Below are 72,089 nucleotides of genomic sequence, written 5' to 3'. Positions count from 1 at the left end.
AAAGATTTTGGAATCCATTTCTATCTCATATATTTTTTGATTTTATTAGCCTTATATTTATTTTCATCTTCAATTATTCCAGTGTTCATATAGTTCTTGGCAAGTTGTCCAAGTTTTGTACAAATAGAACACCTTCTAGTGGTGTCTCTTGTCCTCATGTGATGTTTTACACAATTCATTCCAGTGTGTCCAAATTCTTCACAGTAGTGACATATGCACCAAGTATTGTATTCCCAACCAAATATATCTTTTACAAGCTATTCTATTGGATTCAGTATCTTAGTTTTGTATTCAAAAGATTTGTGCCCATGCTTCTTGCATTTGTGACATTTACCCTCAAATTTAGGTTTCTCTTTGCATTCATTAGCTCTATGACCATGCTGATTACAATTGTAGAATTTTCCATTGAATTTAGCTTTGCCACTACTCCAACATTTGTTTGATGTATGACCTATCTTACCATAGTGATTACAAGTAGGTCTCTGATTCTTTTGAGCTCATTGCTTGGACGATTCACCTTCTTCTGCATATCCAATTCCTACTTTTTCTTTGTGTCTGTATTAGATTTTCTCATTTAATTGATCCATGTTTTCTTGAGATTTCATCATCCTCTCATTGATTTTCCTTTTAGTGTTTAGATCATTCTATAATCTTTCATTCTCTAATCTTAAATTCATGGTTTCTTCATTTGCATTAGTAAGCTGATCAATGAAGTCTGCCTATTGAAGGGACAGATGCTGAATTTAATTATTCTTTCCTTCTAACTCTTCTTTTAACTTGTTTTTCTCTTCCATGTCTTCACACAATCTTACTAACTAAATTTTTTATTCTCTTTTTAGTTTTCTAACTTCTTCTTGAAGTGTACCGTTCTTTTCTAATAGTTCTTTGATTGCCTCATTAGCTTCATTTGAATTCCTTTCTGAATCGATGTCTTCAATTCTTTCTTCAATGTAGAGTTTGTCATTCATTTGTACTGCAAAATCTTTTCTTCTTTTCAAGGATTGAAAGAGTTGCTCCTTTTCTTTCTTCAGTTGCCCAATAGCTAATTCCAAATCTAGATTTTTTTTGTCAATAGCCTTATCAAGTCTAAATACCTCCATAGCTTTTGATCTTTGCTCAAGCTATTAAACTATTCTTTGAGAACCACAAAGCTTTGATACCAATTGTTGGAAATATATGATACGCTAAGTTACTAAGAGGGGAGAGGTGAATTAGTAACCAATAAAACTTAATATTTATATACCAATTAATCCTTCATGTGTATTTTGATCTAATTACATACATAACAAATTAAAAGCATTAAAACATTCATAAAACTTTGACACATAATATGGTGACTAGAAACCTTCCAAATAGAAAGTAAAATTGGGGTGGAGATAATACCCACAAGCTTTAGTACTACAGTATAAAGTTGGCCTGTTAAGGCTTACAATGATCACTTCTGATGATCTTTCCTATTAGGAGAAATAAGGACTACTAGGTCCACCTTGCAAAAGGATTTACAAACATACAATGAAGTATGCACTTAGTAAAGAGATTTACAAAAGATTAAGTCTACCTTATGAAAGGATTTAACTGTTCCACCTATTAGGATGAACTAGTCATTGATCTCTAATCTAAAACTTGATTTTTTGAATTAGATTCCTTTGAATGTAATAATCACCTTGGTGTGATAGATAAATCTTTTCTGCTCCTTATACTATTGTAGCCTTTTTACTTCACACTTTTGCACTTTTATACTTTGATAATACCTCTCTTGGATGTGATTCAATACATTACATATATACCAATTCTATTTACAAATTAGAAAAGTTAGATACAATACAAGTTTCACCAAAATACATAAAGTTGGCCCAATTACAAGTACTTGGGTTTTGAAGACTAACTTGGTGAGGTTCTAACACTTGGCATCCATTGGCAATGCTTGACATCATCATGCACTTGATAGATGTAGAAGCCTGGTTCATATTGATCACTTCCAAGTAGTTTGAACTCAGTTTGTACTAGTGACTCAGTGAATACTGTGGAGCTTGACATATAAACTAAATCACTTGATTCACACTGCATAGCTTAGTCAACACTATCACTATGAGCTTGGTATAAACTAAATCACTTGGTTGACACTATGTGGCTCGGTCAACACTAGATTCACATCATTGAAACTGTGAACTCGGTAACCACTGTAGAACTTGATTTGCACTAAGAAACTTAGTAAACACTAAGAAGTTTACATTGATAATCACCAACTTGATAGAAAATTCTTGACACTAAATGAATGATGTTCCTGGTATTCAGTAGCAAGTGTAGAACTTGGTAGAGCCTGAATTACTTGGTTAACACTGTTAACTATACAATAAGCCTAGTAGCTACTTACTATCTGAATAAGTGTGTGTGTCACTAATAAACAAACTTGACTATAATGTCAACATATATGTCCTATATATTTATAAATTTGGTTTACATATATACACATATACATGTATGTACATGTGTAGATATTTAGGTATCATGTTGTCCAATATGATAAGACATGCTTATGTATCAGGAGGCTCCAACTATATAATTACAAAGGTACAAGTTTTCTCAAATATCAGTTCATGCTTAGTGATCTCTTTACTATTAAATGATATGTAATTTAATAGGGTAGCTCATGGTCATCCAACATACACTCTTTCTTGCCTAGTCATTTACCTTTAGTCATGGTGGTTTAGGGCTTGCACTTATTTTCTCAGTGATGGTGGTGCCCCCTCATGCCCAATTTCTTTCTGGAAATGCTTCCCCCCTTTGACATGCTCTTGCAAGGGAATTCTCCACAATTACATTATATTCCTCATAATAACAATTTACCATAAGTCACTAGGGCTAGATAGTTTTCCTATGTTGTTTTTTCAGAAGAAGTGGAATCTGGTTGGGAAAGATGTGTGTGATGCTGTTACAAAATTTTTTGGGGCTAAAAGTATGCTGAAGAAAATTAATTCTACTTTCCTATGCCTTATTCCAAAAGAGGTTGGAGCAGATTCTCTAGATCAATTTAGGCCTATTAGTCTTTGAAATTCTTTTTATAAAATTATTTCTAAAGTCCCAACTTTGAGGTTGTTGCTTCTAGTACCTTCTCTTATTTTTTGAGCAATAAAATGGTTTTGTTCTTGGTAGGAAAATCCTTAATTCTATTATATATGTGCATGAGAACATGCATTCTTTATCTCTTTCTAATAATTAGGGCTTTATTATGAAAGTTGATATTGCTAAAGCCTATGATAGAGTTGAATGGTCCTTTCTTCATAAGATCTTATTATCTTTTGGTTTTAGTGTCAATGTAGTGAAGCTAATTTTGCAGATGATCTCTACTAATACAGTTGTTGTTCTAGTTAATGGATGTTCTTTAGAGTTCTTTAAACCTACTAGGGGGTTGAGATAGGGAGATCCTTTATCTCCTATCATCTTCACTATTATGGCTAATTGCTTGGGCAGATATATTTGGAAGTTGGTTTCTTTAGGGGAAATCAAAGGTTTGCAGCCCTCTACTCATCCTCTTATTTGTCCCCATCAAAAATTTGTGGATGATACAATTTTTCTGGGAAAAGTTGAGGTTAGGGAAGCAAGGAATCTCAAAAAGGCCCTTAACCTCTATTCTTCTGCATCAGGTCAAATGATCAATTGGAATAAGAGCTCTTTGTATTTTATCAATACCACTATTTCTAGACAGATTAAGATTGCTAACATTCTTGGCTGCTCCATAGGGTCTTTTCCTTGTATTTATCTAGGTCTTGTTCTGGTGTCTAACCCCTCAAACTTATTTTGGGAAGATCTTATTAAAAATTTCAATAAGAAATTAGTAAGTTGGAAAGGTAATTTATTGAGTCAAGCTGGTAAAATAACTCTTCTTAAGGCTTGTCTCCAAAGTATTCCTACATATGCTTTGAGTCTCTTTAGGATTCTAGCTAAATATACTGATTCTATTGAAAAAATCCAAAGGAACTTCCTCTGGTTTGGTTTTAAGGATAAGAAGAGGATGGCTTTAATTGCCCGGGATCAAATTTTTAAGACTAAAATGGATGGTGGTCTGTGGATCAGGTTTGTCAGGAGTATGAATAAACCTCTTCTTGCTAAGCAGGGTTGGAGAGTTTATCATGACAATAAGGAGTGGCGTACTATTTATAAACATAAATACCTCTTTGATGTTCCTTCTTTATCTAATTTTCTTTTCTATCCTGATGTCTTATCTCCTTCTACTATTTCGAGAGCTGTGTTGGGAGCTAAAAATATTTTAATCAAAGGTTGTATTTGAAAAGTGGGTAATGGGAAAAAAATTAGGTTTTGGGATGATGTTTGGATTTTGGATCATTCTTTGATTGAGGATTATGAGGATAGAATTCTTGTTGACAGATGTAAATAGACTTTTGGTATTCTTATGGAGGATTACTAGATTAATAATGAATGGGTTAACCTTGTTGAATGTAATATGGTTTTTTATAGTATTTAATTAATCTTGAATGGCTTTAGCCTTTATCCTTGTATTGAAGATAAAATGGTTTGGGGTTTTGAATTAAGAGTTTGTTTTAAAGTCTCCTATGTTTTTAGGATTGAGGAGACGAGATTTAGACCTTTATGGACTAAATCTTGGATTAAAGGTCTTATTCCTAAAATAAACATTTTTTTTTTCTGGATCTTGTTCCAAAATAAATTTTTAACTTTGGACAATTTGCAAAAAAGAGGGGTTTATGTGGTGAACATATGTAGACTATGTAAAAAAGACTCTGAAGACATAAATCGTCTTTTCTTAAATTGCAATTATAGTCAAAAAGTGTGGAATTACATCCTTAACTAATGGAATTTATATTGTGTTCAACAAAATAATATTGATCAATGCTTCCAGAGTTGGACATGTCCTTCTAAGGAGGTTAATATAAGTTTTCTATGGAAAATAACTCTACCCCATCTCTGGTGGGGAATATGGAAAGAAAGAAATAATATGATTTTTAGAGACAAAGAAATTTTTGAGTGGGTTCTTGGCCATAATATAATTAGAGATATCAAGGAAAACTTCAATTCCCATAGAAAACTGAGTAATGATATCCAGATCAACAATCCTATGCAGACTAAAGGCTATAAAATCAAAATTGATGATCAAAGGCAAAATGTTAAATGGGAAGCTCCTCTTATGGGTTGGATTAAAGGTAACTTTGATGAGGCTACTAAAGTCAATCCTGGTAAAGCTGGTTGTAGAGGGGTTTTGAGGGACCATACTAGCAGAATTGTTGATGCTATTGCCAATCCCCATTTCAACTAGTCATAAAGTTGAAGCTATGATAATGTTGTATACTATGAGGTTGGCTATGGAAACTAGTTATTAGAATCTCTAGATGGAAAGAGATTCTCTTAACATTATTAATATGCTCAATAACAAGAATCTAGTTAATTGGAAAATTGAAGGAAGTATTATAGAAATCAAAAACCTTATTAATAAATTTGATAATGTTATATTCTCTCATATTTTTTGAGAAGGTAATTCAATTGCTGATTGGATTGCCAACCAAGCTATCTATAGGGAAAGCAAGTTGAGGTGGCATGATGACCTATGAAAGGATGTAAAGCTGATGAGGATTGTTAATTATGACAAGACATATGCTAGAGAAGGAAAGATTTCCTAAGATTGGAAATTTATGAAGAAGAGTGGTGGGGTTACAGAGGACAGTTTGAGATTCCCTAAGAAGTACCTTTGCACTATAATGACTTGCATTAGACATGTAAGTAAAGTTATTAGACCCTCGATAATCTTCAATAGTTTATTACCTTTTCTGGTTTTTGCTACTCTAATGTTTTGTAGAGAAAATCAGGTTTTCGAGATGGGTGGGGAACCAAGAAAGAAAGAGCCGAGAAATTGTAGAGTTTGGAAGGCTAAGGCTTTTATGTGGGAGATTTTGTAGAAAGGTAAAGTAACGACCTATACTGAGAGACTCCATAGGTATAAACCTCACATTAAAGAAGCCTTCTTCAAAAAATGGTTTGAAGATAGGGTCACTTTGCATGGGGTCATGATGAAATTGACTGAAGAATTTATTGCTGAAGTTATGGGGCTTCCTATGGAAGGGATTAAATTTAGAAAGGAGATTAGTATCTCCAATGCGGCATTCAAGAAATTTCTAATGATGGAATCTAAAGAGAAGAATTTGGAGAAAAATGGGGACTTCTATGAATTGAATCAAATAAAAATCATTTGGAGGGATGTGCTATCTTGTATTCATGAGTATTTCATTCTTGATAGTAGGGCTAAAAGAGTCCACAAATTTCACTTTGTTTTCCTAAATCATTTTAGGCACAAAGATAGGATTTCCATCCCATTTTTTTCTGAAATACTCTATGCTTTTAAGCCTTTATTCACATAGGAAGAAAGAGTCCTGTCCTATGCTTCATGAAGGTTTAATTTTACTCATTGAAAACTATTGTAAAAGTGAGGCTATTAAGCCCTCACCGGTTCTTGAGAAAAGGAAAGGGTTTGGTAATGTTCCCCACTCTAAGAGAATTAAGGTGGCAGAAGGGGCTAGTGATAGCAAGAAGGTTCTCAAATAGAAAAGGACTAAAAAACATGTTGATGAAATAACTGAATTTGAGAATTTGTATAATGATGAGAAAACATAAATGGGGGATCTTAGTTCTAACATGGAAGGTTACTCTAGGAGTAAAGGGATGTCAATTGGTAAAGATAATGTGGAGGGAAGTAAGGATAGACATATAGACTCAAATTTTGGGTTGGAAGCCCTCGAGGAGGATGATGAAAAATAGAGTGATCACCCTTCTCATAATGCCAATGAGGAGAAAATTGGAGGAGGATAATGGTAAGGAGATTGAAGAAAAATACCTTGTGGGTAAGGACAATAGCCAGAGTAAAGAAGATAATGAGGAAAGGACAAAGACTGATACCCAGATCAATACTATTACCACTGTGGTTGGTTATGATCTGAGGGATGTGGTTGACATGAGGGATGACTCTCAAGATGCTAAACTTTCCTTTCTTCACACTGCTAAACTTAAAGAAAACACTTCTCTTTAGGGTGATTCTTGGTTGTATAAAGAAATAATAGTTTTCAAGAAGAAAATGCGGGTTATGTAGAAATAATTGGATGTTGAACGCACTAGGAGAAATCAGAAGAAAGTGCAAATTGGTAACATCCATGATAAGCTTAAAGAATATGAGTAGGAGATTTGTTACCTTATAAAGGAAAGTGGTCAAATAATGGAGCAGGTCAATTCTAGTCTGTGTGTTGCGGTGACTAGTTTGGGTAAGAAGAGTAATGAGGAGATAATGTTTCCTGGCAATGCTGGGTTGGGGAGTCCAAGTGGTCCTAGTAAGAGAACTAGGTAGAGCACAAGGAAAAAGGTTGCTGAGGCTCTTGAGGCTCCCATTCTTTCTTTGGCTGACATTATCTAGAGTACTGTAGAAGTAGGTAAAGAGGTGGTGAACATTATCAAAGAGATGTTGTAGGTGCTAGCTATGGAATGGGTGTGCTGGTTGCTAGTCTAGGCGGTTTTTTTGGTTTTTTCTTTTTTGCTTTCCAACATGTTTAAACATTAGGTTCTAGGTCCTTGTAAAACTTGGTCATTTTTTATGGTTTAAACTTTTGGTTTCAGGTCCTTGTAAAACCTGGCTTTGTTGTTTTGAGCTTTAGGTTTTAGGTCCTTGTAAAACCCGGTGTTGCTTTATTGCTTATCTTTAGATTTTTTTAAAGGGTTTTGAGTCCCTTCAAAACTTTCTTTTATTGTAATCTAAAACAATTTACCATAACAAATTATTATTCATAACCCATCATAATGGAAAACTACCATCCCACTTCCCATGATGAATAACCAATTTTCTAGGATTTCAAGATAACAATATAATAGCATCATAACAATTAACTAGCATGTCATCTTCATAATAAATTAAAATGATTTAACCATATTACCATTTCACATGATTATAACTAATTTTAATTATCAACTGACTTCAGGTGAAACCTCAACGACTATATGAACATTTTAAGTTGGGTAAAAAATTGGGATGTAATATACCATTCTCCTTGTGTTTCATCATCCTAGATGAACTTAAAATTTTAAAAAACATTATAAAGGAGCATTTAAAATTAGACCAAAAATTGGGATGTAACACTTGGAGGCTTGGTACTATTTCTAGGTTATCCTCAAATCTATGCATTGTTGCTTCACTGTTAGTTACACACACATGTTGTGAATCTCTTTATGGATTATGCACAATCCTAAATAAAGAATTATCTATACACAACTTCAACTTAGGAAGTGAGTATCCTCAAGATTGGGCTTCTCTCTCCCTAGCACACATGTATGCTAAATCTCATATATGGATAATGGATACAAGCTTGCTAAATATCATACATGGGTAACACATCCAAATGCATAAAATTTTCCAAATCTAATATATAGGTAACAGAATCAAGCACATGCTAAATCCCATACATGGGAAATACATTTTTTTATTTTTCCTTTTTCAATGATTCATATTAATCATCTTCGAACTGAAAATTACAAAAGGATTTTGAGTACCCATTCTTGAAAATTTTGCAAGGTTCTCTTTAGACTCTTGCTGCATCCAAAGCCAAGGAGTATGAACATAATGTGAATGGTATTAAAAAATAAGAGGAGATCAGGTTTTCTTTTAATTTCAAGCATAAGGATAGCTTCTTAGATGTAAAGGCCCAATCTAGGCCAAACATCTTTATATAGTTATGACTATCACCAATGGATGAGCCTCTATTATAGAATACCTCTTAGTTTGCTGACAAAAAATGCAAGGAGTGACAAAGTAAATTGTTTCAAATTTCCTTCATTATATTTGAAAAGATTAGCATAGATTACAGAGGAGTTTCATTTGAGATTGCAGACATGTGGAGAGGAACAAATTCAAAATGAACACTGAATATAAGTAAGATAGGTAAAGAATGTTGAAGGATTTTATCCCACAATGATTATGTGGAGGTTCATTTTAAGTTTTTTAATATCCGAGCATAAAATATATGGATGTCTCAAAGGCAAGGGCCTTTTGAGACACAAGTTTGCATGCATATGAGACCTGCCAAGATACATAAAGGAGATTGATCTGCCAATGAAGGATAATTTTGACAATTGAATATGACAACTCATAGATGACATAAATTTGGAAAGAGAATGCGCATCTTTAAAGTGTCTTTCAAACTAAGGAGGTGAGGTGGACAAGGCATGCACATGACAAGATATACCATTCTCGCAAAGAGGTGGTGGGTCTGCAAAAATTCATTAGGACAATGTAACAGAATTCCATGTGGCATGTGGGTTCCAATTGATGACATGGAAGAGAGATGTGGTGCTGAGTTGGAAACAAGATGGATTCTAGAGGTAGAGATGATGACATCATCACATGGCATGTGTCACAATATTGGGATTTCATCTTATATTTTTGGGTGACTGACCCCAAATCATCCGAAAAGCACAAGATTGCTACACGTGTGTGTGGGCCCCATGCAACTGAGGTGATGATGAAAAGATATGGTAGTCAATGGTGCTATTATACATGGCAATGACATGGCAGATCACTTAGGTAGAGCAGTGACATGGTAGATGATAGGACATAGAGGCCCAATTAGAAAGTGACATGTGTCACTAGGAGATTGACCAAATTTGACTGAGTGTAGAGAATGGATGGAAAAGACCCACATACAAGACAATATTAAAGTTTGATGTTCTCCAAGGTGAGAACCCATTTATAAAGGATTAAAATAGTCTTTGATGAAGTACCAAATATTAGGTGCATCCTATATAAAATAGAAGAAACATAAAAAAGTAAGTGATCCATCATTGAAAGTTTGAGCCAATTAAATAGGCCTACATATTCAAGTAAAAGATTTTTTGTTATATAGCTCAAAATTTATCCTAAAATGAAAATGTTTATGAAGAAGGGTCTACATTCTTTTTATCTGACTGCATGTATTTCTCAAAGGGGTTTGGCCTCAAATCTTCATCAAACCTATAAGTGTTATATATCAATAGAAAGGGGACAAGATGAATTTTTCATTTTTCTAGTTCAAACAAGTGCATGTCTCCATGGTAGGTAGTTGTTCCAAAAATTTTCATAGCAGGTTATTTTCTCAATTAAGTTTTCTTGGATGTTGTTTGTGGCTCAATCATGGCAGTTAGAGGCATCATTTGGAAAAGTTGTCATCTGAGTAGAGGCTAAATTTGGAGGTCATCCCAACACTTCTATTTTGCTGATAAAGTCTTTTAGTGGGATTTTTAGTAGTGGTTTTGATAGAAGATTCAATATCTCTTCAAGTAAGGGATTTCATCATTCTAAAGACATTTTCTCAACTGTTTGCAACCAAATGATGAGATCTTATTCTTAGTTGAGGAGGAGAGAGGATTTTATTCAACAAATAGAGAACATTCAAGTGGACAAATGGAATCACCAGATCAGATCCAAGATTTCTTCCTCTTCTATATCTTCTTCTTATCATTGTTTAGTAGTTGGTTCTAGCCTATTGAGCAAGTTCTCAAGATGTGTTTCCTCTATTCTTCAACATTTTTGGTTTTTAATATTAGATGTATTTCCTTGAGAAAATAATGAAGCAATAGTTTCAAACCTATTTATTGTGTGTTATTTTGAGTTTTTAGATGCATCTTGATGTATTTGGTTTCAAAGAAATGAATACAAAGTAGTAAATACAATATTTTCATTTTGAATCTTGTCTCTTGCCTTTGAGTTTTGCAATTTTATGTATCTTGTGGGGAAAGAAAATAGATCTTAGTTACACTCTTCTATATCTTCTTCTTTCTTCTCATTGTTTAGTGGTTGTTTCTAGCCTATTGAGCAAGTTTCTCAAGCTGTGATTACACTATTCTTCAACATTTTTGGTTTTGAATGTTAGATGTATTTCCTTGAGAAAATAATGAAGCAATAGTTTCAAAACTATTTATTGTGTGTTATTTTGATTTTTTAGATGCATCTTGATGTATTTGGTTTCAAAGAAATGAATACACAACAACAATTACAATATTTTCATTTTGAATCTTGTCTCCTATATTTGAGTTTTGCAATTTTATGTATCTTGTGGGAAAAGGAAATAGATCTTAGTTACAACTTGTTTTTGAAATAATAAGTAGCCAAAATAAGGGGCTGGTCCTTACAAAAATTCAAGCTAGCCAACTACCAATAGAATGCCAATCCAACAGAAACACCCCCTACCTAGCTTAGTACATAAAAAACATAGCACAAAAAAAAAAAAAAAAAAACTATGCATCTTACTAAGATAATCATTACTAGCATTGTTTAAATATAAAGAGTTTTCAGACAAACGCAACATTGCCTTAAAACTAAGTCAGAGATCCACCAAAAAAACCAAAACCACATAAAACTAAAAGAGGTCCAAGGCACTATTTAGCCTTTTAATCTCCTTTTCCATTGAGGAGGACATTCACTTAGTCTTTTGCTAGCAACTCGAATAATAATTTGGAGTCCTCCTAGTTCAAATCTTCATCTTGGTTATCTTTTAGCAAATACAGGGTCGTAGCCACTGCATGGGTCACTTTGATGGTGAATTTGGACAAAAGGGAAAACCTTTCCTCTAGGACCATCATTTTCTCTGTAATCTCCTTGACCTCCATTTTTAGAGCTGCCACCATTTCTTCTAGATAGCCACACGACTTGCCCTTATCCATCTCCAAGATGTTAATGAATCATCCTCCTCCTATGAGGTAGTGGTTTTCAATCTCCTCTTGGCATTAGTTTTTGTGAGTCTCTTAGAGCTTCTTCTACCCCCTTTAAGCTCCTCCTTTGAATCCACCAGTTCCTTCTCCTGTCCTTTCTCCATTTTCACCCTCTTCCTAGTGGTCATTGGTGGGGTCTTCTCAATCTCTATAGGGGACTTACTAGAAGAGGGTTGGGGGTGGGTGCCCTAGGGCCAGTAATTCTCAAAGGGACATGGGGAGGAAAAGGGTCATGATAAGCATGGATATCAACTTCTATTATTCTAGGTGGCAATAGAGCCATATAAAAATGGACATCAAACCTTGCTAAAGGATAGCGTAATTAGCACCCTTTTTCATTTCTCACTTCACATCCATAACATTGTCCACTAACTCATGCAACATAAAGAAAGGAATGGAAAGAATATGATCATGTCTAAAATGGTTAAGGAGGGGAAAATGGTAATAATAATACACCCCACACCTCCCTTCAAGAGTGAGATACTTCATCAAAACTAAACAAACCTCATTCTAGGGCTCCGATAACTTCTCCTTGAGAAACCAACCATGGTGGCATACATGTTCTTATTACTCCCAAAAGAACCAGTTTAGACTAGCCTCCTCCACAACCCTCATCACTTTCTACTATTTTCTACCTTCCAGAGAAAGGCTCGTCACCATAGAAATTACTTCCTCAAACACCTAGAAAGTGATACTATTCACTATCACCCTTCTGTCATCCCAAGAATTCACAAACTAAAGCAAACAAATTTCATCATAACAATTCTTCACCTACATAAATGGGAGTAGACCCCCCTCCTTTAACATGTACTAGGTGAGGGGTTTTTGAGAACTTTCCTTAATTGTTGAAGGTTCAATCTGAAGAAGGTCACTCCCTGTTGCAATATCATTCACAACACTACTCCCACCCTTTTGAGTCCTAGGCCAAGAATGTAAAATGAAACCATAGTAATACTTATGTAAAAGAAGAAGCTACACAAAATAAAGCTTATACACATAAATGCCTTTAATATCATGAAACCCTGTGTCTTTACTCGACCTTGTTACCACGTGTCATCTTCGACTTCCCCCATTCCACTATGTCTCATCATCAACAAGGAACCAATGCAATTGAAATTTGAATTAATACTTGCCATTCGATACAAATTGATGCCATTCCATAGTAATTGACCTTGTTACCATGTGCCATCAGTATTTGGTGTTCAATTATTGACCTTGTTACCATGTGCCATCTACCACTTCCCTCATTCCACTCTGTCTCATCATCAACAAGGAACTAATGCCATTTGAAATTTTAATCATTATTTGGTGTTTAGTATGAAGTTACAACTTTTTTTGAGTTGCATGCCATAGTAGGTTTTGTTGTTGATTCAAAGAATCAAGTAAATTCTTAACATACTTTGACAAAATTGTAGATCTAATGAAGGATTTTAATGAGTAGAGGGTTCATGGTGAAAACAAATGTCTCATTTACAAAGTAAATGGATAGATCATAAGGATATTGGTGCATGCCTTGATTTGAGTAATACCCAATGGATATGGCACTAATCACAGTTATAGGATTTGCATTTTATTGTTGTTTGGTTCATGGGTTATGCTAAAATCATCAAATATCAAAGTGATCATTTCCCTTTCTATTAAGGAGTTGAAAGGAAGACCCCCACTTAACTTGTGAGCTTCTATTTTGTGTAATTAGCTACTACACATCTAGTTTTTTGCATAAGTGTAGAAGATTAAAGGGTTTTATCTTCTTTGTTCAGATTAAAACTTATATTTTAGCATTGGTGACATTAATGATTCTAAGGTCTACCTGCCTAGGTTTTGCAGAGCCTAAAGTGTAGAAGGAGTGTTTCCTTATAATTGGCCCAAGTTCTATTCAAATGATTCCATAATAGGAATTAGCTACCCTTAGATGCATTTTGTTTCATTTTATTGGTTATTTAAACACTACTAAATTAGGAGCCAACAAAAGGGAGACTCTACTAGGGAAAAGGTTGCAAAAATCCTTGATAAAGAGCTATAATCTCTGTTATAATTTGTGTATTTTTAGGCATGTGTTCTATTGGATTTTTTCCATCCGAGTCAGCCAAAAAAATGGTGACTCTACTAGGGACAAGGTTGCAAAAAATTCTTGTAAAAGTGTTGGAATATCGGGGAAAAAGGCATGAATTTTTTGTTACAATAGTAAGTGTCTAATGTGTTTTCCATTTCCTTGCTGAAAAATCATGTTTCCTAGTTGTTTCCTTATTCATGACAATAGTAGCTTTGTGAGCTCGATGTAAATTGTGCACTAAAACCAAAGTAAGTTCATCATCAATTAATTCAATTATTTGTAAAGTACTTTTTTAAAACTTAGAGTCAAGAAATGGTCAAGTGTTATTTTCCTTTCTAAGTGTGTAAATCTTCGAGGGTAGTTTGATGATTTGCAAATTTTCCACAAGTTGAAAGTTTGGTTTAGATTTGTCAAGTAACAAAGTATGTTTTAAATTCTTTCTCATAAGTGTGAATGGTGGCTCAAAGATCTCTGCACCAATTGCAATTATTTTATGTAAAATATTTCGAAGGCTTTCAACATTTTGTTGGGTAGATCTAAAGCTTTTGTGAGTAGTTCTTGGGAAGAGAAAAGAAATCATAAATTTTTGATGGACAAGTTTAAATTTTGTTTTGTTCTACTAATTTTATGGAAGTTAATTGTTGAAAAGTGAGTCAAAGTTGTGATTCCATCATCCTCATTCAAGGAGGTGGCAACTCTACATGGTTTTCATGTGAGGTGAAGGAATTTCCATCTACAACAGTGCCTAATCAACAAATTAAGTTTTAGCATCAACACTAAAGGTATTTGAATTTTCATTGATGTTTCTTTTTATGAAAATTATGTGGTTGAAAAAGAGTGCCTCTATTTAGTGGTTTTAGCACTAGTAAAAGAAGTATAATTTTTGAAATGGGGTCAAATCTTAGATCTGAAAATAGTTTACCAAGTTATGGAAGTGTTTATGAAGATATTTTCATGTTGAGAAAGGAGGTTCAAGATGAACTTATTTATTTCATAAGGCTGAAAGTGAGAAGTATTCAAGGTCAAAATGAAATCTAAGTTTACATGAGGTTTAAGTTAACACTCATGGATCTTCCCATTTCTTGGAGGTCTAAAGAATCTTCATGGGTTGTTATGTTTCTAAGTGCCTTTGTGTTGGATTCAATTAATTGGTCATCGCACGCAAGGTTAGAAATGGATAATTTTTTTGAAGAAGATATGAAGAATATTGAGAATTATTTGTTTGAAAATGGTTATTATATTGAATCTTTTGATAGGGAATATGATGAATCTATAGATGCTGATAATTTGTCTTGTGATTGTGAAGAGAAGGATTCTAGATTAGATGAATTAGATGATGATAAGTCTTATGAAAAACATGTATATGGAAAGTGAGGAATGTATCAGTAGTAGACATGATAATTCTTGTGATGAGTATGAATATGATGAGATATGAGTGCATTTAGATTATGCATGTAGCCAAGAGAAAGAAACTTGGGGTGAAGTCTTGCTGAGTAGTGAAGATATTTCATCATTATTGACACATGATATTGAAAGGTATGCATCTAATGGTGACTCTAATTTTTTATTACCATAATATAGGAGTTTGAATGAAAGAGAAAATTATGGTGCTATTGCACAATTTGATGTATACTTAGATTTATCTATCTTTCAATCTCAACACATATATTGTGAAAAAGAGAATCTACATGAATGTGAGGCATTGTACAATAATGATGTGTTTGATAAAGATAAGCATACTCCTATAGCTACAAAGGTAAGATGAGTTTTAAAAGATTCAAATGTCATTGAGAGTGTTCCTACATGTGTGGGATCTGATGTTACTTATGCCAATTTTACTTCGGTTGAAGTTACTTCCATAAGGATTGATACTGAAGATGATAAGGAATCAAAGTGGTCTTCATAAGCTTGGGATAAGACATGTGATAATAGTTTGTATTCATATGTTCTTGGTTTTGATTAGTCATTTGATGAAGTGAATAATTTTGAAGGTGGATGTGATCCAGAGTTTGTTTTTTCTTGTTATGCTGATTGGTTTCATTGTTGGAGTGTGAAGATTTTTCAACATGTTGCAAATTTGATTGGATGAGTAATGGTGTGGTAAGTGGAGTTGAATTAGATTTCAAATATTCTTCATAGCTAGATGCACAAAGTGAGTTGAAATTTCATGATATATGTAACTATTTAGATCAAGTTGAATGTGAATCCTTTGTGTTTTCAAGTGATAGCATGATCTTGAAAGATATGCATCTAATGGTGACTCTAATTTTCTGTTACTAGAATATAGGAGTTTGAATGAAAGAGAAAATGATGGTGCTATTTCATCATTATTGACACATGATCTTGAAAGGTATGCATCTAATGGATACTCTAATTTTATGTTACCAAAATATAAGAGTTTGAATGAAAGAGAAAATGATGGTGCTATTTCATGGTGTGATGTATACTTAGATTTATCTATCTTTCAATCTCAACACATATATTGTGAAAAAAAGAATCTACATAAATGTGAGGCATTGTATAATAATAATGTGTTTGATAAAGATAAGCATACTCCTATAGCTACAAAGGTAAGATGAGATTTAAAAGATTCATATGTCATTGGAGTATTTCTACATGTGTGGGATATGATGTTACTTATGATGATCTTACTCTGGTTGAAGTCACTTCCATAAGGTTTGATATTTAAGATGATAAGGAATTAGAGTGCTCTTCATTAGCTTGGGATAATGCATGTGATAATATTTTGTATTCATATGATCTTGGTTTTTATTAGTCATTTGATGAAGTGAATAATGTTGAATGTGGATGTGATTTGGATTTTTTTTTCCCCTTGTTATGCTGATTGGTTTCATTGTTGGAGCATGAAGGAGTTTCAATGTGTCACAATCTGATTGGATGAGTAATGGTGTGGTAAGTGGAGTTGAATCGGATTTCAAATATTCTTCATAGTGAGATGCACAAAGTGAGTTGCAAGTTCATGATATATGTAACTATTTGGATCAAATTGAATGTAAATCTTTTATGTTTCCAAGTGATAGCATGATCTTGAAAGGTATGCATCTAATGGTGACTAATTTTTTTTTACTAGAATGTAGGAGTTTGAATGAAAGAGAAAATGATGGTGCCATTTCACCATTATTGACACATTATCTTGAAAGGTATGCATCTAATGGTGACTCTAATTTTCTATTACCAGATTATAGGAGTTTAAATGAAAGAGAAAATGATGGTGTTATTGTATGGCATGATGTATACTTAGATTTATCTACCTTCCAATCTCAACACATATATTGTGAAAAAGAGAATCTACATGAATGTGAGGCATTGCACAATAATAATGTGTTTGATAAAGATAATAATACTCCTGTAGCTACAAAGGTAAGATGAGATTTAAAAGATTCAAATGTTATTGAGTGTTTCTACATGTGTGAGATCTGATGTTACTTATGTTGATTTTACTCCAATTGAAGTCACTTCCATAAGGTTTGACATTGAAGATGATAAGGAATTAGAGTGCTCTTCATCAGCTTGGGATAAGACATGTGATAATAGTTTTTATTCTTATGTTTTTGGTTTTGATTAGTCATTTGATGAAGTGAATAATGTTGAAGGTGGATGTGATTTGGAGTTTGTTTTTTCTCATTATGTTGATTGGTTTCATTATTGGAGTGTGAAGAAGTTTCAGTGTGTTGCAAATCTGGTTGGATGAGTAATGGTGTGGTAAGTGGAGTTGAATCAGATATCAAATATTCTTCACAGTTGGATGCATAAAGCGAGTTGCAAGTTCATGATATATGTAACTATTTGGATCAAGTTGAATGTGAGTCCTTTGTGTTTTTGAGTGATAGCATGCACGAGTTTCATAATGAAGCATATTTTCAGTTTGGTTTGGATTTTTATGAGCATGTTGATCTATACTTTCATAGTGATCACTTTGTTGAGAATGATTCTATTTTTTCCATGGACTATGAAAATGAAGAGGATGATTATGTTTTTCCAAATGACGTAATTGAAGATGTAGATATGATTTGTGAAACTAAAGTGAATAGAATTTTCAACTTACCTCAAGAAGATGGAAATGAGAATCAAGTGCTTGACAAGGTAAGAAGTTTCTTTGAAGTTTTAGTGGTGTGGGGCCATCATTTGTATAGTTAGGGTAGATTTCTTCATTTCAATAAGAGTTGTTCAAGAAGAAAGTTTTTGGAATAACTTGCTTCTTCCAAAGATCTAAATTCTTGCCATGCCCGCAAGGGGCATACATCCCCATATATAAACATTGTTGGGACTCAAAATTACAAAAGAATTTTGAGTACCTATTCTTAAATTTTTTGCAAGGTTATGTTTAGACTCTTGTTATATCAAGAGCTAAGGAAAATGAATAGAATGTGAATGGTCTTACAAAATAAGAGGAGATTAGGCCTACTTTAAATTTCAAGCACAAGGATCAATTCTTAGATGTGAAGGCTTGATCCTGGCCAAACATATTTATATAATTGTGACTATTTCCAATGGATGAGCCTCCATTAATACCTCTTAGTCTGCAAATAAAAAACACAAGGAGTGACAAAGTGATTTGTTTCAAATTTCCTTTATTATATTTGAAAAAATCAGCAAAAGGTATGGGAGAGTTTCATTTGAGATTGCAAACACATGGAGAGGGAAAGATTCAAAATGAACATTGAATATACGCAAGAGATGTAAAGAATGTTGAGGGATTTTATCCCACATTGGCCCTATGGAGGTTCATTTTAGTGTTTTGATGTCTACACACATAACATATCGATGTCTCAAAGGCAAGGGCCTTTTGAGACACAATTTCCCATGCATGCGAGACCCACTAAGATACATAAACAAGATTGATGCCAACAAAGGATAATTTTGACCAATGAATATAAAAACTCAAAGATGACATGGATTTTGGTGAGTTAATTAATATCTTTAAAGTGGCTTTTGAACCAAAAAGGTGATGTGGACAAGGTGTACACATGATAGGATGTCATATTCTCATAAAGAGGTGGTAGTTTTGCAAAAGATTATTGCGATAATGGGACATAATGCCATGTGGAATGTGGGTTCCAATTGATGACATGGTAGAGAGATGTGACTTTGAGTTGGAAATAGGGTGGCATCCAGAGGTAGAGATGATGACATCAACATGTGATAGGTGTCACAATTTTAGGATTTTGTCTTATATTTTTGGATGACTAACCCCAAATCCCCTCAAAAGCATGGGATTATGACACATTTCCATGGTACCTGGGAAATTGAGGTGATGGTGATGATATTTGAGAGGCAATGGTGATGCAATATGTGGTGATGACATGGTGTATTTCTCCAGTGGAGCAGTGAGCCTAGGTTTTGTAGAGCCTAAAGTGTAGGAGTGTTGGCCTATATTTGGCCTAGGTTCTATTCATTTTCATTAATAATAGAAATTAGCTACCCTTAGATGTATTTTGTCTTAGTTTCCTGGTTATTTAAAGACTATTAAATTAGGAGCCAATAAATCACACCCCTTCATTCTCTAGTTCTCTAAATCAATGATTTCTCTCATATTATAATCTTCAAGTTAGTAAAGACTCAACCCTTGGGGGATCGATTGATTCTTTTTCTCCTTGATCACGATAATATTATCTTATGTCTTGTGCTCTACTTTACCAAGAGTTTGGATTGAGTCTAGAATCTTGCTAAAGTGGGGGCTAAATGTATTGTGTTATATTGGAAGCACTTCAATTTAATGATGATTTGGCACTCATTAATGCACAAACTACATTTATTTGCATTTATCCCCTTTTCTTCTCATCTCTTCTCATTTCTCCAAGGAAAAATTAGAGTAGTGCCTAATAGATCCTCCTTAGTATTCTTATTTCATGGCATAAAGCTTGAGGTAGGATCTAATCACTTAGGTTCTCCCATTCCTTCTTTCAATCACTCAAAATTTATTTTACACACTATAACAAACTTTTTTCAAAAATTGCACTTGATTTACAAAGATTGAGACCTATTTCAAGAATTTGAGGGATTCTCATAGATTATGGGACCTAGTAAGTAGGGATTTAGTGTGTCCCTTCTTGATCAAGGACACAGTGCATCCCTCTTGGCCCAATTAGGGATGTAGTGCATCCTTTCTTGGGACTTATTTTGGGTAGGCTTCTTAGGTCTCAAGTTTGGATTGATTTGAGGTGCTAACATAAGGTAAAACTAACATACATGAGAAATTTTATTTTGAACCCTTTATAATCAAGTATTCATATCAATCATTTGTGTTCGAACACTCAAGTCTTCAAGCATTCAAGTGATCAAGAATTCAAGCCAACTTCAAGTGCATTCAAGGAGATCCTTTTGCAAGTATTTAGAGAGGAGATATCTTATATTCAAGTTGATTTAAAGGGGTTTCAAGGAGTTAAGTTTGGGGCTTCTTCATCCATCTTCTATATTCGTAATACTACCTTTCAAGATCTAGTTTCCTTCCTTGGTGATAGTGGAGCTTGTCATCAAGAAATAGTTTCTTTCATTCACACTCATTCACATTCTTCTCAATCCTATTCAATTGGTTAAGTAAGATCATTACATTTGATTTGAGAGATTGTAATAATGTAAGGTGAATTCATGCATTTACTTTACATTTTCAGTATTTCAATTTGCTGGTGTAAATACGTATTTACTATTTACACTTACTTAAGTTTACTTAGGTTAATGCATTATTTTATTATTTTGATTTGTGAGACACTTAGGAGTTTGTGTACCTTTATGAGTTGTCATGTTGACAACACAGAAGTACATAACTCTAATTCAGCACATGGTGTATAGAACACTAGAGTTTGCATTATTCACTGAGTTGTCATGTAGACAATGCACTTATTTGCACTCCCTTTTTAGCACATGTTGTCTACAACATAAATTTGCATGTTACACCCTTGTAGGCTTATCTTCTCATCATCGCCCTTACTTTAGTGCTTAATTGATGATAATCCATATCTACTGGACATGTGCCTAGTTGTATGACTTATCATGATATTGATTCTTAGGCATTCTAGATGCATCTTGGAGGCCTTTATATATAGACACTCTAAGTGTAATTTGATGCATATTGAATTGAATACATTGTTATTCTGATCATACTCTTTTCTGGTCTATAGTTGTGCTTGTGTTTGAGTTCTTAGTTCTTGGGTGAATTTTTCCCTAAGGAAAATTCTTACATGGTATCAGAGCTTGGAGATTTTCTCTACACATAGCCATTTGAGACCATTTTTTCTTTAGTGCCTCAGCTTGAATCTGAAGTATTGTAGAAATTGGGAGCTTCTAGAGCCTAAATGGACCTTGCCATTACATTTGGAACGTTGATTCGATGCAAATCAGCTATCTTAGGACAAGGTCAATCGTGAGGCAATTTTTTTTACAAATTGGCACTCAGAGGCCCTGATTTGCAAGTTTAGGTATGATATTTTAAATCTACAATTTACTTTTATTCAGATTTGATTTTCAATTGGTTGTAGTGGGACAATCAATCATGACAAGATGCTTTATACCTTCTCCAAATTTGTGCATAAGTCTCCTTCTCAAGCCTTGTTGACTCACTCACATTCACAAATCAAATTATGGCATGCGTGGTTTGGTCATCTTGCCTTCTACCATATTTAGCAACTTTACTCAAAACACATGGTTAAAGGTCTACCTAACATCAAATTTTCTAAGGGTGAGAGTTCATCATGTTTAGTGGATATTCATCTTGAGGAGAAGTATGATAAAGGGAAGTCATCTAGAGCACCAATTGTTCTCCAGTTGGTTCACATGGTTTTAACAGGACCCTTTATAGTGACATCAGTCAGCCAAGGCCGCTACATCCATACTTTTGTTGATGAATTTTCATGCTTCACATGGGTTTACTTCCTTCATCACAAGAATGAAGTAGTTGATAAGATTCAAGCCTTCAAGACTCATGTTGAACACAAATCAAGGAAAGAGATCAAGGTTTTATGGACGATAATGAAAGTAGATATGTGAACAAAAGACTTAAATATTTTTACAAACTTGAGGTGATTGATCTTTAGAATCCACCAACATTTAGTTTGCATAAGACAGATGTTATAGCACTGAGGATTAGGACTCTTAAAACCATGGCAAGTTGCATGATAAAAGCCAAATCTCTTGATCCAACACTTGAAGTCAAAGCCATTAGCAGTGCTACTCACATACTTAATAGGTCTCCTCATAATGCCCTAGATGGGAATACTCTCTTTGAAGCATGGTGCGGCAGAAAACTAGTTGCGAGTCACTTCAGAGTCTTTGATTTTCTAGCATGGGTAAACCTATCTTCCAAGGGATGCAAGGCGCTAGCACCTAGGCCTTGTACTTTCATTAGATATGAAGACGATGCTAAGGCATATAGACTTATGGATCCAGAGACTCATGATATTTTTGTGGAGAAGGATGTTCACTTTGAGGAAAGTTCACCCAACTTATCCTCTACTCCACTTCACACTTCATATACTGTGGAAACTAATAGTGAAACCAGCTATAGTGCTTCAATAGATTTAGTATAGTCCACATGCATACATTGCCATAGTGATAGGTCTAGCACAATAGGGTACATGTTGTCTTCCAGCTCCAGTTGTAGTTGATGACTTCTTGGAAGACACTATAGGTTTGTTCATGGAGTCACACACCATAGATTTGGGAGACACCCTTGATGATTTGCATCTTCTCTTTGATGAAGATGGTCCTTCTATAGTTTTTGTGAGGGCTCACTTTGACCCTCATGTCCATTCTCTACATGATCAATATTTATAGGTTGGCATAATTGTGGATCCTTATGAACAACAATTGGAGGATGTCTCTTTATCAGTTATGGAGATAGTTGGCTCATTGGGATAGGTTCTACAGACATCCTTGCTAGATCTATATTTGTTCTTTTCAATAGTGTTGGAAGGGACGATCTTTAGCATAGGGACACTTGAGTAGGTTTTAGGGTCACCATACATCTTTAGGATTGTACCTTTGCCTTTGTTTCTTTCAAAGGGGAGGAGCATCATTTAACATTCTTGGACCAGCTTCTTCCTTGGAGCAGCAATCACTAGTCAACATTCTTCATTTGGAAGGGGCAACTACCTTATCTCTCTTCCTCTTCTTTCTTATGGGGGGGACTTTTTCCTCTTATGAGGTCTTGTCTCTCTCATTCTTCACTATTGTATATACTTGATGTATGTTGTAATGGGGGGGGGGGCAGGGGTCTTGATTACTCCATCCATCCATGCATCTAGTTTTTTCATCTCTCTTTTTGGGGGATGGTTTTTCCTATGAGGTTTTCCCTCCTTCCCTGCTTTATGAGAGATTAAATTTTCATTATGTACATGGGTACCTAACATGGCCTAGTAGCTGGGACCCATCATGCATTTACATCCTAGTTTTCATAAGCTTAAGGGCATTCCTCTAAGTTTCACTTGGGGGGGGGGGGGGGGGGGGGGGTTCTTGGTGTAAATACATATTTACTATTTATACTTACTTAAATTTACTTAGGTTAATGCATTATTTTATTATATTTCATTATTTTATTATTTTATTTTGTGAGACACTTAGGAGCTTGTGTACCTTTATGAGTTGTTATGTTGACAACACAGAAGTGCACAACTCTAATTCCACACATGGTGTCTAGAACACTGGAGTTTGCATCATTCACTGAGTTGTCATGTAGATAGTACAATTTTTCACACTCCCTTTTAAGCACATGTTTTCTACAACATAAATTTGCATGTTACAACCTTGTAGGCTTATCCTCTCATCATCACACTTACTTTAGTGCTCAATGGAGGATAATCCATATCTAGTGGACATGTGCCTAGTTGTATGACTTATCATGATGCTGATTCTTAGGCATTCTAGATGCATCTCAAAGGCCTTTATATATAGGCACTCCTAGTGTACTTTGATGAATATTGAATTGAATACATTGTATTTTTGATCATCCTTCTTTCTGGTCTATAGTTGTGCTTGTGTTTGAGTTCTTAGTTCTTGGGTGAATTTTTCCCTAAGGAAAATTCTTACACAATTATTTCAATTTCACAGTTAATTCCAAAACTACAATTTGACCAAGGAAAAACCCCCATCAACAAAAAAAAAACCCTTTATTTTGTAGGTTGCAAATATTAGGAGGAATAGGTCATGGATTCAAATAACCTATTTAGAGACTATTGAGAATGGTCATATTTCATACCTATTGTCTAAATTCACCCCTACTAAGAGAAGTCAACTCTTCCAAATAATCAAATAATTTTTGGGTTTTGGAAATCTCATAGTTTTAGGTTTGGGGTTCAAATTATTCATTGATTGGAGTTGCCAAGACCTTAGAAAATTAGATCCAAAGTTCCTTTTCATTCTTATGTTAAGTGCTCTTATTACTTTCTTCATTTTTGCCCATCTACTTTCTAAATATAGTGTATTAATTTCATTTCAAAACACTTTCTACACTAAGGTTTTAAGGAATTTTTGTATTCTTTCTATAATTCCATATCTATTAAATATTTATTTTCATTAGTGCCCTTTCATCATTTTCTTAGGACTAATCTTCTTAGATCTAGTTATCTTAGAATTGGAATTGAAAGGATCAATTTTACTTGATTCCCTTTTTGAGGTGTTAGGTTATGTGATGAAATCTAGTTTACTTCCTTGGTTCACATTCCCCCCTACACACTCATAATCCATATTTTCTACTCAATGATTGAATCTTGAATTATGAATTGAATGATAAAGTGAATAATTCTCTTATTCAAAGGATGTTTCTAAGCCTCTTTGCTTCCACATTGCAATTACACTATGTCAAAGTGGGATGTCCATAATTAATTATCCACATAGAGTACATGTTCTCTTTCTTGATCTTTCTCTTTTGAGGTATTCTTGTAACACATATATGCTAAATGAAGAAATTGAGTGTGCTTATAAAGGATTCAGAATAAACTTTCTCCTATCAATCAATTGGGCAATCAAAATAATGCCTCAAATAAACCTTGACAAAAGGGTCGAGAAGGAGAACCAAAGTAGGTCTCAAGTTAGGGACACACTATATACTTAACCTATTAGATAATTGGGGGGGGGGGGGGGGGTTGGGGTGATTCATTTATCACCAGTTATCATATGGTCCCTTCAAACTATTTTAGTACCAATTAAACTTCATAAACATTAATGAAAATCACAAGCTATAGTCATTCAACCTAACACTTAACTATTTAATTCACTGTTATTCTAAACTATTAGTTCACTATTCTTTGTATTACCAAGTATATGTAAAATTTATTAGTGACTATCGATCTTAAACTTGGTTGTTACTGAGTTGTAGTAAACTGTAAAAACATGTAAAACAACTTGCAAAACAAATAACATTCAAACATTTGACACCAATACTTTAACGTGGAAACCCGATGAAAGGAAAAACTAGCTTGGATCAACAACCCAAATATTTTCACTCTTCTAAAGTGAGCTTTGCTAGGAGCCAACCTTCATAAAGGTTACATACACATTGTTAATGTGACCTTGTTAGAGGATTTCAACAAAAGATCATCTAGAGCTTATCACTCCTTGTTCTAGACTAAAAAGTGGCATGATTTAAAGGAATTACAAACACTACTAATTGATGTTACCATATATAATTTTAGAGACTTGTTAGGTTCACTCAATAATTTTGAGATTTTCTGCTACAATGGTTAAAAAGTAATAGTAGAAATGATCTTTTAAGAATAATAACTACTTTTGCTTGTTCAGATCTCTATTCCTTGCTCTTTCTTGGTTTGATCTCTCTCAGATATTCTTTCACTCTCTACTTTGACTTGGCTAATTAACACCTTTTCTTGCTCCTTCCACTACTCAGTTCATTTGGATCAACTTATCTTCTTTTACCTTCTTCAAATTTGTACATTGATCTCCTCTCAGTAATATGATCATCAACAAACACAAAAAAATCAGTAAGCAACCTATCAAAATCAACAACCTAAATCTATCTTTTTCTCCTCCTTAATTAGTCATGTTCAAGCTTCTAGATCCTTCCTTCTTTTTCAACTTAATCAAATTCATTGATCTTAGGTTCATGCAAGATTTCTAGATTTGAAAACTTCATACATTGAATCTAGACACTCGAAAAATATAACTTTCATAGAATTTTGTGTCCATCCTTATCCTTCTTCAATCTCCATCATCAGATCCTTCTTGAATTTTCCTGGTTGTTGCTCTTGCAACAAACTTTGACTCTTGCCTTAGACCATCTCAAAGTTTCCAAATTTCCATCAAAATTTGGTCTCTAATTCCAATTCTCCAAACTTGTTCATCCAATTGTTACTCAATAAACATAACATTTATTCGAACAATATAGAACTCAGTTATAATTGACTCACTCGAGAAACATTTTACTTCTCTTTTTCTTTTCCAATCTCTTAGGCAATACTACACTCACTCAGTGAATATAGTCTACCTTCATTAACCTTTTCACTTAGTTAGGCTTATGTTCTTCAATATATTGCAACAATACATGATTATAAAATTATCAAATCAATAATACATTATCACTATCCGACTTATTCAAGTACCCATTGAATACCTTGCGTATCACTTTTTTCTTCATCATACTTTCTTCAAATCCTCTTCATCAATCTAATGATATGGTACTATACTGAATTATACATCAAAGACAATATAACAACTTATATGACTCAATTACATATATTGATAACATTATCAGGTAATAGTCTCCCACTATCAATTGCATTATGAGTTGAGGCTAATATAACCTAGTTAGGGATAAAATATGTCCATGATCTTAGGTAGGGATGCATTGCATCCCTGACCTTAAGGCTGAACAAGTTGTGGGATTCCCCTAGGATTCAGGAATATGCATTAACTTTACGAAATTTTGTGCAAATCTTGAGAAAAAACCTATTTAAGTGCATAATAGAGATTTTGGTGATTGGAAGATAAAAAATGAGGACACTAAAGGGATAGGTCCTACCTTGAGCTTTCAGCCATATAATAGGAATTCCAAGGAGGATCCATTAGATCCTATCCTAATTCCATCTAGGAGAAATAAAGAGATATGTGCAAATGCAACATAAATATAAATTTATTATCAAATTACATTAATATGTAATAAACCACCATTAAATCAAAATTATTCCAATTTAAGATGATACATTTAATCCCCAATTTAGTTGAATATGACACTATGTGAATATGAAAGCTAAATTTAAGAAAAATTTCAATAAAGAAAAAGGATATAGCTAACACTGAAATCCTTCAAGAAACCATTATTACCAATACCCTATGGAATATATGTTAGTAAAAAATAAAAATCTCCTAAGATTTAGTAGAGATGATTATACAAAGTTCATAGGTGCCCATATGTCCCCCTTTATTTTGACCTACATTGTAAGAAAGATGAAACAAGGTGATATAGAAAACCCTATAGACTAGATATGCAAAATGATGAAGAATACTTCTAAAACCAATTAAGAAGTTTCTTAAACTTCTCTATTTATGCTCAAATGTGGGCATACTTGTATAAAGCATTACTCTTAAGGGAACCCATGAAGAGAGAGTCTCAAGAAGCGACTTATAGCTTCCTATTTATAATGTACAATGGAAATAAAGGAGATATGGTGCTTATGGCTCTCAAATAAACCAAGATAAGTGACCCTTGAAAGGTGCCTACAAGGTGGAAGATTCAATGGAGTAAGAGAAAAAAAAATGCTAGTATCTAATGATTCCCAAGTGAGAGTGAAAATGCAAATAAAAGAGTAAGCTAAGATGAAGATGCAAGAGATAAGCTAAGATAAAATGCAAGTATAAGGAAAGTAAAGCTAATATAAGAACAAGGAAAGTAAAATAAAATCTAACAATGCAAGATTAAAAGTTCTCCTAATTAAATTATGTGATTTAAGCTAATAAGAAATAAAGAAAATATTAAGCTAATATGAAAGTAAACTAAATGAGAATGCAAATTTGAGTGCCCAAGTTCTCAAGTGAAAGTGAAACAACATAAAAATAGCATAAAATTCCAAGATAAAAGATTATAATAGAGTGAGGAGAGAGCCTTATTTTAAAGAAAAGTAGATGGTATGGATTAAGAGGTCAAATCAAGGGTGGCAAATTGTTCTTATTTTGAGTTTGAGCTCAAGATTCTCAAGAAGAAAAATCAAAGGCTATGTTTAAGAGACAAAAGATGTGTGGAGGATGATAGCCCCTATTTTCATTGAACTTAAATTTGCAAATTTTATGGTGAAGATGTTTTAAAGGAGTGTTGTGATGTTAGGGTTCATGTGTTATTAGTTTTCATTTTTAGAGAATAGCCTTAACATGGTATTTTTGCCCTAATCTAGTTATTTTTCCCTTGCCCTAGTGTGAAAAATGATGCCCTAGGATTATGTTTTCATCTGATCCTACAAGAAATTTCACAAAAATCAAAGTCTAGTCCTTACTCTAGGTATCTAAGTGGGAGTTTATTTTTCTATCACATCATCTCTTATGATGTTACAACACAAGAATTAGTAGAGGATCGTAGCGTAATGTTTTTAGTTCCCTGATCTTAAGATATGCAGTGTGTCATAGTATCATAGATGAAAAAGTTAAAGTGCGTAATCTTATGATTCCCTTTGTATCATATGGTCATGTGTCATGTTGAAGAGGTTCTAAGTTTTGTGTGTGATTTTCTAACAAAGAAGGTGATCAGGGGATCATAAAGACATTTGACAAAGGTTACGAACAGGCAACATACAGTTTGTCATAGGATTGTAGAAGTATCGAACAAGGAAGCATTTTAAGTTTTATGATCCTATGACAAAAAGGTGATTGGGACATCAAGGTCTTTGAAAAGTTGTAAGATGTTACGATGAAGCCTTGGCTATAAGATTGGGAAGTGAGATTGAAAGTTCTACAATGATACAAAGCAATGGGTATTGCAAGGTCATGAATAAGATGTTTTGAGCTTATGATGCTATGGGTTACTTATGATTGTAAGATTTTAAGGTGAAAAATGACAAGGAAAAGTGGTAGTATAGTGTCAGAAAAGTGATGGGTGTCTAATCCTTATTGATTAAGTGTGAAACGTACACCAGGTGGATGCTTAGTTGGACTAGTGGGGCCACAAACTTATTTTACATAAGCTATATTTTAATGCAACATATTGTGATCTTTGATCTTACGATAAACAATGTACCATAAGATCTCAAGCCAATTGACAAAGTGTTGTGATGCTAGAAAGAAGGCTACATTGTGAGATCATAAAAGTAAAAGATAAAGTCAATGATGCTACTATAAAGAAAGGTAACAATTTATCATAGTATCATGGGGTTTAATAGGTAACTTAAGATGTTATGAAGTGATAGATAACCATGATCATAAGATTGTAAGGTAAGGTGAGTTGAAATAAGATGCTACACTATTTAATATAGACCGCCTATCATGAGATCCTAAAGGATTCAACATTAAACTCTAATGCCATGATAACTAATGTGTCATGAAATCGTAAGGGTTTTTCCCATGGTTTATGATTGTTCAATAAGGGTTTGTTTCAAAGGTGTCATAAGATCATAGAACCCATTCTTTAATCATAAGATAATACGAGGAGTCTCTTTCTTCAATGAAAATCATAAGATCATAAAGCCTTTGATCCCCATATTAAAAAGGGTTTTGACTTCTATGACAATCGTAGGATCATAAACCCTAGGTTGACATGAAATGTGTTTCACCTTTTTGAGCTAGAAATGACAATAGACTTCCCAAAAAATGAGGTGTGAGTATGGTACAAAAAGTGCATTGCTAGATAGTAATGGAAACACTCCCTTAAGGTGACAGAATAAGTTGATTTTATGGCTCGAGCATTCTAAGAATCAATGGAAAGATGAGCATTAGTAATTTACGTTGAGCTATAATGACATTCTATCAATCAAATACAATTTATCATCTATAGAAAAAGAAAATTTGAGTTGTAGAGTTTTCAGTGCATACAAATAATTGTTTTTAGTGCCTGAGAGCATAATTCATATTTTTTTTCTAGCATACTTTCAAGATGTTTGATAAAGAGGTAGAAGAAATTCTAGTGTCAGACATAGAAATGGTAGAACTTCAACTTCTAAGGGAGGGAAAATGTGACAATGAAAACCTAATAGGTTTGTCAAAGAATGGATTAAGATTTTCCCTAGTTCCTCAAATGCTAATGCTATAGATGACCATGCTTTTTTTGACCCATATTCTCTTTGTAGAGATGTTGTATTCCCTAGGGTCATAGGTTTTGAACTGTTCAAGTAATTTTATCACAACAGAGAGAAGAAGATCTTGGTATGTAATCCATGGAAGAAGAACCTAGCTAAGTTGATCTTTCCAAAGCTCTTCGTGGATGTTGGCTTGGTGAAGGCCCTAATTCAATCTTATAATCTAATCCCCAAATCCTTCCATTGGAGAGATGGAACTATTCTCTGTACACTTGACTATGTTCCATTCATTGAAGCTTTTGGATTGGATGGAGCCATGGGCCAATCTATAGATTTAGAGGATCTGTAGAAGAAATTTGAGAGAAATACTAAAATCTACACTGGGAAGTCTATGCTACAACATATTCTCATCGACCTAAAAGATGTAGGTGACTATCCCAAGAAGGTAGAAAAGATGATGCTGTTGGACAAGTTCAAGAATTACTTTGTGAAAAAGTATATGGTGTCCACAAGGTGGTTTGAAAAGATGGAACTGATATGGTGTAAGGTGTTGAGTTCATCATAGCCAAAGATGTGTGAGATACAGGGGAGAGTATGATTATGTTGAATACATTTTGGAGGTGATGAAGGAAAACATTGCCCTGGCTCAGAGTGGAGAATTAAAAGATTTCAAGTTCCATCACTATTCACTGCTGATGCACCCAATCCTCTACAAAAATGTGGGGTTATATGAGCTTTGATTTCATTGATTGCACCTTAGATGAAAATGGAGAGATGCCAGTTCAACTATGGACATGGGTATGAGACAATAATTACCATTTTTATGATTCTATTTCTTTCTATAATAATTTTAGTTATGTGATAATGAGAATGTTAGATCTAGGTTACTTTAGGACACCTGAGATTTTAAAGAGTCTGTTAAGACCAACCCTACTTCCTAAGGGTAAAAGATTAGACCATAATTGGGGGGATATTTTCCTATTTCTAACTTTTTCTTTGATGAGAGTCTATGTTTGTCCCCAACCACCCACATATTACCAAAGTTTATTCCCCTTAGATTGGTTTAATGGAATTTATATGGTAGTTTTTAATGGTTAATAGGAGGTATCTAGGGCCTAAAGTGCATAAAGGAACTTTCTTATGTAGATGTTTCAAGGTGGGGGATTTTTCAATTAGAAAAGAGTCCCTTGATCAAATCCATTCTTTCCTCCACCACTATAACTTGTCAACTGGTCCCTATAGGATGTATGATCCTAATAATTAAATGAAGAGAAACCTTAAAGAAATAAGGTGCTATGTGTTGCCTAGCACCAAGGAGCTACCACACGAGGATGTTATTCCAAATATATTTTCACAAGGTGAGGCAGCTAATAAATTAGTCAAACTGGATGATGTTTTAAGGGTAGAAAGAGAGATGAAGAGGATTGATCCCAATTTCAAGGGATTTTATTTAGGTATCCCCTATCCTCATAGGATTAGGAAGATGGTCATTAACCATGGTGAAATCATGGCCCAATTTCCAGAGGGACCTATAGTAGAAGAAGAGAGGGTGTGCCTGGATAGCCTTGAACCTAATGTGACTTAGAAATAGAGGAAGATGACACTCCTGAGGCATCATGGGTCACAAAAGGGAATAAGAGACAAAAAGTTGTCCATATCTCTACAGAGGTGAAATAGAGGACCCTAAAAATTTTACTAGGAAAGAGTCATTATTTTGTTGACTTGAGGCAAAGCTATCTCCAAGATAGAATCAATGTAGCTGAGAGCACACTCATAGACCTGGAACTAGCTATAGTAAGGCTAGATGATAGGATCATCCAAGCCAAAAAATTCATAGAGGATGATAACTTCATCAAAACAACCAAGTTCCAGAGTTTTTTGTACAAGATAAAACAAAGTGAGTTGGTGCTTATGATGAAGTGAGGAGAATAAGATGAAAGGGAGTTAGAAATGGCTGAGAAGTTGCAAGCCTATGATCCTGAGAGTGAAGTATGAATCTAGAGGAGGCAAGGGACCTTGTGCAAAGAAGTGTTATGTTGTTGGCACTCAGTTGGGACTTGGAGAAAGTATTTATGCTTGATTAGATAATGAGATAGGAGAATGCCATCTCATATGAGGCATTTGGTGTTGATAGACCGGAGAGGGGAACAAGATTCAACATAGATACCAAATCTCTAGTAGTTTGGAGCATTTCCCTTACATCCACAAAAACCAAAACTGATGGATGTGCAAAGTACAAAAAATGGTAACATGATTGTGTGGACTCTACAGGGTACCTCTAGTACAAAAATCTCAAAGGCCATGAAGCATTTCTCATTCAGGAATGAGGCCAAGGTACAAGAGATTAAGACCAAAATTTGAAAGTCCATACATGATTACATTGATGTGAGGAAGCTTTAAGAGGATGAGCTTAGAAATAACCATGTGTATAAGGAGAAAATTGAAGAGCTTGAGGCTAAGGTCCAAGCACTAGAGGCGGAGGTTGCATCTCAAAGAGCACCTTGTAAATGCAGAGTAAGTGGTTGCTATAGAATAGAGACAAGAATAGAAAGATCAAGAGCAACTAGCTAAGGACTCAACTAAGGCCCCAACACAAATAGATGGTTTGGAATTAGGGGATACAATAGAACCAAAGAGAATGAGCATTGATGCTCCACCTACTCAGCAAGGACATGAGATATGGACAACTATACTTAAAAGTTTAATGAGCCACATGATTGAAACTTTGAAGAATATATCACAACTTGCTTATGATTTTTATGTTTCTTTACAAAGTGCTAAACCATTCTGCAATGAGGCACTTTCATGGCTATCACCCACATTCAATTTGTGGGGGCCATACACACAGTTCTCAGAGAGGCTTATTGTACTAATGGCTAAAAATTTAGATTTTCCTGAAAAAATAATCACAATGAAGGAGGCTTAGAAGTAGTTAGAGAACTGATTGGCTTCTTCACTAGTAAATTGCAAATTATACAAGGGAAATTGAAAGTTTTATCTCGGGGAATTCAACCCTGTATACCACCAATTTTGGATAGTACTGGTTTAGTGAGAGATTGGTAGGAATGTTTTGATTCCTTTGGTGCCATCTTGACTCAGGAGGCCATTGTAGCAATTTTTGAAGATAGCTCTGATGCTCCTTACAATAAATTGATTGATTCCCTATTCAAAGCATAAATAGGCTTAACCAAATTTTTTGTTGAGTCCAAAGATATTATAGATGCTAGGTGGACTAAAGTCATGAAGGACATAGAAGATGTTAGAACTATAGAGTGGCCCACAAAAAGGGAGATCTATGTTTGGGAAGCGGTGGGAGAGATCAAAGCCCTGCCGACAAGAGGTAGTTGAGATATTAGATGTTGAAGATAGTAAAAGATAAAGAGGAGTAAAGTGAAAGAGCATGACATAAATATTCACTTGTTGATTTTTTCAACTACTTCCTCTTTTGGATCAAACACTGAGGAATATCTTACATATCTTTTTGTCTATGTCTTGCCACTTTTGTATCCATCCATATTTTGACATGTGTCCTCCTCCCATCTGTAGCTTGTTGCAATCCTATATAAGGATTTGCAAGATTTGGAGTTGAGGTAGGATTTCTGTAGAATTTTCTATTTCTTATGTTTCTTTTATAGTCCGTCCACTTTCTGTAGCTATATGAATGTAATTAGTTATTGTATACTTGAATATATAGAGTGAATACTGAATATTAGTTGTCAAGTTCTAAGTTGTTTTTGAGTCTCTATTAGTATTGTAAACATTTTCAAAGGAAATCAATACAAGAAGGAAATTCTATATATATATATATCTATGTTTTTGGGTTTTGTCTCCTTTCTTTTATATCTCTAATCTTGAGATTGAAATGAACAAGTTTCATTCAATTTAATGCAATTCATACGAATTGTATATCTCTTACTAATTGCTGCTAATTCAAAGAATTAGATAATCACTCTTTATATTTGATAGGGTTTAGGGTTTATAAGAAGGATATGGAAAGAATGAAATTCAGAGCTCACTATTGAAAAATTTAATTACAAGTTGATTAAATAGGTCCATGTTTGCTGGTTTTGATTCTATATATCAATAGATAAGACACTGGTTAATTAAGTTCAAGAACAAGCTGATGATTCACACAATTGAAGAATATACAAACAAACAAATCAATTTACCATTTTTATGTAACGATGAACTAAAAGTGTTGGTCATTATTTATTTGCATTTACTTTCCCTTTGGTTATGTTTAGCTACTGTAATTAGGAAGTTTATAAGAAAATCATGGAAGAAAACTGACAAATATCTACTATAGGGGATGGTCTTGAAGAGAAAAGTATCAAATTAGTAAGATCAATTCCTAAGGTTTGCCTGCCTTGGCCCTCCAAAGCCTAAAGTGAAGTGAGTCCTGATGACTTTGTTAATGTTGGCCCATAACTAAGATTTAGCCCTACTCATTATAGGATTTAGCTAATCCTTAGGTTTGTCCCTATCTTATGCTTCCTAGTATTAGGTTTAAACCCACCTGATATGTTCCTTACCTAGAAATAACTCCAATAGACTAGAAAAAAGATTCCACCCACCTTGGAAAGTGTGCATTTAAGATGTAGACAAATATATTTCCTTTTTATTTTTTAATTAGAAAATTCCTTTTATGTGTACATATAGGATAAAGGGGATTTTTTTATTTAATTGAAGGGAACATGTTCTTTCAATTAAATAAAGACTCGGGATAAGGTGGTTAGACTATAGGATAAAATTGAATAAATAATTAAATAATAATTTGATCAAAGATGGTGATTAAATAATTGTGCAAAAGTGATTAAGCATAAGATTTAGTCTAGTATATAGATTCAAAATGCTAAACAATGCGGCTTATAGTTTACTAGAACATTTTTGGGTGATTACATTGTTGGAGTTTGTAGCTACAATATAAATATTTATCTCTAGGTGTTAATTTTGTTATAGTCACCTTTGACTGAAAGAATAATTATGATAATTGTAATATTAAATATAAAGACACGTATTATTCATCTTAAGGCATAGAAATACAAAGACTTGTATGTGTAATAAAGAGTTATATTGTTGGGAGTTTCAAGAGACCTTTTTTTGTAAAGTGAAGAGTTTCTCTTGTGTTATATATATTGCATCTAGCGAAATTCATTGTACACTTGAATTTATTACAATAAAGTGATCTTTTTTTATGTGTGGCTAGGTTTTTCCCTTCATTCTTGAAGGATTTTCCCAAGATACTTCTGTGTGTCTCTTGCATCTCTTTGGATATTTATTATTTCTATTTATCTATTTTCTAGTATTAAATCCAACATGCAAAGTCAGTTTGGATAATAGAAAAAGAGGTTTTCTTTTATTATTAGTGTATGTCATGTCTCTAAGGAAAATATTTTCAAATCTGCAAGAAAGGATATGAGATTTTTTTTCCTCATTCTTTGTGATCCTTGATGCAGTTGAATGCATGAAATTATAGATATAATTCAAGACTTCTATATATGTCTATTCACTTTAAGTATTTATGCAATGTTTTCTTCATTCATTGAGCATAATTTAATTACGAGCATTGGGATTCAATCCACTAGTCACATATTTAAAGCACTCTATAGATGATAATTTGATTGGATATCTTGTTTTGATCATATGTTTTCTGAGTCAATACTCTTCATTGGATTTTTATTTGTACATGCTTTGGCTCTTCTTTTTGGGGCACTTTCCTCTTTTTGTGGTGTCGTCTTATCTTTTTGTGGTGTTGTATTGTCAAATAGTATCATAGTCTTTGCTATCACAAGTTTTTTATTGGAACCCATCTATGTGTTTTCCTCATTGTAGATTGTCTATTGCAATTCCTTTTACCTTTTCAAGTGGTTGTTTTCTTGTGTTGTTAGTTTTAGATTTTAATCGCTTTATGCAATTTTATTTCAATATGTGATTAAGTTTTATTTTCTCACCTCTACCTTCGTGTCATTGGATTTCCTTATTTTACTATTCTTGATGTATGAGTTGGCAATCTAGGCATGTGTTGGTTCTATCATTTCATATTCCATGTTGTTGGGTGTATCTTTGTTGTTATGCAGAGACATACTATATTTTATATTCCTCATTCATGTAGTGATGTGATAAGTAGATGGCTCATTATTTTCCATCTAAAGTCTTATGGGTGGATTGTTCCTTGTTTCTATCAGGCATGGATTTTGTGAATCGAGTGGCGATTCAATTCCTTATTTTTATTATGGTTTCAAGTTTTATTAAGGCTTTTGCGTAGTTGTTGTAGACAACTAAATCTGATCACACAAATTTATAATCAAATTTAGTCATCTTCTAAAGAATATTTTAATTAAATATTAAATTATTTTAGCTCTATACCCTAATTAATTAATTATAGCCCAATAATAAATTAACAGACAACCATTAGTCTAATTTATTAATAAAATCTCACTTTGTCTATAAAATTAAATAAATGCAAAACACATTTAATTTAATCTCCAAAACCCCTCTCTATTTAATTAATTTAACTAATTAAATCCTTCCACCCACAAACTCCTCATCTAAACCAACAGTTACCCAAACTCAACTCATGCACCAATAATTCATCTTTTAATTAAAAATTCATTTATTTAATTAAACCTCATGCATCAATAATTCATCTTTTAATTATGTAATTCATTCATCTAATTAAATCTCATGCACCAATAAATCCTCTTTTGATTGAATAATTTATTTATTTAATTAAATCTCATGCCCCAATAATTCCTCTTTTAATAAATAATTCATGTATTTAAGTAAATTCCAAGCATTGATAATTTTCCTTTTAATTAAATAATTCATTTATTTAATTGAACTCGCCCACCAACCTTTTCTCTAACAAATCCATTCACCTCCCACATCATCGCCATCTCACCCAGCTTAATTGAAACACATCACCTCCTCTTCCATGTCTAAAAATCCTCTCCATATCACTTGCATAAATTAAGGCATGATTTATTCCCTCACACTCAAGCTCAAGTCCACTCTCACACTACATCCCCCTCATCCACCTCTAAACTAAGAAGTCCATATACTCAAACTATCTTAGTCAAATCAAGCCTATCTCACACCTCACCTAGTTAACCATCCATCAATAATTCTTATCTCCTCCTCACCCAATTGCCTATAAATTGATCACTTTGCTCCTCACAAATCATCCACCTTCTGAGTAGAATTATAATACCATTTTGAGAGATAATTAATTTCAAATCACTATTTGGCGATATTTAAATTTTCATGCATCCATCTATTAAATCAATCCATTGTTGAAGCTTAACTGTCAAATTTGAGCACACATCCATAATCACGACCATATCCACACATTGAGAAAACTATGAAGATATAATGTTTGCATATTCTATTATTGGGTTTCCTTTTTGGTCAATCAATTTGTGTTATGAGTTTGTGAATGCTTAGTTTATTCTTTGTGTTCTTAGTGCACTAATTTTATCACATGCATTTTGGCACACCCGGTGGAACCCTGCAAATGGGTCATTTTGCTATCCAAGATTTGTTTTTCTTTGTTAAAAGAGTACTGAATTATCTAATGTTTTTGTGTTTTGGTGGTTCCCTTGTATAGTTTCTTTGGTTTCATAGGCCAAGTTGATATTGAAAGCCTATGATAAAAAAATCAGATTTCTTGGATCAATATTTTGCAATTTATAAATTTTCATGATTTTTCATAAAAAAATTATTTCAAGAGAAAATAAAGGCATTGTTTGATGAATTTATTCTTGTAAGTTGGAGATGTTCTTAGGAGGCTGTAATAAATTTTTTTAGATCTAAACAAAGCTTTAGGAGTTAAATTTTTTAATCTTAAACTTTAACTTACATTTCATTTTGGACGCTAAAAAGAACAATACATGCACTCACATATACAATCTTAATGATTAAGTGGATGAACCGAACAATGAATTTTTTGAGTTGGATATAAAATGAAGTCACATAATCTTTGATTACAAAAAGTTTCCAAGAATATTACAAATTTCACACTTTTATTTGGGCTTTACAATGAATGCACAATTCTTGAATGACTAAGGTTAACGTGCTCTTATTCCCTTCTCTTTCCAACCTTCACGATTTGGTTTATTAAGTTGACCCCTTCGAATGATTAATTAAGTTGACAACCAATTTACTAAGTTGACCACAAAAATTTTTAGGTTGGAAAAATGAATATTTCATCTTAATCATGAGGTTCTTTTGTCATAGATAGCCAACTTAAAATCTTCAATTTGGAAAGAAAAAACTTTTTGGTGTGTTTCTAGGAGTATTTCTACTACAACATTTCTATGGGCTCATTTAATTTCTTGCATTTGATAATACAATTAATTAAGTGACATGTGTACCAAAAGGTTGCTAGCAAGATCATATGCAACAACCTTAGGATCACTTCTAGAGAGCCCTCTCTATTGGGAAGCATCACCCCATTGGATAATGACCTCACACTAGTAAATTCCTAGGGTGGTATATAAATAAGATGCTAAAATATATTCTTGCTTTATATCCACTAGACAAGTTTGGGAAATGCATTTCTGATGGTAGCCTAAGGTAGGAAATTTTTCTTATGATTTTAGCATGGTCAGAATAGACTCTTAAGTGGGTCATGTATGTAACAACCACTTGGGAGGACTCCACGAATCTAATTACAAACCAACTTAGTAGCTACCTCTTTAGCCATATTTCTAAAGTGCTTGCATTTGGATTTGACCTCGTGGAAACATTTGTTGAACATGCACAATTCTTGGTTTTGTTTTCCACAAATCCTTTTATCTAGAATATATACCACACACTTGTCTCTCTCAAAGTTGCTATGTCCTTTGGTAGACTGTTTGTTCACATATCTTATTTATTGTTCAGAAATATTTCTTTGGGTACTGATAGGTTATTATCAAGCTCATTTTCAACAAGCTTAGTATTGTTTTGGTTGAAATTATAAAATTGTATCATTGTTTTATCTATTTGAAAGATTATTTTTCCTATTTATTGTTACCATTATTTATTTGTACATAGAGAAGTCAAGTCCTCATGTCCTACAAACCAAAGCCCAAGTTTACAAAGGTCAAGCTTAAATCATCCTTAGCATATAGAGAAAGAGAGTTAACATGCCAAATAATAGCACCCTCAAATCCTAGACTTGCAAAGGAACTACAAATTGAGAAAGGAGTCAAAACAACATAACAAACTGAGTTAGATAACAAAGTCAACAACTTAATCCTTAGGAAAGGAGTAAACCACATGCTTATTGACCATTCATCCATCAACCATCACAATTCCTTTTATAATCACCACACATCTTGGAATTTTTTATTAAGATCTTTATCATTAAGTACCAAAAGGTTTTTAGCTAGTCCATTCACAATAACCCTAGGATTTCTTCTAGAGAAACTAGTTATTCAACCAAAGCAAAGGTATACTTATCACAATCACTACCTAATCTAAAAATTTTTATACCAGGAAAATCTAAAAAGTTGAATTCTCATATTAAAATGATCCAAACCCAAGTTCAAAAAGGTTGAGCTCCAACCATCCTATGTATAGAGAGAAATAGAAGTTAAACATCAAAAAGAAACACCCAATCTAAGAAGTTCCTGATTAGTGGGAGTGCAAGATTGATAGATCAAGAGCCCACCTTGGAGTTAATTACACCCTTATCAAGATCACCACTTATGACTATTATGATTAGGTCCAACTTCTTTTTCACACACTTTGCACTTTTTTACCCTAGAGTCCCTTCTTAGATCCATCATATAGCTTATCCTCCTCAGCATTGTTAGGTTCATCATCCCCTTAGAAGCACATTTAGAATCCTTGCCCTATTACATCTTGATTCACATCCTCTATCACATAATTTATTTGGTTTCATCATCCTAGTAGTCACATATCTTATATCTCACATCCACATAGTACTATGACTATCCCTTGGGTAATGCACTTGTCCAAGGTAGTTTATCTCATCATTCATGTCCCTCATAACCTTGATCAAAGGGTTGGGCTCTACACTTGATTATCTACCATCATCCTACATATCCCACACAAATCATATTATATCCACCTTTTGTACCAAGATAATCCTCACAATCCTATATGCATCATGTCCTTACACTAATCCTCCATCAGCAGACTATCTTCCAAGAATGGTCACCACCTTTAGCTTTTTAGGAAATTCGTAAATTTCAAAAAGATCATAGACTTTGTCTCCTAGCTTACATCCACTATCTTATTATCCTTTTGCACCCCAAATCTAGGTTATAGTGTCATTTAATGCTACCAACCACATGTATCAGTAAAAGGAAGAAAGGGGAAATTGGTCCATATCCTCTCGGCACACAAACTAACACATGTCTCAATCCTAAGAAACTAATAAACATGCATAGCCCAACATCTCAAGATCCAAAACCCAACACCGAAAACATCATGACTACACAACACACAAATCTTTCCATAGAGACATTTATGGGTTACCTTGGGAATGCATCATTGGTCAGGGCCATCATTGAAAAGTATAAATATACACGCAGGGTGCATTTCAAAGAGAAGCTGTTGGAATTTTTGACTTTGGGTGAATGCCACCATCTAGAACTATCATAGATCCTACTCCATCCTATTCCAATTATGATGAGATTATTTTTGACCATGATTCCATGTTGAAAACCTTAGAAATCTTACTCCACACATCCTCCAAATTCCAAACATTCCTCAAAATTATCCCATTATGTCTCCATGCATACCCACCTATACTTTGTATCCTACTTTTGATAAGGGAAATCCATTATTGTATTCATCTACACCTCCTTCCTATATTGAACCCGCATATCCCTTGCATACATCATTCATGTTTGCATCTTCCTCCATAGTCATATCCCAATGTCTGCCTTTTCATAGAAATGTTACTAGCTACATTTCTAGTCCAAATCCACCACTTTCATATCCTCCAACCCATTTTCCAAATCCTCAACTCAATCGTAGTTAGGCAATGCATCAACCTAACTTGCCCACTCTCTCAAATCTAATTCCATCCACTCTATCCTTCATTAATCCTCCACCTCATATTAGTCTACCATATTTCATTCAATCCTATGTCATGTTGAACCCCCTTCTGAAAACAAACTACACACCAACTCCATATTCCATACCTCAATCTATCACACCTCTTCCACTAGAAAGAAAATTACCTATCACTAATAAACTACCAATGCATCCTCTTAGAGGTGGCTAAACCATTCCACCACATCACCAACAAACAAGGGTATCCCTTTATGTGCACTATCTAGCCATGCCATCTCATGCATCCATTTCTAAACCTCCACTCATTCAGCCAAGCCTAAAAAATGCCACCCCATCTTTATATAGTATTTTTACCTGATAAGTATCTTCTAAGTGGTTTTCATCTAAACAAATTGATAAAAAAAAGACATAAAAAATTGGAAGAGAAAAATTTCTCAGCTTTTATGTGAGATGCAAAAGTGTCTACCTTCAACTATTTTCAATGCAAAAGAACACTACCTTATACATCTAGTTGAGGAGATTGAATTGTGTGGACCTATACCAACTAGGTCAATGTGAATGGTTGAGAGGTACTTGAAAATTTTGAAGGGCTTGGTTTGACAAAGAGCATGTCCTGAGGAATCCATAGTGGAGGGATGTATGGTAGACTAGACCATGGTGTATATTAATAAATATCTTCCCAAATTTGCATCAAAGATCCATGTAAATTGCATTTGGGATCCCAACTCCATTAATAGATTAGAAGGGGACTACTTGATAGGGAAAGATAGATTGAGGAAAGTGAGAGGTAATTATAAGATCTTATTGTAGTTAATTAATTCTTATCCAACATCAATATAAGTTGTTTCTAACTAGTCTATTAATTTTATACTATTGCTCGTGAGTAGGATGCACTTCATTTATATATTGCAAACAATCTTTGCTTGGATGATTGTATGGATTGAACAATCTCAACAAAATGGTTTCTCATTAACATGGGAAGGTGTTGCTTCAATGGTTAAAGAAGCTCATCATAATGGACATTCCAAAGTTACGCTAATGGTAATTGATCTAGAAAATGGTTTAAGAGGTGGAAAGGTACATATAAGTTAATCCATCACGACCCATTTGTTTAATATCAACTCATAGAAGGATGCATATTTTTGACATTTAAAAAAAAAAGGAGGTCAAGCACCCCAAAGCTATATACTACAATGGCCATAAATTTGGCATAAAAAAGATGGACCACATGAAGAGAACTTGTGATTATGGGATAACAATAGTCTTTGAGGTCACTAATATTTCGTCTAGGAACAAGATGCATCCTCAAAAATATGGAAACATATACTATGGAATTTTGGATGATATAATTGAGTGAGACTTTAATTCCTTAAAATTAGTTTTATTTGTTGTTAAATAGTATAGGCTACGAATGAATCAAAATGATCCTGATAGAACTATTATTGAACATGATAATGGATTTATAATGATTAATACAATATTATTTGAGCTTGTTGGAAATGAATCCTATGTTCTTCCAAGACAATGTGAGCAAGTGTTTTTCTTTGGCATTCAGCATAAACTAGTTTGATCATTTTTCATTAGACACAATCCAAGAGGAAGACTGGTTAATTATAATGTAATTGAAGAAGAAGATACCAACAAAGTGGAAGATGAAGTAGATGATTATGATGGTGAATATGAAGAAGGAGATGATGATGATGGAAAAAAATGTTCATGATGATGGTGGTGGTGGTGGTGGTTGTGAGTGGGAAATGTGGGCCTATGTGACTCACACACACTTCAACATGATCCTTATCTGAAGAATCATCCAGGAATTAACATGGGATTGTTCATCTAATATGTCCAATAGGTAGATCTGTTGCCTACTAAATAGAATGATTTTGCTATTCACTCTCAGATCAAGAAGCTATCAACCAAACATCTAGAATGAAGGATTTTATCTAAGCTAGATGATATGTAGTATTAAGCTAGATGTATGCAAGTAAATCTAAGAACATAAAGAAAAAATTAATCTATATGTATGCATGATTAATCTATATGGGATCACAAATATGAGAGTATTAAGCTAAGAATTTAAGAACAATGAGTCAACAATTCAACATAAATTTGACACTATTCATTCGCAACCCACGAAATGAGGAATTGTGAGCTTCTTAAATAGAATTCTAGAATCAATCAATGATCAAGATCAATTTGGATGGATGGTTGAGATTGGAAATGAGATTCACTTAGAATGGAAACTTCCTTGTGCAAATGAAGTTAATCGATTGCTTTTGAGTGGAATAAGAAGTTAAATGATTTAATTCCTTTTCTGATTTCAGTCAACTCAGAGTTTCCATTTCTAAACTGAAGAAAGGATTTGAAGATTATATTTAATTTAATAAAATTGAATATGACCTCATAAATGCATAATCTTAATTAATTGAATAGTTAAATTCAATAAATTAAAATGAGGATATGTTAAATTAAATCAAATACATTTAATTCCTTAATGTGTATTTTAGAAAAAGGGGTAATATTTAATTTAATTAAAGTGCTAGAACTCATAATTAAATTAAATTAATTAATAGGTTTACCTTTTCTAATTTGATTAGACTTAGGAATTAAATAAAGTATATAATTAATATAGATTAGGGATTTTTTGCATTTAACACTTAGGTCAAGTAGAGATTGTCAAAACTAGAATTACCTAGTACAATAGGACTTAGGATTGATTAAATAGACCAAAATTGGTTTATCATGGTAATGTGCCAATTTTGGGGTATTAAATTTTTGCCTCTTTGAATAAATGTGTGAGCATCATGTTGATTCATAGAAATCAGAAGTATCAAGCATAGATCAAGAAATGAGATTGGTTCAAAATTGATGATACAAAGACCAATTGATAAGATTTTTAAGGTTATCTCCAGAAAAAAGCTTAACCTTAGGGAATCTAGATAGAACACCTAGATACCAATATGAAAGAACAAAGATTATCAAACTTCACAAAATTGTTCCCAGATTGAGACTCAATTCTCAAGAGTCAGGGTTAGACTGTCCCGATACCTGTCCATTAGAAGATGACAAGATTAATCATGATTCATAGAATTATCCCTAGAACGAGGCTTAATCCTCAGGAGTTAGGGTTAGACTGTCCTGATACTTTTCCATTGAATAGTGATTGGAAGCAAGAGCTTAGAATTGTCCCCAGAATGAGGCTTAGTTCTCATAAAAAATTAGGATTATCTCCAGAACGAAGCTTAATCCCCAGACTCTAGATAGAGCACTTGAATATTGGTCCAAAAAAGATATCAAGACCTAATCATGAGTCACATAATCATCCCTAGAATGAGGCTTAATCCTCAAGAGTTAGGGTTAGACTATCTTGATACCTGTCCATCGAACTTTGACAACAACTATTATAAGATTGTTTAGCTGATCAAAAGATAAGATAGATGACATATGATTCCTAGTCAAGGGGAAAATGATTCCCTAAGTGATGAGATGCCCCAAGTGATGAGCAAATAAAATTAAGATTGAGTTGAAGCCAGTTTTGAAAGATTCAATGATGTAATCATCTTGCCCCTTTCGAGAGCAAAATCGAAAGATGATACACTAGAACAATGATGCAAAGAAGTATATTAAGAGATACTAAAGAAATCTAAGATTTAGAAGAATGTAGAAGAGATTAGAAGGATCTAAAGAAAAGTTGACGTGAATTTGAAATAATTTTGAGGTCCAAAAGACCAAGTTTGACCAAAGTTGACTAGATTTCACCAAAGTTGACCAGAGTTGACTTTTTCTAGAAATTTTGGAAAATTTGTAGAGAATGTGATTTGAAAATATTCCAATATTCACAAAGTATCATAAAAATTGACTGCACAAGCATTCAATCACATCGGTCCCAAAATTTTAAAATGTGATTTTGAGTTGTTTAATTGTGTTAGATTTTAGATTTGATCCCAAAAGTGACTTCAAAGCAACAAAATTAGCCGAGGGGTGATTTTCACGCCAATTAGAGTACTTTGAAAAATTAGGTCAAACCTATAAGGGGCCAAAAGGTCCTTTTCAATTCATTTGTGCATTTTGTCTTTTGTGGAGAAGAAAACTCTAAGGAGAAAGACAATGGTCTTTGTACATTTGTATCGATTCGAGCTTTCTAGGTAACATAGCGGGCTGACAGACTACAGACCCCCAGTAAGTCATTGATAATCTCACCTTGAATTTCAAATTTCATGCTTTTTGATCATTTTTTCACTTTTTAAAGTTAGTTTTAAATTTTTGTCCCTAGGTTTTTCGTGTGAATGCCTCATTCTTCGTGTGAGCTCGTATGAGAGTGCAAGTGAGAAAGTACCAATTTGGTACTTCTTCGCCGAGCATGGTAGGTTTCCTCACATGGGAGATACTCATCTCTTGTGTAGAAAATACTCAATAGTGTTATTTTTATGCATGCATATGTAAGATTTCTCACGTGAAGATGTGAAATCTCATGCAAAGAAATGAATTCTTGTGCAAGAAAGTGAGATCTCATGCAAAAAATTGGTGTCAAAGGTAACAATTTTTTTTGAAAATTTGATTTTTTGCATTTGTTTTGTCTTTTTAATTTGTCATTTTCACATGTTGAATACTAATTAGGCACATGTTGCTTTTATGTTTGCATGTTACATTTCTTGATGTCACTTTTAGATCACATTATTCTCCCTATGGAGCATTGATTAAACAGTTAGATAATACAGAGCTTGCACATATTGACTCTCTTAGCCTATCACATAATTTCCAGATTCCCACCTTATTGGTGAATCGTGGTTTATTGACTACATTGGTTGAGCATTTCCATTCAGAGACAAACACATTTCACTTGCCCCAGGGAGAGATGACCATCACACTGGAGGACATCTACAGGATTCTTCACATACCATTCCATGGGCCATGAGTAGTGTATGATATAGTGCCATAGATAGGTACAATAACACTAAGGGCCATTTTCTAGGAGGACCTCATCTTGGGCTAGGCCATCACATGGGATGAGCTAGTGCACACATATGGTCCCACCCACAAATTAGTATTGGTGCTCAGAGTGTTCATTAGCTATTTTTAGATGCCTGATCGAGGCCAACATGGACTTGAGTGTGGATGAGAATGAATGTTGTAGCAGTGCTAGATGTTCCTAAGAAATATGGATGGGGTCAGTGTATGCTGGCACATATGTTCCATGAGGTGCATGAGATTATATATCATGAGAGGAAGAGCATGGGTATAGGGGTTTAGGTTCTTCAAGTATGGGCATGGCCGATATTCCAAGATCTGAGACAGGACCACTAGTACATTTGACTCAAATTTTTGACCAAAACTTTCGACCATCTGATAATTTGGGGTCAATTTGGTCAAATTGTGATGACTTTTGTTAAAGATGAGCCCATGTTGGTCAAAATTTTGACCAACATAGGTGTTGGTCGAAATTTTGACCAACACGGGCTCACACTAGGCAAAAATTGAAAAAAGTTATGTTTGCCGCCCTAATCTTATTGTTACGGGACCTAGAAGACTCGTGTACTAAATCATTTTCTACCACTATGATTTGTGGCCAGGAGTATGTGGAAAAAGGGTTTAATAGCATCAACACCAATAGGGTTTGACATCTTTGGTTCTTTGGTGGTTGATTGTAGCAGAGGAGAGCTCGTGAATGCTTCAAAGTTGATCCATTGAAAGAGATTTTAGAAAGAAGGTGGCGTGAAAGGATCAAATAACAGCTAGAAATGTTGAAGAGTCTCCTTCCCAGTGTTACAAAGGCGAGTTGAAGTTTTTGTTTATGGATTGACATTTCTTGCCTTGTTTTGAATATATTTATATGCACCCTATATAATGTTTGCCTTTTTTTGGACTAGACATTTCTTATTTGCTTTGTTCCCTAACTTGAGTTTTCAAACTAGTGCTTATAAACAACTTCTTAAGATATTCATAAATACCAGTAATCCAAAAGCAAGGAAAAAAAATTTGATGAGTCAAAAAATAGAACACAAAACTATCAAGATCTAATCAATGGACACAAAAAGGCCCTCTAATAATAACCCTTAGATGAAATCCAAGGTATTACCCCTATCATTTCTAAACTCTAGACAATTCAAATTCCAAAATTCTCAAAAAGAATATCTATTATAACAAAGTTGAGTATCCCTATCTAATTTGCATCTACTATCCCAGTGTATAATTACAAACTTATCCATACTTACAACATTCATTCTATACACATGTATGCATCTTACTAGATCAATCTAGATGAAGCTTAGAAAAAGTTTTCTTCAAAATAATAAAATCAACTACTAGAATAACCTAGAAATCTATTACTATGCAATCGAGCCAACTATGCTAGATAGTTTGAGGGTATCATGCCAACATTAGGGTTCTTAGGGATGAGCAAAGGTGAACAAGTGATTAGAATATTAAACTTCATCAATAATAGAGTCTTCAGCCCTGTAAATTCTCAAAGGGCCAATTGACAAAAAAAGATTAATGGTTTCTATTATTGGTAGCCTTTAGAAGACATTACAAGAAAGCAAAATCAAATTCATGATGTTATGCAGATGTTTCACAAGATAAAATCTATACTGATGAACAATACACAAATTGTCTTAGCTTTATTTACATGAAGAAAAAAATAGAGAAGTTTTCATTCTGTCAAGTATAATGTACAACATTATAGCATGCCAAAAAAAATGTGAAATGTCAATTTAATTAAAATCCCGAAAATCCCACAATAGAAAGCAGTTATGTTGAATAGGCTCATTAGAAGACCTTTCTATCCTACAAGGTAGGAAACATATATGTCAAACCCAAAGGTGATGGTTTTCATGGGTTTCTAGGTCTACACAAACCAGTCTTGAATTAGGCTTTTAATACCCCTTCAAATGGTTTGATCAATTCCTACCAAGGATATTGCATACTCCTTATACATTCCCCTAACACAATCCAAATTAATTTCTTGCAATGTCCAAGCACATTTCTCTGTCAACCACCTAGCTGGGTTGCTCTAGGGATCAACACACTCATTGCTTGTTATTTCAAGTTTGGCAGAGAAAAGCGAGGAAATCAAATATTACATTACATACTTGAAAGGAACATACCTCATGATATGTGCACTTACATCTCATTTCAGGTCATTGTAGAGCTGGTAGGCTAGAAGAAGTAGTCAGACTCTTAAACCAACTAATTCTAAATGGTCTGGCTCCAAAAAACTTTACGTATAATATAATTATTGCTGGACACTGCAGGGTTGCCTGGACAAGTGTTGCATTCAAACTATTTGATAATATGGTAAAGAGTGGTCTTTTGCCTCATGTGATTACTTATACTACTCTTACAATGGGGTTATGCAAGGAAGGTAATATACAAGAGGCACATTTGCTTTTGAGGGAAATGTTTGGAGAAGGTTTGATTCGTGACAAAACTATACACAGTGTATTGATTGATGAACATCTCAAGAATGGTAATGTAGAACAAGCTTTTAAACTATGGGCACAAATAGACAAGAAAGAAATTCCACCTGATTTTATTTCTTACACTCCTTTTATGAACGTGATTTGCAAGATAAGCTACATAAAGCAGGCACATAGACTCCTTACGAAAATGGTAAATCGACACATTTTTCCTGACAATTTCACTTATAGCTCATTGATTGCTGGACATTGCAAGGAAGGAAACTTATTCTCAACTTTTGGGCTAGAAAAGGAAATGATTAAAAATTGCGCTTGCACCTAATGCCATTATTTTTAATACTCTCATTAATGGATTTTGTAAACAAGAAATGATAAGTACAAAAAATCAACTTTGTACCCTCATGTCAAGCAATGGCTTGTCCCTTGATATTTTTACCTACAATATTTTAATTAATTCTCATTGTAAGGCAGCTGATATGAAGTGAGCTTTGGAGATCATGAACATGATATCATGTAGTGGTTGTGCTCCTAATGTTATTACCTACAATACTTTGATAAATGGTCTTTGCATTACAAAAATGACTTAGCTAGCTTTTAATCTCCTTGAGAGCATTGTTTCCACAGGATTTTCTCTAGACACATTCACTTTCAATACAATTTTGGATGGGCTCTGCAAGGATTCCCTTGGTCTGGTTCTTACTTTGTTAGAAAAACTTTTTAAAATGGGTTTTGTCCCAAATACAGTGTCCTATAATACACTGCTTAGTCATTTTTGTAGCCTTGGAATGTTGAATCAGGCTATGATGTGGCTGGGTAAACTTATGAAAATATTTTTTATTCACAATGCTGTTACATATGAGATATTGGACAATGTTCACTTTGGTGGGAAATGGTCTACCAATAATCCAAAAAATGTCACTAGAGAAGGATATCTTTTGCATTGTGTAATGTAGTCAATGAGTAATAGATCAAAGAGGCAAGAAGGCACTCAAATGCCATTTGTAAGTCTTAATGAGAATCTAGACAGTGTAATAAGCATAACTGATATTTATTCTAAGGCTATACAAGATAGATGATAAGGGGCATCAACATGTTTTAAAGAGTGACGACTTGGATGATTCGACTTGTAACAGGCTAATGGTAAGCTGTAGAAGTGGTCTCTTTTGCAAAGCAAAATCAAAGGTAGATGAATTCTTCAATAGTTGGTTAGCTATAAAATAGAAAACATTAGAGCCCCATGAAAAAATTAAAATTAATGATCAAACTACCTCTTTGCTCACAGATTGAAGACACAGATATAATCTTGAACAGATGATGAAGCATAGTGCCAAAATTATGGGTAAGTCCTCTCAGTCTGTTGGTCAAAAGTTAAATTTCAGAGTCCAAACAAAACCTTGTCTTCCTTTAAGAAAGTTCTAATTTTAGCTCCACAATTTTATAATTGAAGTGAACCAATATTAAACCACATTTAGTAGAACATGCTTCAAAATTATGTTAATCTATCCTTATAGCATTGGAATGCCTATGTATTCCCACGAGATCATTGCAGCATGTTTAACTCAGTGTTTTGATCAAATTTAAGAATTTTAATTATAATTTGTCTTCTTGATAGTTGTATACCTTATAAACATATTAATTACAATTATCAAATATTTGAGCATGTGTTAATTATTTCTAGAGTTGATCAATAGATGAGTACGTTAAAGGTTTGATCAATAGTCTATAGAGACACACTTAAGATAAATAGGATTTGTGGCATGCCATTGTAATGGAGGATAGATTTTTTCTACTCTATACAATATGGCATATGATATGTACTACATCAATGTCCTTGTGGTGTAGCCCTATTTTATCTTCAATTGTCCAAAAGATAACTAATGAATGGAGCCTACAACTAAAGTTGGTGTTTGGAAATACAAAATATATTCTCACGCCTAGGGATGGCTAGTAATAATAGCAAACTGCAACTCCTCCATTCCAATAAAAAATGACATAATGTATATAGAGTCTTATTTCATTTCCCATAATTCCATGCATTTTTAACCACAAGAAATTAATCTAGACTCCATTCTTTTGAAACTGCTTGGGTTTGTCCAATGACCAGCAGAGTACAAAATAATAAGTATTAACCCAAAAAAACTAATCAAGAATACACACAATTATGTATAGAATATCAAGACCACATACTCTAACTAATAAATGTAAAATAACTCAAATTTCAATCAATATGATTGTGGATGTTCACCATTGCATAGCTGTACAGTCAAAATTGGTCAGCATTCAATTGCTTCTAGTTGAAAAACACAACATCCAACCATACAAACTAGTTTGGATGGGTTTTAATAGCCTTCCTAAACCTTCCCCAAACTGAATTTTGGGAGTGGGTGACTAATTGGTAAAATATTGAACCAAGTTACAAAAGTTTCACATAAAGTTGTCAAACTTGCAACTTGACAACTTTTCAATTTCTTGACAACTTTTGGAAATGTTTGGTTCCTTTCAGCCTAGGTGTGTAGAACCTTACCAAATGGTTACCCAATCTCACATGAGTCTAGACTCTATTCCAAGCCATTCTAGGCCTTGGATCATACACTATACTCCTAGAGACAATTGGACCCATTGACAACTTTTTACCTAGGGAATGCAACTTTACATCTTTTTCCACAACTTTTGAATTTTGACTTAGAAAACATGCCAAGATGCACTTGGATATCACTTTGAGATTTCATTTATCTATTATTAGATACCATGGCCCATCAAAGAGCCAAACAAAAAAAAAAATCAATAGGACCATGACATGTCCTAGAGTGCTACTACACCATTCTCCCCAACAAAAGAAGTCCTCATGGGACTGTGGGAGAAATCAAGTTGAGATCTATTCCCTTCTTCTTGAAATTAGTCACTGGTATCCATGTAGCTTCAATATCTAGCTTTCCCTTCCATTTGATCAGGTATTCCATGTAGACCTTGTGACTAGTCTTCTTTCCCAATCTAGAACTCAACACCTTCTTAGTCCATGGAACTGAATTAGTAATTTTTGACAATTTCAAAGCTACCACTTAAAGCTCCAAAGTATGAAGAGAACATAGTATCTTTTAAGAATAATTCTCATATTCAATTGGACTTTAGAGAAGCCTCTAGCTCATGGAAATTATGTGGAATGAGCCTCCAAGAAGCGTCAAGAGGTATCTAAAAATACACGACTCATGTTGCTCATATGATTAGAGGATGAGTATCTCACACTTCCTGAATTTTAGAAGTTATATCCTCTATCTACATTTTAAGGGAAAAAGCAGCTTTTCCTCATACTTCGAGAATGAATGCCAATTTTTGGCATAGAAGAGGTCATATATTACAGAAAATAAGGCCTAATACAAGGAACAACTCTTTTTGTTTCAACCAAAGACTTGCTGAGCCATACTCTTGAACATGTTTTGTATATGCAGATCATGGAGCTACAAAACAAAATTAGTGTATTACTTAGCAAAGATCTTCCATAGAAATTAATTTGTCAAAAAATACTTTTAAATACATTCAAAGATATAACTACCTCCTTCAAGCCCTCCGGGGAAGTTTCTCATAGTTCTAAAATTTGATCAACTCTTCTTTCTCCAATACCCTAGTTAAAATTTTATCAACAAAATCAGGCCAAGAATAGGCATAAACATAGCACTAGTTAAGATTTCAACAAAACATGAGTTTATAGCTAAAGACCAAATAAGAATATCCAATAATCTAAATCATATGGTCTTCTTGTCTTTTATATTTCTTTATTCACTCAGGATGATTGAATGATTAATATAGACTGATTGAATTAATTAAAGAATTGATTGCAAGTTTGTTTGATTCCCAACTGATGTTTGATGAATGATAGAATGATTTCTTTGATTTGACAATTTGATAGTTAGTGAATGATGACTAAATGAATGTTGTAATTCATAAATTGAGGAGTGATGATTGTGTGTTGATTTAATGTATTTGGAAGTGATGAATGGTAAATGATCATAAAAAAATTTCTTCTTTTATATATTTTTCGTGGAAGGTTCAACACCTGTCATAAAAATTGAATCACCACTTTAAATTAATATGTTATTCCCAAACTTTATCTCCCTTGGATGCCCTCCTCAAACGAAACCTCTTCTTTATATCTTACAATGTAAGAGTCACTTCTCTTCACCACATGTGCCCCTTGCATTGGTCACAACCTTTCACAATTACCACCCTTCAAATAAGGTTAAACTCTTCATCATTGTTGACCAAATGAAGGTACTTCCTTACTATCTTCCCGTCCCTTCTTCCATCAATCCTTCCTTAATTCCTATGCTCCCTTTATGCATATTAGAACTGTCTTATATCTTAGGCCAGAATTTACTATGGTTATCTTATGATTATCTAGTCTTCCATGCCTTCAAAAGAAGTATTTTCCCCTTGTTTATATCTAAATGAGCCTTTTAGACAATGGGAAATCATCTCTAGAGAAAGAGATAACAAAAATTTCAAATTTAATGTCAGAATCTGTGTCTAATCTTGATACATTTACAGATTATGATCTTCAGGGCCAAGGGTGCTTGCAGTCAAGATTTTCATCTCTAGTAGATGATGTATTTGAGTTTGAGAAGGGAATTCCATTATCTTGATATTTACCAAAACATAATTTTCTTGTTGAATCTTCACCATCAAATCATCTAAGTGTTGTGTAGGGTATTCAGCAAGGAGGAAAGTATGGTCCATCAACTACATGGGATAGGAACTCTCAGTTGTCCTTAATTAATAATACTGAAAAAAATTCTATTGGAAGCTCACCTTTTAACACTAGGTTGATGTCTGAAAAAAATCATAAGAATGTATGGCAGACTGGCTCAAGCCCCTCAGCTGGTGAACACAATTATGGAGTCAATACATCCACACTCAACCCTGCAAGGATCCAATCTTTTAATTAATTGTCATCAGCTACAAAGTATTATTTTAACCATGATTTCACTTCTTCAAAGTCTCCATTTCATCTGGGAGACACTATAGGTTATCCATCAAAGGAGGATAATCATCTAAGAAAAGTAATGGATTCTCCAAAGGAGGGGCTCCCATCACATTCTACTCATTGGAAAACTAGTTCGTCATATACAATAGCAATATAATTAGTGCATAGGAATTCCATTCAACAATTAGGGTCTTCTCTTGTTAAGACTTCAATTGGTGGTCAAACATGAACTGTATTCAAAAGCTTTGCAACTAGCTTTCACATGATCCCCCCAGCATGCAAGTTTCTATTTCTAATTCACTATAGTTTTGAGATGGAAAATGGTAGCATGTTGGGTTGGGCATGTCAATTGTGTCTATTGTATGCCTTCTATTTTTAACTGAATATCATCTAGCTAATGCATGAGGTATAAATCTTATAGGTCAAACATTAGATTCTTTAACTTGTCATGGTAACACATCTGACATAACTCCAAAAATAAGTAGTCAACAGCATTGCCTTTCAGATATTGTGCAGTCAATTCCATCCTTGCAAGGAATACCAACTTATGGAGAAAATCAAAAGAAAATAAAGACCTTTGAATCAGTTAATACACAACATGGTTCTATTCAACTAAATGCTTCCAACACTTTGGGGAGATTTTCTAGCCATGCATGTGGGAGCATTCTCAAAGAAGCTAATCATGGGAAAGCACCTTCAAGTATATATGTATCTATTCTTCTTCAAGTGATTAGGCATTCTTCTTTATTAGGCATGCCCGACTTACAGGCCAAATGGAAGTCCTAGATATCCCATATATCAAAAATGTGGGCTTGTGAAAGCCCTTTATAGACATATGGTTTTGGCTGCCCTATTCAAAAGAGGATGCATGGCAACATATTTGTTTGTGTCTTGGTAGACCTGGAAGCACCTACTAGGATGTCAAAGTAAATGATGAACATCAGAGGCCTACTCTAAAAGTGGATCTCTCCTCTTTAAGAGTGGTCTTAGTCAATAATTCCATATGAATATGTTTTATTTGATTGAATTAATTTATCATTAGTATCGACATGATACCTTCATATCATTTGACTTCTTAATGTGATTCCTTATCTTCTAATTCCTCATATTGGTGCACATCAAACTACAATATTTGCCAATATCTCTCTTAAAATAGTAATGGATGACTAAGATCCTAGATAGCAATGGATGACCAAGTTGTTATAGCGAGTATCCACCAATTAGTGCCAAGACTTTTAAGTTCTCTTAAAGGATTTTGATGTGCCTTGTTCTTGCTGACTTGCTATGCCCAATTCAGGAAATATGATTGACATAAGAAAGTAGTTGAGGAAACTCCGTAGTTAAGCGCGCTCAGGCTGGAGTAGTACTGGGATGGGTGACCTCCCGGGAAGTCCTGGTGCTTCACCCCTGTGAGCATCACCTAGATCCAATGAGTGCTAAGTGTTCCATTTATTCTCATGAGAGATGGATTCATGTTGAATCACTACTCATGAAACATGGGTCATCGTGTTTGACTCAAAATCACACAGTTAAATCCTGATATTCACATCACAATTTGACTAGCTGTAGAAATCATCTCCTACTTATCATAAGAAAGTAATGCCTAGCTTAAGATGGCTAGACATACAAACTACATAGCTATTTATACCATCAACTGAACATGTGGACTACGAAGTTATTAGTAGCCCAACTCTTCATGGAAAAGATTCTCACATGAAGATTTATTGCGAACTTTACTATTATATTTCCAACTACTCTAATAAGGTTTTGATGAGCATACCTTCTTCCTTCACAACAATATACTTTAATTCACCATAGCCTCTCCAACCAATAGAAATGGTTAAGTTTATTATAGTGCCTATGTGGCAATATCGTGGTGCCTAAGTGGCATAGTAATTGTAATGTGTGCCAGTCACTTCCAGGAAACTTTACAATGCAGATCTTTACTAACATTTAAGTATACTATAAGTTGATCTCTTGTGATTGTAAAGGCTTTTGGTCTTTTTCAAAAGTTCCTCGAAGCATACAAATTTTTTTTTGTAATTGGAACCTTTAAACTTCTAAATCAAGTAACGAAAAAATGAGATTGATTGTTTCTGTCTGTTTATCCATTGTGTAATTTTATATGGAGTATTTGGTTTTCTTGATTATCTAGCAAGCACCACAAATTTTTTTAATGAATTAATGTCTTTGAATAAATGACTTAATGATGGTACTTCTAATTCTCTAGCTCTAGCTAAATCAAGTTCTAAAAACTCAAAAAAGGCAAATTGTCTTGATGTTGTAGCTATAAGTCTTACATTCAAAATCAACAACAAGGTTTCATATAGAATAGTACTAAAAGGTGTGTGTCTTTTTGGGGTTCAAGTTTCAAACTACAAGTGCACATATTTGTATATTAAATTGGCACCTTCTATGCTCAAATGGTTGTTGATCTTTGTTTCATGTCTTTCTATTCTAGCACATAGTGCAAGTGTGCTAGAAGTAGAAAGTATAGTAGATAAAATAGAGTGGGTTAGCAAAATTAGGACCTTATTCAACATTCAAAAGGCGTATCAATAGAAGGACTAGTATTATTGTTGTCTTGATCTTATCCATTATTGTATACTAGGTGTGTTTTTTTGGTAGAAGGGTGGTACTGCACATTTTGCAAACATCTACGCCTTCTAGAAATTATAGGATCATTTTAGTTACATTTGAAAACATTAATCAAGAAAAACCATATGTGCAGATATAAACATTAATCAAAACATGTCCAATTTATTTGCAGATTTATTTTCTTGTGAAGAAAGACCACGCCTGACAATATGAACGCTGAACAAAATGAGACAATGGCTGCATTGTGGCCTCAGTTTTGAAGAAAACCTAATAAATGTTATTGTCCTTGCAAGAAGTGTAAAGGCTTAAAGACTCGAAGAATTCTAATCACAACAGCCCAGAGTCATTGTAGGCAACATGGTCATGTTGAAGGGGGCCACAATTTTCATCCATTGTTGAATGTGGATTTCCTACTGGAGGAACATGGAGGTGTGAATATCCAAGCTGAGGATAACACTCTCATGGAAGAAGATGATAATGTGCCAGAGGACATGATTGAAGAAGATGGTATTGGGGCAGGTGATGAAGAGGCTCACAATGATGGTACTAGCGAATCTGATAATGATGATGAAGATGGTCTTGATATACCTTTACTTGAGAAGGCACACGAGCCCTTATACGAAGGCTCCCAAACAACTCTACTCTCAGTTATAGTGTTGTTGGTGAACTTAAAGGTTATGAATGGTATATCCAATGTAGCAATGTCACGTATGCTAAGGTATGTCATTTTTGTCATCTTCAATGTTAGCATACAATTACTATTCATTATATTAACAATGCATATTTGTTGTTGTAGGTTGATTAGTGAGTTTTTGTTACCACCATCAAACATTTTTCCTCGTTCGTACCGAGAATTATCTAACATTATGGATCAGATTGGAATGAAGTATCAGACAATACATGCATGTCCCAATGATCACATTCTATATCATAAACAATATGAATTTGTAGCAGAATGCCTTGATTTTCATAGTAGTAGATATCGGTCAGATCAAATAACAAAAAAAGTGCCTCACAAGGTTCTTCGGTACATTCCCATTATTCCACATCTTCAATGGTTATTCAGGTGCGCTACCTTGGCACAATTTATGCATTACCATATACACAATATAAGTCAGGATGACATTATGTGAATGCCTGCCGATGGTTTTGCATTTAAAGAGATAGAAGAAACATGATCACACTTTAAAGAAGAACCTTGTAATTTGAAGCTTTCATTGGCAGCGGACAGTGTCAATCCATATGGAGATATGAGATCTGTTTACTCAGTGTGGCTTATTTTTGTTATTAATAATAACATTCCTCCTTAGATGTCCATAAAGAGGGAGCACATAATATTGTCAATGATTGTGCCAGGTATTTTTATCATTTTATAGCTATCTAAATTAATTTATAAATAGTGCATGAAAATGGTCATAATAATAATGTAATGTTTATGTTCATTCAATTGCTAGGTAAATACCAAGTGAAAGATATGAACGTGTATATTGAGCCCCTAATTGATGAGTTGTTGAAGTTATGGAATGGCATCACTATGTATGACATCTCTAGACCGATAGGACATCGACAATTTCAATTCCATGCAATGCTTGTATGGACAATACATGATGCCCCTGGGTTAACTCATTTTTGTGGTATGTTATATTGTTAATATCATATATTTTTGGTTTGTTATAGTGCTTACACATTACTATCAAATGTTTAAGTTGTGCATGATAATTGTACATGATCCACTTCTACATGATCTTGTAGGTCTTCAGACAAAGGGAAAATTTGCATGTCCAGTTTGTGGTCCGAAGATGAAATCTCGTCATTTGAGAACTTTAAGAAAGCAGGTGTTTGATGAGTTTAGACACTTTCTCCACAATAATCATAGGTATCAAATTTCCAAAAAACATCTTTTTAATGGGAAAGAAGAGACATCATCAAGGCCACGAAGAATGACACCTCATTTATGGAAGTTGGAATATGATCGACTAAATTGTCGAGGTAATATCCAATTTGTTGTCCGAAGTTTAAAATTTGTATTTTGATATTGTCTTATATTTACTAATGTTGTAATTGATGCTTGTGAAGGTCATCAAGGCATCAATGACCAACTTCCTAGAGGAAAGAAAAGTTATCCTACTCAATTTAGTAGGTTACCGTACTACAAGGATCTCCCAATTGCGCATTTGTTTGATGCTATGCATATTGGAAAGAATGTAACAGAGACACTATGGAAAATTTTGGATGCAAGGCATGATAGAGAACAAATTGCCAAAATTTGTACCGACATTCATGAATCCAATCATGCAGTAAAATCTTCCATTGAATCAAATAGCAATGGAGAATGCATAAATATAAGCACCCTTCCTTGGTTATTAATGTTGGAGTTGAGGAAAGCCAACTCTGAAGATGCCAAGATCACTTGCATGCGAAACTGTCAAAGAGAAGCCATAGAAGGGGAGGAGCATGGAGCACGGGCAAAACCCTAAACGGACATGAGAGACACCATGAATGCAAACACAAGAAGAAATGTATTTACAATAAGAAATGATGTGATTATGATGTGTAAATACAATGAGAGAGAGCCCGAATATAAAGAGCTCATGGAAGCTTGTAGAACAAGCTGGAAGGAGGTAGAAGATAAGATTGACAACTCAGCACACATCCACAAAAAGTGGAATATGCTAAAAAGGGAGAAAACTCCCGAGTTGTCAACAACTAACCACTACATGCATTAAATATAAAATATTAAATAAATGCATGACCTAAGTAAGCTTAAGCAATAGAATAAATAATTAAATATTAATTATTTACTCTAACACCCCCCCTTAAGTGCAACTTAGGGAAATGCCTTAAGCTCACAAAACAAAGATGAAAGCATAATGGGTCCCGGCCACGAGGCCATTTTAGGTACCCAAGTACAATGCAAGAAGAATGCAACCTTTGTACGCGAGGAAAGAGAGAAAACCACATGGGAAAAACCCTCCCCCCAAAAGAGGTAAGAACCTAGTGAAGAGCTGAAGAAGTCTCCAACTAGGGAAAATGTCCCCTAAAACAGGAACAAAGAGTGATCATGAAGAAGCAGCATCACTGAAGCATGACAAAGTCACAAATCTGCCAAACTGCTGATCTGAAGAAACCTCCATGGAAGAAGAAGGCACGAACTGAGCATGTCTATATGGTAGATGATCCATCTCACCGAAATGCATAAGTAGCCAGCCACTGCAATCGCCTTGTATATAGGATCAACCACTAAATACATAGTTCACACTATCGAACCATCGAACCATGGATGCATTAGAACATAGCATAACCCCCCCTTAATGCAGACGAGGTGTGATGACAGGCAACTGAGAAGGTGAGCCAAAATCTCCTGCAAACGAACCAAGAACGAGGAAAGAGGAAAAGAGGTACAGACACCGATAAAGACACGGTCTAACTGACTCTGCATGGGGCTAATGTCGTGGAAGGGACACTCACTTGACAAAGGGAGAATTCCTAAAATAGCAAACAAATAATCCCCCCCATGGTGCTTTATGAAATAGTGCATGCACAACTGACTCAAAACAACGTTCATGACTCCCAGAATGCAAAAGTGACAATTTATCTCAGTGCGAGAATAAAAAGTGCTTCAAAAAGATAGCTACAATGATCATAACTGAAAAAGAGCTGAACCAAAAGAAAGTACAGTCGAAAAGAAAGCAAACCATGCCAGGAAAATGATCCTCGGGCCTAAAACACTCAAAATATCCACCATAGAGCAAAAATGCCAAAACTATGATAGAAAGAGTAGAGGCCAAAAAAAAAGAGAAAGGACTACATTTCTGAAAAGAACACAGAACCAGCTTTTTCAGAAATATAAATTTTTCAAAAAACTGACATGGGACGCAAAAGATATGCAGGCCAGAGTCAAAAATAGGACTTCGGACTTCAACAAAAAAAATAGGCAATAAAAAAGCATCAAAACCAAAAAATACCTGCAATAAAATCTCCGTCTCGAAACCAGCTTTCCGACACTTCTTTCGGATCGGAAAAATACCTCCGTATGCAAGAGTTATGGCCAAAAAACCACAAGTAGGTCCAAAAGAGAACTTGAAGGAGAGTGCAAGCAAGGATGATGACATAGGGATGACGTCATGCTGACATCAGCAAACCATGAGATTTAAATTGACGGCCCGTCAGTCGTCGCAGCAAAAAAAGAGTATGACGTGGCAGAGGTGACGTGGCGGGTCCACGTGACAAGGTGCCACGTGGCGCCCATGCCACGTGTCACCCCCGCAGTGGCTGAAGATTGCTGACGGGCTGCAGAGTTGTCTGAGCGGCGTTGGTGGGCGGAGGCGGCCGCAGGGGCGGCGAAACTGGGAGGTAGTGGCCGCAGGGCGACGGAGACGGAGGAGCCGTCGGCGGAGGGCGGAGGATGGGCGGCGGCCGGGCCGCGGCGGAGCGCGGGCGGCGCTGCCTGCTGCGGCTGCTGCGGGCTGCGCGCAGGTGGCGCAGCGGCGGTGCTGCCGAAAATATTTTTTTAAAATTTTTTTTACGCTGTGCGTCCGTACGATCCGTACGGCAGCGACCCTGGAGGCCTCAAAAAATTGCCAAAAATGCCCTGTCTCCAAAAATGAAAAGCTTTATATGAACCCTGACTACAAACGGCCTTCCGGATCCAATGGTGATGTCCGTTTGGGCTGAAAGTGCTCCAAAAATTTGCTGATCCCCTGATTTGATGAAAAAATGCACAAACAAACTAGGGTTTGTGACTTCAAATCACGGCTTCGAAATTTCTTCAACAAAGCTGCAGCAGGAAGGCTCTGATACCATGTTGGAGTTGAGGAAAGCCAACTTCGAAGACGCCAAGATCACCTGCATGCGAACCTGTCAAAGAGAAGCCATAGAAGGGGAGGAGCATGGAGCATGGGCAAAACCCTAAACGGACATGAGAGACACCATGAATGCAAACACAAGAAGAAATGTATTTACAATAAGAAATGATGTGATTATGATGTGTAAATACAATCAGAGAGAGCCCGAATATAAAGAGCTCATGGAAGCTTGTAGAACAAGCTGGAAGGAGGTAGAAGATAAGATTGACAACTTAGCACACATCCACAAAAAGTGGAATATGCTAAAAAAGGAGAAAACTCCCGAGTTGTCAACAACTAACCACTACATGCATTAAATATAAAATATTAAATAAATGCATGACCTAAGTAAGCTTAAGCAATAGAATAAATAATTAAATATTAATTATTTACTCTAACAATTAACGGAGCAATAGGGTGATGCATTAAAAGAAGTCATAAAAAAAACAAAATTTCCAACAGGATTTGCTGCAAATATAAGCACTCTTCTATCAAAGAAAGGTGATTCTGGGCCTGGGTTGAAAACACATGATTGGCATACTTTCGTCAAGGTAAGTCATGTTCTCCATTTACAGTATATTTGTAAGATTGAATGTACTACCTATTGCATTATTTAATAATATATTTAAATGATCATTTTTAATGATTTTAGTTCATCCTACCTCTATCCCTTCCACAAAATTTTGACAATAGTATTAAACAAGTTATATATGATCTTGGAAAATACACGAGGTTAGAAGTGTTTTTTCTTAGATTTGTAGCTTTCTCTTAAATCTATTGTATAATTTTATTTGAAATCTCGTTTATGTGGTTTTGTGTGTTGAATCTCTTTTAGGTGGTTATCATCTAAAGAAATTGACAAAAAACATATAAAATATTGGAAGAGAAAAATTCCACAACTTATGTGTGAAATGCAAAAGTGTTTACCTCCAACCTTTTTCAATGCTTAAGAACACTACCTCGTACATCAAGTTGAGGAGATTGAATTTTGTGGACCTGTACAAGCTAGATCAATGTGGATGGTTGAGAGGCAATTGAAATTTATGAAGGGCTTGGTTCGACAAAGAGCACGTCCTAAGGGTTCTATGATAGAGAGATATATGATATACTAGACCATGGTGTACATTATTGAATATCTTCCAAAGTTTGCAGCAGATATCCATGTAGATCGCATTTGGGATTCCAACTCTAATGACAAATTTGAAGGGGAGTACCTGAGGGGGAAAGGTAGATTGAGGAGGGTGAGAGGTAATTATAAATTTTTTTTTTGTAGTTTAATAATTATTATTCATCATCAATATATATAAGTTATTTCTAACTAGTGTAATTGTCTTCTTTATAGTTGGTCGTGAGTGGGATGCACTACACTTGTATTTTGCAAACAATCTTGATTGGATGACAGTATGGATTGAGCAGTCTCAAGAAAATGGTCGCTCATTAACATGGGATGGTGTTGTATTGTTGGTTAAAGAAGCTCATAGTAATGAAGATCCCAATGTTACACAAATGGTACTTGATCTAATATATGGCTTAAGAGATACAAAGGTACACATAGATTACTAATCATCACACATAAGTTTAATATCAACTCACAGATCGATGCAAATAATCTTGACATGTTTGAATAATTGCAAGTCAAACACCACAAAGCTATGTACTACCATGGCTATAAATTCCACACAAAAAAGTCAGATGAAACGAAGAAAATGTGTGATTTTGGGATAAGTGTTGTCTTTGCGGTCACCAATATTTCATCTAGAACTTACATACATCCTCAACAATCTAAAAATTGATACTATGGCATTTTGGATGATATACTTGAGTGCGACTTTAATTCATTCAAAATAGTTCTATTTGTCGTCAAATGGTTTAGGTTATGACTGAATTGAAATGATTCTGATAGGACTGTTATTGAACATGATAGTTTATTTACTATGATTAATACAAGGTCATTTGAGCAAGTCGCAGATGAGCTCTATGTTCTTCCAAGCCAGTGCAAGCAAGTGTTTTATTTTGGTGTTCCACAGAAACTAGGTTGGTCATTTGTTGTTAGACATGACCCAAGAGGAAGGCCGATAAAGTATAATGTGATCGAAGAAGAAGAAATTGAAGAAGCAGAAGAGGAAGTAAATGATTATCAGGAACAACAGTTACCCAGTGGTGAAGATGAAGAAGATGGTGATGATTTTGGTCATGCTGACGATAATGGTGAAATGATGATGATGATGTTGATGATGATCATGATCATGGCAATGATGGTCATGATGATGATGGTGATGAAGATGATGATGATGGCGATGAAGATGATGATGATGGCAAAGAAGATGGTGGTGGTGACAACAACGATCAAAGTGACAAGTACAATGATGGCGATGATGATGATGATGATGACATAGATGAAGATCATGATGATCAATGAAATGTCCAACTGGGATCAATGTCAACTATGATGGGTCTTGTATGACCAAACTTTTCTTTCTAAACCATATGTGCACATATAAACATTAAGTAGAACATGTCAAATTTTTTTTAGATATACACATTAGGTACACTAAATTTTTAACTTAAGACAAATGATTTACATATACAATCTACTTTATTATTAATATTTTTTTTTTGGTAAGTCTATTACTTTAATTTCGCTGCTGATTTCTAAGACTTACTAATTTTTTTCATAGGGCGATATGGATGCACCATCTTAGACACCTTCAGTAGAGGTAAACATTAAATATTGTAAATTTTAATGTTAATATAGAAACAAATGTCAAATTATTATGTTCTTTTCTTTATGGCTTTGGAGTTTTTTTGATGAAATTTTACTGATATTTAATGTCACAAATGATAGGAAAAAGCTAGAATGACCGCTGATCAAATGCGATATGAAATACAGGCTTCATATCTACATAACATAGCCCTTAGCACTGACCCTGTGTTCATCACCTAGAAAATCAAAAGATACACTGATGAACTTGTTAACATTATCATCAAGGGTGAAAAAGTGAGGAGAAAGAGGCACTGAGAACAGAATTGGGTCGTAGAATCCAATCTTTGCAAGTAAGCAGTAATTCGACTAAAGCAATAATAGAAGTTCAATAGGTATGAATATTTTATACTATCTTATGGATCTTGATCTCTGATTTTATGTGTACTTGTATAGACATTTGTGCCATTTGTGACATCACATGGTGAACATGGTGATGGTCGTTGCACACAACCTTCGTGTAAGTAGCACTTTGTTTGTTTTCATCAACATTATAACACTTACTTTTTTTTTGTGGACATTTCTATCTAGTATCCCATTTGATCTTTATCCATTACAAATGTCTTTGCTAACAATATTGTATTCCTTAGCTCATGATGACGTGCGGACTCCTCCTTCGGTTGCCGGTCCACTATTGCCTAGTGCATTGTCGGCAACAAGGGCCATGCAAATATCCTCATCTATGCCCACTGGAACTGGTAAAACTTGTTTTGCTATATTTTGTAATGTATTTGTACAAGTTGATGAACAACGAAGTAGCATATCAATGCTTAAATGATGTCTACAGAAGCTTGCATACACACAAACACATGCATACACACACCATGCTTACATACATACATACATATATTGTATTACATAGGCAAGATTTTTTGCAACTTTTTGAATTAATGTTTCAGATTCACATGGAAAAAACATTCTAACCTTTGAATCCAAAAGTAAACTGAAACATCATTCAAAAAATATATTTTAATTTTTTCTTTTATGTTTCTCTACGATGTATGTGCATAGATACTTTTATATTCTTGAACTCTCACTGTGATAATAAACCATGGACCATTGAAAGCTATCCTAAACATAGATTATTAAAAATTACACATTATCTTATCATAAACATAAACAACAATATATCATGAATTCTAAAAATATGGTATCTTTAATACCCTATTTTTGTATTTAGTTTTTTGAAAAAATTATGTATTGTTGGTCAATTGATTGAGTAGACTATGCCGAAGCTACTACCTACTTTTTACAAATTTATTATTATTAATTTAACATTTCTACTATAGATAAGTTCACTAAAGAATAAAACCCCTATCACACCATGCATGTGAATATAGCTTTCTCTCTTCAATTCTTGCATGGAGTTCCCTCAAAGACACTGCCATGCCAACCTAGGATATGAAATAAGTATTGTTGAGCAACTTGCACTGGTCAATAGTGCTTCCCAATATGATTGTCACCATTCTACTTGCAAAAACCAGTCAAGTACATGGTCTTGCTTGACCTAGGGCCAGCTAGGAAAAATACTTGCCCTTCTCAGCACGCCTCCAACTCCTGGAATCATGTTCGTAGGTCCCTTGACTTGCATATCCCTTAGTTTTAGAGGTTGCCACTGGTGGATTTGCAAGTTAGGGCTGCATTTGTACAAGGCCATAGAAAATAGGGCTGTTCAGACCCCTTGTTACTAAAATGCTGATAACTTGCAAACCCCAACTCCAATTTATGTCAAATCAAAGCCAAAAAAATTATGAACACACCCCTGCAACTAAGACACACACTTAGCAATCATAACAATACCGTACAGAACTGTACAACCCACTATAACAGTAAAATTACCAGTAAATCAGAGGTTTTTTATTCGTTTTGTCCAAGCATCAACTACAACTTGATCTCCCTCGCCTTCTGAGATCACACATGATATATATAGAGGCCTATAGGACCGTTGGAACAACCAAGTAGCCGTTCCCCAACTTAAAACAAACAATAACAACTTTTAAACAATACCGAGCAACATTTTTAAAAGTTGTCAGCAACTTTTATATGCAACTTTTTGCATTTTTGCAAATCTGACTACCTAATGAATTGAACAAGTTCAAAAACCATAAAATTGGCAACAAAGCCCCCTTTAGTGCAGCAGCCTCCTGCTCCTCCAAAGAGAAGGAGCCATTGTAATTTGACATTACACGTGCTAGAAGAGGAGGAGAATGATGCAGATATGGATGCTCCTATGAGCACTTTTCTTAAGAGAGCTCATAAAAACAAAAAGAAGAAATGATGTTTTAAAAATCTTCTTTGATAAACCTTGTTGGATAATGAAAGAACTTTGTTTTAAGTAATTATGTATGAATGATGCATATTAATACTGATTTTTATCTTATGTTAATGAATATTGTTATGTCTTAATGAAGTCTTGATTAGTATTGTGTATTAATGAATTTTATATCATATTAATGAATGTTATGGTTCATAAATGGATGAATGAATCAATGAAGTATGTAATTAGATGATAATGGGTACATTAGATTGCTGTTAGGGGGAGGGGGTTGAGGCTAGATGAGCTTCCACCTTCACCTGGTTGGCCTTGTTAAGTAGAGAATATTATAGTATTCTTGAAACCAAGTGAAGCTCAAACTAACATAAAATGGAAACTTTTCATGTGGTAGGTCTAAAATGATCCACGACTACTACTGCCCATAACATGAATTTGTGAAATACATTTTGATATCACCTATTTCAACACTCTATTTGAAGCATAGGAGTGGCCTATAGTCTTAGCATGATTTTTGAGTAATGTCTCAGTCCAGATTACCTCAAAAGTGGCTGGAAGAAGCCTGCACGAATCTGAGACTATGAACTCTCCCCACCTTGGCCAAGAAGAACTTGCCAACTCTCTACTATTATGGAAAACTACAGAGTGGTGTGGTTGGTCTGCAACCAACCAATAAGTTCACAATTAAAGGAATGAGCCTTCCTTCACCAAGGATTTCCAAGCAACGATCTCAAGTGTACCAATTTGATCAATGGTCCAATCCTTATTGAGAATCTTGTCCCAATCAATCTCTAGATGAAACAGGGACACAAAGTGACTAGTCAAATGGTGAATAACACCTAAACCTCTCAAACTTTCATCCTTATATCTTCCAAGGTCACTCCAGTGAATCCCAACTAGTTCCGTTACTTCTTGTTGAGAAATCCCAACATTGACACCCAATCGAGATTGATCCCCAAGACCAATGCATCACATGAAGAAACTACATTCCCAAGTGCCATAACAAGAACAATGCACTCTTAGTCTATGATGCAGAGGTGGTGTGTGGTATCCATCTTCTTCATATGAGATAGCAAATCCATTCATTTAGCAACAACTCTTTACTCCAATGTCCCCTCAAGGACTTACCTTCTAGGCTACCCCAAGTGCGCTTAGAGTTTCCCAAACACCATAACTTCTTCCAAGGCTTCAACCTTCATTATTCCTTTTTGAATCATCTCCTCATGGCCTTTCCACCATGTTCCATCCATCCATTCATTTTGGACAACTAATCTCTTACCCAACATTCATATCTAGCCTTAAAGCTAGTAGCCCTCACCAGTCACTAATTTGGATTTCTCTCCAATAGTTCCCAAACAACTAGGGAAATTAAAACCTGATTAAGATACCCTTTTGGGATCTATACATCCTCCCTAAGTTTCAATATCAACCCTTTTGGACCATACCCAAGATCCGATACCCCTAGCCTATCCACACTAGGCCTAATTCTCCAATTTTACATAGCAACCCACAACTCCACTAAACCCTATGATTCCAAAGGGTGAAACAGTCCTTCTAGGGGTTTAGAAACAATAGATTTTCAAGATTTTAAGGTTCTACCCTTTACACAACACATTTTCCACCAAACCCTTGGTTTTGGGGTCACTAATCTAGGGCCTGTTCAACAAGACCTCTAACCATATCACCAGAACAAAATAATTGCATAAACACTTCATAACTGATCCCCCCATATGCATTTGATCACCAAAAATCTTCAATCCTAAAGTAAATTACTTTTAATATGACTAGTGTCTATATTGGTATGTACGGAATAGTATAGAAATTGTACGGACAACCAAGAATTGAATAAAATTTTTGGGTTTTCTTGCACATTTGAAGCATATTTTGGTGGTGTAATATTTCATTCATGTTGGGAAAGTGTTATTAAGATACTTTGAATCAGATTTAATACATTTATTAACAGGTTTAAATCTTTATTGCTACTGTCACGCTGAAAGTCACAGTTTTGCCTAGTTTAACATGAAGAAATGAGGGTTTCATCCAATGTGTACTCTTAATTGCTTCTTGGGATGGAACCCATAGAACTAACATGCCCAAATAACCTCTAATATGCAATAAAAGTGAAGATTTTCAGGTTATTGTGAAAGAAATGCAAAGTTGAGTGCTGGAAGGACTAATTTGGGTACCCAAATGAGTGCTAGGTGTTATGCAGCCGTACATCTGGCTTAACAAGGTATACTTTTTATTTGATATTATTTGAATACATGATGATTGGATGGCGAATCTTAAGTTTTAGATCCTGGAAGTGTGTGCTTGACCTAGATTGGTGATACCCTTGATTTTGAGGGTTTTAAGGCTTGAATTTGGGGGTTTCATATCAAAAGTCCTTGTAGGATGAAATTGACAATGGATTTGTCTAATTAGGCACAAAATATTATGAATATATGAATTTGGTGAGTTGGGATAAGTATATTTCATAGTTGCTTTGTAAAACCTCATGTTTTACCCTTGAAAAACAGTGACAATCATGATTTTTGGCATATTTTTCCAAAGGAGTCCATATTAAGTTTTGAGTATGTTATAGAAATCCCAAAAGGGTATCTGAAAAGCCTATTTATTTTCTTGGTGTTTCAGAAAGTTTCAGAGAAAAATCAAGAAAATAGGGTCTCTTGATCCAAAGAAGAGAATAGCCTAGTAAAGGGGAAAACTGGTCTTTTTTGTATCTACCAAATATTTGTGGGTTTGGAAACCTTAGAAACATGTTGGTTGAAGTTGTTTAAGGTGTGTAGAGGTGGAGGAAACACTTGGTGAAGGTAAATCCAAGTTTGGAGTCTTTGGTGGCATTGTGTGCTTTTGGGAACACCGTTGAAACATAGGGGTTTGGGTCCATATTGTGTTTGAGTTTGCAAGTTTGTGGGTAGATCCTTCATCCTATGCACCATGTGACTAGTGTCTATATTGCATTCCTCAAGAAAGATTTTAAAATTGAAAACTTCTGAACCCATCTGCTTGTATTCAATTTTCTTCACTTTTTCCACTTGTTTTATATTGATTTGGATATGTTGGGACTTTAGCAGCTTGTTATCTATATAATTGGCCTACTAGGTTCTTTTCACTCTTTTTCTATTTATTTGTTTCATGTCTTGCTAATCAAAAACCTAAATTTATTTGCAACTCTGTAGTAGCTGGTATTATAACTTTGCTTCATGCGTGTTTGGACATGAAGTCGATTATCTTGGGAAAATATCATTATGTTCTTTATTTCCTTGTATTGGCCATGCAGGTTTGTATCATGTATCATGTATTAGATGCATGTTTTCTATAATTTTAACTTGACATATAAACAAATTCTTAAAATAGAATTTTCTTATATTTGCATTGACACAATATTGGCAATGAAATCATTGATTAACGTATGAAATTCTCTAAGTTAGATGAAGTTTTTGTAATGAAATCATAAGCATATTGGCTATATTCTTTACACCGGTGCTGAAGCATTATGGTCTGTGTGATGAGACCTAGTGAAATCCATATTTTCTATATGGAATTTCTATATATAGTATTTAGATCACAAACCAAATAGACTTCAATGACAAACAATAAAAAAAAGTTGAGAGAAGCTTTCAAATTTTCAATTCAAAACACCATTCTTTATTCCCTCATAACAATAGTCTATACAATTCTGATTTTTCCAGCAATAACCAATTCTTGGGCATGGAGCATGGTTTATAAACCTCCTAACACCTTCCCAAACCCTATCCAACAACCGAATGATCATTAAACTAAATTAAACATTCAAAACTCCTAGTTTGCCAACTAGCTATTATTATTTGAATTCAAAATTCTAGATTTCCCTCCAAACTAAATTTACCTATTTCCACCTATTGAAAAGGCATCAAAATGACTTAATCATGATTTTTATGATTTAAAACAATTATCCCAATACTCCTAGACCCTAAACACCCATATTAGTATCATTTGGTCATTTTGACCATTATTACATTATTTTTGACAATTGGTTCCTTTGACACCAATGTTGAGCTTATTATATATTAATGTCTTTAAAGGCTTGATTACATCAGTTTAGGTCCATATGACCTTTGAGCACATATATCATGGCTTCTAGGCCCCTTGGATCTCTAGGGCTCATCAATAGGTCTTGCACTAGGGTACAATCTAAAAAATATGGTGCAACTATACAATTTGACAATGCATTTTGGTTGCAGTGCTAAGAGCACCTAGGAGGAGAATGTATAGTTTAATATTCTCAAAAGGACTTCCCATAGTGGGGCAATGAGGTTGAGTACATGATTAGGGATCACTAGGACTATTCCACATTGTAAGATGCCACTTGCACTGGTCATTGCATAAAGAACAACCAACCAAACGAAGTCCATAATGAAGAAGAAAGTGTGGGTATGAAAAATTTCCTATTAGAACCAAAAATGCTTTTGTTATGATAGCACTATTTTTTACCAAATTTGTGGTTTCTACATAGTTGTTAGTTCAAGTCATTAATTTTTTAGAGAAAAATGATTGACCCAAGATAGCTTCAAAAAAATAGAAAAAAGGTTCAAGATGAAATCAAAGTAACACCAAGATTTGTGATGCTCCATGAAAGCCAGAAAGATGCATAAACCTACAAGTGGCTATTCAATTGTTGCTTCTATTATTAGAAGCATCACCAATCTCTACAAGAACACAATTGATTGCGAAAATCGTGAAAGTGATGTCCATCTCTCACAATCATTATCTCCTTTTAGTTTACCACATGAATTTTGTGGCAGTGTGGTGATGACCCCATTATTTAAGGTTTGTAGGAAGCCAAATAAAAGTTTTCAAGCTTGTGCTTATTGTACAATAGTAATAGTCATCAACTCACTTTGACTGCTAAGCACGTCTTTTTTCTCTTGATTTCCACAATGTGGAGGACAAGCTATTAGATTTTCCCTTACTTAAATATGTCCTCTAAGTGAGAATTTCCATTGTAGCAACTATTTGATCAAATTAAGGATGTGATTTATCTCCAACATAAAATGTATGCACCTTGCCATGCAAAACAATTATGCTGCATGCTGGTCTCTTCTTCAAATTTCTCTCTTTCATAATTTGTTGCACCTTAGTTACTTTCTCCCACAAGCCAACCACAGCATACATATTTGACAGCAGGACATAATATCTAGGGTATGTGGGCTCTAAGATGAAAAGGTATTTTGCAACACGTTCTCCAAGCTCAATTTGCTTATGAATTTGATAGGCACCAAGCAAGGAACCCTATACATTAGCATTAGGTTTAACATGCATAGCTTCAATGAATCTTTTTGCTTCATCTAGATGCCTCGCATGGCCAAGAAGATCAACCATGCAAGAATAGTGTTCCATGTTGGGCTCAATTTGATAGACTTGAGTCATGCAAGCATAGTATTGCCAACCCTCACTTAGAAGACTAGCATGACTACATGCAAACAAAATATGCACAAAGGTGATGTTGTTTGGCTTCATTCCACTATCTTGCATTTGTGCAAAAAGCTCCAATGGGTGTTGACCAAGCCCATGTAGTCCATAGCCAACGATCATAACATTCTATGAAACCAAATCTCTTTCAGGAATTTTATTGAAAAGTTGTCTTGCTACCTTTAACTGTTTTTCACCAAACACTTAATTTTGTTACAAAGGACTTGGCAATCTAAGACCAGTTTCAAATACCCTTTTCAAAGTGCTAAAAGACTCCAAAGTTTGGAACCTTGACTCCACTCTAGCATGCATTAATTACCCAACCGTGCACTCAGGCCTAATTAGCAAGTTTAGGCTTGGTCTACAAGGAAAATGGCCATGATATGGGTTGATGGATCAAACTCCCAACTTTAGAGTGTGCTTCTAGTCCAAATAAAGGTTCTTTGTCTTCACACCAAGTCCCAACTTCCCTCTTTCACATTGATTCATCAAATTGCATCAAATAAGGTCTAATACATGGCCATAGTCCTTTTAAAAAAAAAAAAGAAATTTAATACATAGATGCACACCTTTGAATAACATCCTTATGTACAAGTAAATGATTATCATAAAGATTATGTGTCAATAGATCAATGGCTAATACTTCATGCTTATATATTATGATCCAAATATAACCTTAAACTCCATTTACAAATCCTTTTTACTATCCATAAATCATATTTGTATATTGTTCTCCAAATCTATCCTAGAA

General features: G+C 34.4%; 1 pseudogene; it reads left to right on the top strand.

The window, feature by feature from the left end:
- Positions 1-14,974: 14,974 nt before the first annotated feature.
- On the top strand, positions 14,975-49,507 carry LOC149578851 (uncharacterized; annotated as a pseudogene).
- Positions 49,508-72,089: the final 22,582 nt, after the last annotated feature.

This window comes from Cupressus sempervirens, chromosome 1, assembly GCF_028749045.1.
Source record: "Cupressus sempervirens isolate cs-2001-9-10 chromosome 1, ASM2874904v1, whole genome shotgun sequence".
Classification (NCBI taxonomy): Eukaryota; Viridiplantae; Streptophyta; class Pinopsida; order Cupressales; family Cupressaceae; genus Cupressus; species Cupressus sempervirens.
The sequence above is the reverse complement of the archived record's forward strand: the minus strand, read 5'-3'. Positions and strand labels throughout refer to the sequence as shown.